The 72,089-nt window shown below is 27.6% G+C and overlaps 7 protein-coding genes across 13 annotated transcripts in view; 5 read left to right on the forward strand and 2 right to left on the reverse strand.

The window, feature by feature from the left end:
- Positions 1 to 16,809: 16,809 nt before the first annotated feature.
- Positions 16,810 to 22,666, forward strand: Snr1 (SWI/SNF related, matrix associated, actin dependent regulator of chromatin, subfamily b, member 1). 2 transcript variants are annotated; one of them, XM_089225890.1, is made up of 10 exons: positions 16,810 to 17,149; positions 17,241 to 17,346; positions 18,416 to 18,545; positions 19,783 to 19,917; positions 19,980 to 20,107; positions 20,187 to 20,353; positions 20,427 to 20,617; positions 20,685 to 20,816; positions 20,908 to 20,974; positions 22,250 to 22,666. In XM_089225890.1, the coding sequence occupies exons 1-9, from the start codon at positions 17,069 to 17,071 to the stop codon at positions 20,945 to 20,947; spliced, it is 1,110 nt and encodes a 369-aa protein (XP_089082016.1). In that variant the 5' UTR covers positions 16,810 to 17,068; the 3' UTR covers positions 20,948 to 20,974; positions 22,250 to 22,666. The 2 variants fall into 2 exon arrangements, with proteins under 2 accessions (XP_089082016.1, XP_089082015.1); XM_089225889.1 differs by having other exon boundaries at positions 20,908 to 20,943.
- On the reverse strand, positions 21,962 to 26,005 carry LOC107172957 (uncharacterized). Its single transcript, XM_089225892.1, has 6 exons — positions 25,260 to 26,005; positions 25,068 to 25,166; positions 24,771 to 24,885; positions 24,567 to 24,712; positions 24,330 to 24,500; positions 21,962 to 22,331 (listed from the first exon to the last, which is right to left on the reverse strand). Exons 1-6 carry the CDS (start codon positions 25,502 to 25,504, stop codon positions 22,295 to 22,297), a joined length of 813 nt encoding a protein of 270 aa, XP_089082018.1. The 5' UTR covers positions 25,505 to 26,005; the 3' UTR covers positions 21,962 to 22,294.
- A 4,385-nt stretch (positions 26,006 to 30,390) lies between these two features.
- On the forward strand, positions 30,391 to 34,144 carry LOC107172943 (uncharacterized). Of its 2 annotated transcripts, XM_015523264.2 has the most exons (7): positions 30,391 to 31,400; positions 31,503 to 31,630; positions 32,181 to 32,391; positions 32,579 to 32,743; positions 32,953 to 33,120; positions 33,318 to 33,467; positions 33,583 to 34,144. In XM_015523264.2, exons 2-7 carry the CDS (start codon positions 31,521 to 31,523, stop codon positions 33,772 to 33,774), a joined length of 996 nt encoding a protein of 331 aa, XP_015378750.1. In that variant the 5' UTR covers positions 30,391 to 31,400; positions 31,503 to 31,520; the 3' UTR covers positions 33,775 to 34,144. The 2 variants fall into 2 exon arrangements, with proteins under 2 accessions (XP_015378750.1, XP_089082242.1); XM_089226116.1 differs by having other exon boundaries at positions 30,391 to 31,630.
- Positions 34,145 to 37,143: 2,999 nt separating this feature from the next.
- Positions 37,144 to 47,381, reverse strand: LOC107172931 (coiled-coil domain-containing protein 63-like). The gene is made up of 7 exons (XM_015523250.2): positions 47,152 to 47,381; positions 45,572 to 45,890; positions 45,299 to 45,480; positions 44,994 to 45,130; positions 43,235 to 43,455; positions 42,069 to 42,327; positions 37,144 to 38,190 (listed from the first exon to the last, which is right to left on the reverse strand). The coding sequence occupies exons 1-7, from the start codon at positions 47,379 to 47,381 to the stop codon at positions 38,084 to 38,086; spliced, it is 1,455 nt and encodes a 484-aa protein (XP_015378736.2). The 3' UTR covers positions 37,144 to 38,083.
- On the forward strand, positions 41,128 to 52,517 carry LOC107171447 (short-chain specific acyl-CoA dehydrogenase, mitochondrial-like). 3 transcript variants are annotated; one of them, XR_016191463.1, is made up of 9 exons: positions 41,128 to 41,288; positions 49,112 to 49,308; positions 49,564 to 49,673; positions 49,785 to 49,933; positions 50,134 to 50,322; positions 51,446 to 51,589; positions 51,776 to 51,903; positions 51,964 to 52,123; positions 52,208 to 52,349. XR_016191463.1 is itself a non-coding variant. In XM_089226114.1 (9 exons), the coding sequence occupies exons 1-9, from the start codon at positions 41,273 to 41,275 to the stop codon at positions 52,415 to 52,417; spliced, it is 1,239 nt and encodes a 412-aa protein (XP_089082240.1). In that variant the 5' UTR covers positions 41,131 to 41,272; the 3' UTR covers positions 52,418 to 52,517. The 3 variants fall into 3 exon arrangements, 2 of the variants coding, with proteins under 2 accessions (XP_089082240.1, XP_089082241.1); XM_089226114.1 differs by having other exon boundaries at positions 41,131 to 41,288; positions 52,028 to 52,123; positions 52,208 to 52,517; XM_089226115.1 differs by lacking the exon at positions 41,128 to 41,288 and adding an exon at positions 47,298 to 47,435 and having other exon boundaries at positions 52,028 to 52,123; positions 52,208 to 52,517.
- Positions 52,518 to 53,241: 724 nt separating this feature from the next.
- On the forward strand, positions 53,242 to 59,528 carry Tom70 (translocase of outer membrane 70). The gene is made up of 10 exons (XM_089225932.1): positions 53,242 to 53,811; positions 53,953 to 54,126; positions 54,198 to 54,405; positions 55,074 to 55,215; positions 55,312 to 55,528; positions 57,314 to 57,448; positions 57,524 to 57,748; positions 57,808 to 57,904; positions 57,991 to 58,114; positions 59,297 to 59,528. The coding sequence occupies exons 1-10, from the start codon at positions 53,566 to 53,568 to the stop codon at positions 59,445 to 59,447; spliced, it is 1,719 nt and encodes a 572-aa protein (XP_089082058.1). The 5' UTR covers positions 53,242 to 53,565; the 3' UTR covers positions 59,448 to 59,528.
- Positions 59,529 to 63,046: 3,518 nt separating this feature from the next.
- Positions 63,047 to 72,089, forward strand: part of LOC107171446 (uncharacterized) — a 9,705-nt gene continuing 662 nt past the window's right edge. Inside the window, exons 1-17 of one of the 3 annotated variants that reach the window (XM_089225934.1) lie at positions 63,047 to 63,388; positions 64,216 to 64,276; positions 65,410 to 65,447; positions 65,585 to 65,699; positions 65,766 to 65,820; positions 66,143 to 66,194; positions 66,271 to 66,406; positions 66,475 to 66,532; positions 67,047 to 67,098; positions 67,163 to 67,295; positions 67,364 to 67,415; positions 67,966 to 68,017; positions 68,077 to 68,212; positions 68,285 to 68,342; positions 68,677 to 68,722; positions 68,796 to 68,931; positions 71,753 to 71,810. In XM_089225934.1, coding sequence (XP_089082060.1) covers positions 65,433 to 65,447; positions 65,585 to 65,699; positions 65,766 to 65,820; positions 66,143 to 66,194; positions 66,271 to 66,406; positions 66,475 to 66,532; positions 67,047 to 67,098; positions 67,163 to 67,295; positions 67,364 to 67,415; positions 67,966 to 68,017; positions 68,077 to 68,212; positions 68,285 to 68,342; positions 68,677 to 68,722; positions 68,796 to 68,931; positions 71,753 to 71,810 — 1,154 coding nt within the window. In that variant the 5' untranslated portion in view covers positions 63,047 to 63,388; positions 64,216 to 64,276; positions 65,410 to 65,432. Of the gene's footprint in view, positions 63,389 to 64,215; positions 64,277 to 64,653; positions 64,940 to 65,409; positions 65,448 to 65,584; positions 65,700 to 65,765; positions 65,821 to 66,142; positions 66,195 to 66,270; positions 66,407 to 66,474; positions 66,533 to 67,046; positions 67,099 to 67,162; positions 67,296 to 67,363; positions 67,416 to 67,965; positions 68,018 to 68,076; positions 68,213 to 68,284; positions 68,343 to 68,676; positions 68,723 to 68,795; positions 68,932 to 71,752; positions 71,811 to 72,089 lie in introns of those variants that run through there. The other 2 variants (XM_089225933.1, XM_089225936.1) reach the window with 2 other exon arrangements.

Consider the following 72,089-nt stretch of genomic DNA (forward strand, 5'->3'; position numbering starts at 1 on the left):
CAAGTCAATCACAGCTTTTATATACCTATTCATATTTCATAACCATTTACTGAACTCACATTCATGTTATATGTAATATTTTAGAAAGTTGCTAATGTTCATAATGTATGTAAGTAAAATTATGTAAGCACTAGAGACCAGAATAGTTAAATGTGGTTTAAAATATTATTGTGTAATCTATCGTGAAGCGATCATATATATATTATATAATATATATATTCACATGCATAAATTAAGTTGATATACAAACTTGAATTTCCTTATTAGTAATTAACTATTAGTTTCTTAAATGAATGTGTACTGTGTGTACTATAGTCTATAATATATTAATATAGGCAGTGCCGCCTGAACTTTTCTGAATTATTACACGTAGGTACACAAGATGTAGAAAATTCTTCTCTAGATGTATCTAAATCAGCGGTTCCCAACCTGAACTTATCTAAGGGGCACCACGCTCATCCGAGAATGAAGAAAAATTACCTACTTAATTATATATCACAAATTTACAATTTATTGTAGTTTAAAATATAAAATATAATTTAGATAAGTTATGAATGAAAACTAATGTTTATTTATATCACGTTCTTTGTGATATTCACAGAAGGACATCTAACAAAATGTGTACAAATAACTGGGCACCGATGGCTAAAAAGGTTGAGAACAGCTGATCTAAATTAAACTCAATGACTCATATCCTCGTTCTACGTCTCTTTAGGGGAACGTTGTTTTCTAGTAAAAAATAGCACAATTGGAAAAACTAATGACACTATTGTGTGTTTACCGCAATAGCTTCCAACGCACAATAGCAGGTAGAATTTTGGTAGACTACAAACGCATCACGTCAGGACAATTGTAGGTATTCATGACGGATATAATCGTATACCGAATATTTTTCAGACAACGACGGATCTGGAAAATTCTAATTCAATGTAGGTGCGTCCTAACGTGTACTTAATATTAACCGTTCGAAATTATTTGGTTATTTTAATAATTTTAATTGGATAATGTTATGTACCTACTCATATAGCTATCTACATACCATTATTATCTGTATCATTCATATTGTATCTTTATATATTCACTTATATCTTTACTAGATATTTGAATATTGTAATTTTCGAACTATAATAGTTGTATCCTGAGTTCTAAAATAAAAAAATATATATAAAAATATGATGATAATTATTTTAGCCTTGGGTATTTCATAATATCATGTGGTGGCCATTATGATGGTCTGTAAATATTTTTGGTGGCCGTGCCACCCCGACTTAAAAACCAATTTGTCTTTGATATTGTAAATATCATGTGACAATTTATTTACCTTTATTAAATCGTTTAACCTGGGTGTATTATTGTGATATAAACTGTTAGCCATCTTTTTCGTGATTCATTGTATTAGGGTAAGGTAGTTGTGGCCGTCGGGTGGGTTGGGACCATTGGGTGGTACAGAAATGTCAACGTCAGATACTAAAAACACAACGTGTTTCCTACTTTCCTAAATCCTGACTACATTCCATATTTTTACTTTTTGTGAAGTCTTTGTTAACAATGTTAACTGATGTCGACCTACAATTTGGATGAATTCGAAAAAAATCAACATGATTTAACCTGAGTATTCCATTTTAACTCCATTTGAGACAATTTTTTTAATCGAATATTGCAATATACTTACCTAAATCAGAATATTATAAAAATTAAGTATTTAAAATATATTATGTATTTTCACAGAATTTCAAAATGTGTGATTCAAACAGTGACACATTAGTTGATGTATGTAAATAAATTCAATAATTCTACATTTTGTACAAAATCCATAGAATTTAAGTATTTTCAAGACTTCTAAACTGGTTTGATCATACTTTTATAGTTGTATTTAAACAATTTAGATACATTTGTATATTTTTTTTAATAATACCAAAATATTATTGCAGGTCATGAAAACCATAATAAAATTGATAGATGTACTCCTAGGGCAATCAAATTTTATTAATTTTATATCTCATTCTAACACTCTGTACAATTAAAATTATTTAAAATATCTTTATGAAATATGAGGCCGGAATATAAGTAATTTATAGGTAAACAAAACTTTTGTAAACCACTAGTTTATGTTTTACTAGACAAAATAGACACAAGCAGTGTCTTTTTAACTATTTTATTTGAACTTTTATTGTTAAATAATGAATTATATTTTTTTTGTGTCCATTTAACTTGTGATTAAATACTTTTTCTATACTTCTATTAGTTTTAATAGATGTATTACTAGTTACTACTTTGAGTATACTGATGTAATTAGTAATGGGAGAAAATATTTTGGAAGTTACATTTGATGTGAACTTGCAATATTTTCTTTTTTTGTATCAAGTATTATAAAAAAGTTGAAACATCATCCATCCAATTAAAAAAAAAATATATATATATATATTGGCAGCATTAAAAACTGAAGATTGCACTAAAAATTTGCTCTATAGCAGTAGTAGATTAATTACTATATTATAGTTATAGTATATAAAAATAAATATATAATTTATGTATAATGTATAAATGTATAATTTTTAATATAATTTATATTTTTTAATTATTAGTTTAAATGTAAATTTTGAACGATGTATGACAGTAATATGATAAGCAATAACAGGTATATCACCACACATGATGTATTTTAATACTCTGTAATTTAAGTATTTATAGATAGGTATTTTCAAATTCTTTTAAAATGTTATGTCACATTATATTTAATCTTATAAATCAACTGAACAGAATTTTTTTGTTGAAATTTTCATGTTGATTTATTATAATAGGTAGATAGAATATATTTAATTAAAAATAAAAAGTATTTTTATTTAGTTTTAAATACATAAACCTATTTTGAGAAAGTATTCGAATACTTTTTAAGTACCTAAATGCTCAAATATGTATTTTAAATGATTCTAATATTTAATTTAAAAACGTCCATGTTTATATCAAAATTCAAAGTGAATCGTTATTTAAAATTTCAGTTACATAATTAAATATAATGTACCTACATTTTAAAAAAAAAAAGAGGTTTTTTTAATTTGTGTTTCGTCTTGTTATGTATTATAATATATTATAATATATTCATGTAATATCAATTATAACATAATATAATATTAATTCAAGTTATTCGTTTTTATGATTTAAGATTAGACCAATGAGAAACGGCGAAATGTTTTGACGCCACAGTACACTAACGTGGTCATATAAAGCAGCGGTCGCCAACCTTTTGGACCTTGCGGACCACTGAAACCATATTCTAAATTCTACGGACCATCTATATCTTAAAATAGTTTGTTTACATAAATACCGTACTACTACTAATAAATTTTGCACCAAAATATTATAAAAAAATATACATATTATGTAAAATAATAAAAAATGTTTTATTTTTATTTATGATTAAAGTTTTAAGTTTTAATTAAATTTGAATGTGATATTTGTTCCTGTTTGTTTTAAAGAATTTCGTGCAATTTTGGCTAATAAAATAATATTGCAAGTTAAGTTCAAATTTTTCCGCGGACCATCAGTGGTCCACGGACCACCGGTTGGCGACCGCTGATATAAAGGGTTGTGGTGGGTGGAGGGTGCGATTTTTTTATTAACTGGTTTCTACTTAAATACATTATACCTACTAATTTAGTTTGTTATGGTTGGAAAATTATAACGTGGCAATGGTATACGTTTTTAATTTTAATCGAGGTTCGAGAGTCGTCAGTTATCACTATTATTATCAGAATCACCATACAGCAACAGTCACCGTGTTTTTTCCTCGGTCGGCCATTCTGTATGTGATTTTTGTGTGCCAGCTGAATCTGTCTCTAACCACAATCAATAAAAGTTTTTTTCACTTAGTAAAAAGTTTGAAAGTTTAATGCAAAGGTCTTCTACCCATATTATTTTAATAGAAATTTAAAAATATTTAAGATACATATGCTCGATACTTATACCTACATTTTGTTTTTCTATGACTATATAGTGTATCTAATCATTAATCAACGATATGAAATGTAATGTAGTAATGTTTTAAAAATGGTCTAAAAGTCCATCGCCTATAGTTATAAATTTACGAGTCTAAAACTATTAGAGTACCTTGGCCTTTGCAAATCCTATGCAAATTTCCTTTGAAAATTTCCATGAAAATAGTCACGAAAAATTTTCGAATTTTGTAATTTTTTGTTTTAAATTCTGTGCGTAGTGATGAATGTATTTTTTTTACAATTTTTTTTCCTTCAACAAAATTAAGAGGGTAAAAATTTTAACGTAAAACCAATTTTTAGTAAGGGAATAAATAAGCCTTATTTTTCAGATTTTCTTTCTTAAATATGCCTATGGCCTATATGGATGACATTCATAGGCGTGCGCAAAGTTTCAAGTCGGGGGCAGCGAATATTTTTACCGGCCCATACATGATGGGTATTAAGTTAACATTTTTAAGCTCAAAATCAAAATTTAACCTTTGACCTTTAAATAAAAATATTTTAAACGATATTATCATTGGTTAATCATAGATTGTTTTTGCTCAACACCGGTTACGATATCAAAATTAAAAATACATCAAATATCAATAACACTTTATTATTATAATACGGTTATATTATTATGTTATGTTATTATTATATGGTTAGCCCAGACAAATATATTCAAACCGTCCAGGGGCAGCAAGAGCACACCTTGCTGCCCCTGTCCGCACGCCTATGATGACATTATATTCATATAATTATTATTAATTTTATATTTTGTATGATTATTGATTATAAAACACGTTAAAAATTATCGCTATACATTCAATTATTGTGGGGCTACCTATATAGTGGAAAGTATCTACAAATGAGTTTTACTAACTACCCTCATTATCTAAGAAATGTGATCATTGTTTTTTTACTATACGTTATCATTTTATCAACATTATAACGGAATGGAATATTATTAAATAATTATATTGAAATATAAAATGAATTAAAGTAATGAAACAAAATATTAAAATATTCTTCAATACCTGCCAATATATTAATTATTTTTTATTTTTTTAATAAGTATATGGTAACTTAGAAGGAAACAGTTGATAGCTCCTATCATCGAATAACAGGTCGAGTATCATTTCTTCTTTGTTCAGTGGTGACTTTAAGTAAAAACATCGAAATTAATAAACAATACTTTTGAACAAAAAATCGTTGGTACACTGCATGGCACGCGCGTCATGATGACATTATATACAGGGTGATTCTTTTATCAAACACTCATTATTCAAAAAAGTATTGACTTTTTTCAAAATATTTTTTTACATGGTTTCAAGTTGTTAAAAAATCAACGTTTTTATTAAAAAATTATATTTTTAAATATTTTTTATCCCTATCATTTTTTAAGTGTTTTACTTTTTTGAATGACAACATAGTTTTAATTTCATATTCCAAAGCAGAATATTTTTCTAAGTATTTTGATTCATAAAAATCGAATTTAGGGCTAGTAGTTTATGAGTTATAACTTATAAGTATTTAAAGTTTAGACAATCGGAGTAGTGGACAAACATTTTGCGGGGTAACCCCATACCACTTAACTCTGCCAATCTAAACTTTAAATACTTATAACTCATAAACTAATAGCCCCAAATTCGATTTTTATGTATCAAAATACTTAGAAAAATATTCTGCTTTGGAATATGAAATTAAAACCCTATGTTGTCATTCAAAAAAGTAAAAAACTTAAAAAAATGATAAGGATAAAAAATATTTTTTTAATAAAAACGTTGGATTTTTAAGAACTTGAAACCATGTAAAAAAATATTTTGAATAAAGTCAATACTTTTCGAGATAATTAGTGTACCCACAAAAGAATCACTCTGTAAATTAAACTACCCATATGACTATTATACTATAAATTTAAAATTTAATAACTAATATATATCAAGAGAAATCATTAATTTGTACAAACCAATAACATACATTTTCTAAATATTCTGGGACATTTCTATGATTAAAATACTTATATTTTATAATATTTTATAAAGGAACAGTTATAAATAAATAGTAAGCATAGAATTAAGAAGTTAACTTGAAGTTAACACCTCAAATATATTAAAAATGTAACCAATCTAAGGAAGTTAATATTAAATTACTATATTAACTTATTTTTAATGTCCATTAAAAACTCGTTAATGTCCAGCCTTGCCAACTATTAAAACAATTAAAAGTTCTCTTTTGATCAATGTGAGTTTGTTACATATCTATAAAGTAACACAAGTATTATAAAATATAAAGAAGTTTAACTTAAGTAATTTTTGATTTATGTATTGTTAAGCATGCACTAAATAGAATTGTCCCTTAAAAAATATCATACTTGAGTGAATAATAAAATAATAGAACACATAAAGAATAAGACAAATTAGAAAAACAAAATACTTTTTTAATTTATAAATATATAAAAATAAAATCAAACTTTTGTTCTTTAAAAATTAATCATGACATAATATATCATAATATAACAATTAACAATTGAATTCTTAATAAATATATTCACAAAAATGTAACTTTTTACAAAATTAAAATAATAGTAAATTTATAGCTCGGCAAATAAGTAATGGTTAATATTATTATTTTTAATCTTCATACAAAGAAATATTTGTTAAAATACATTTTGTTTATATTATTTGACTTTTATTTGATATCAAAACACATATAAACAAAGATAAATTGTCTAAAATGAATACATTCGTTTGGGACCCTGCCGGTTTGTCCCTTTTATACAATGTTCCCATTAAGTAGATTCCACTGTATTGAAATTTAAAACTCTAATAACAACATTTAAAAATTGCCAAAAGCAACACTCGTACTACAAACAGAGATTAAGTTTGATGATAGATAATATGCATTCGAGAATTGTCTTCAAATGTCCATTGTTTTAACATAACAAAAATGTATTACTAACTACTTTTGAATACTAATCTGAACAATTGTTATATACTATATACTAATATTGTAATATTTTGAAGGTTTTTTTCGGGGATTAATAATTTGTAATAAAATATAACCAAGTTGTCGGATAAGCGTCAGTGTTTCCTGATGCCTTCGTTCTTCTGCACGCTCTTTATTTGCCGCAATTTTTAATAATGTCTTTTCTTTTTGGTTGGCGATTTCTCTTAGAGTTTTTATCAACAATGTGTCCTGACTAGTATCAGGCTCTATGGGTTTAGGAACTATCTTTGGCTGCCTGACAACTTTTCTCAATGTTTTGCCATCATAAACATGAGTGTTAAATTCAGTTTCACATAAATCTGGATCAAAAATTCGATTTTTATGAATCAAAATACTTAGAAAAATATTCTGCTTTGGAATATGAAATTAAAACTCTGTTGTCATTCAAAAAAGTAAAAAACTTAAAAAATGATAAGGATAAAAATATTTAAAAATATAATTTTTTAATAAAAACGTTGGTTTTTTTAACAACTTGAAACTATGTAAAAAATATTTTAAAAAAGTCAATACTTCTTTAAATAATGAGTGTTGTTTGATAAAAGAATCACCCTCTATGTTATCTTCTAACCAAACTGGTTTTGAAACCAACAGTCAACACTGAAGAACAACACTTGTATTATATCTTGAGCAGATGGCGCAATAATTGGTTTAAGGCTATTATCTCTCCTAGTTTTTGTTACACAATTGTATCATACAGTTATAAACTTTCTAATGGGAGTAGTAGAAGACAAAGAAGCTGAATCCTTAAACAATCAAAAGTGGGAAATGATCATGAACAGTATAAATTCGCAAAAAAAGAAGAGCCCACGACAAATAACAAAAGCTGAATTGAGAAAAGAGTTTGTCGAAGAATAGCCATCAGTTCTTCATTGGAAAATTGCAGTCATACTGATGAAGGTAATGTAAGGTTTTACTATCAGAATCGTGATCGTACGGAACCTGATACTCAGTTCATCATGAAATTATAACATTCTGACATGTTTTATGAATATTGCATTGAACACCGAAGTACCTATATCACACTAAGACTTTTTATAAAAGGTAGTTTTTCTTATTTTAGCTTGATTTTAAATGTCTTTTATAGAAGCAAGAAGCCAGAATATCAAAACTAATGGTCGCGTCCTTAGACTGGTATGATAAGTATTTTTCGTGGTAAAAAATCTGTTTTTTTTCAATAAATCTACTTTATTATAATAACGTTTTTGAATTATTTATTTACTTCCAATTTATTTATTTATCACCGATTTTCAGTAATTTAAGAATGTATGTTTGACTAGTCAGTTGTTAACAATACTACAAAGAATAATCTAAATATTAAACTCATCACATGAATTTATTGACATTAGATATCAATGATATCATACATATTAGAACATTAGACGAATGACTATTGTCATTTGCAATAATTAGAATTATTACTTCTGTAAAATAAAATTTAAAAACCATAGTTTAAGCATATTCGTGAAAATAAATCAGTAGATATTATAATAATTAAGCCTTTATAAAAAGGGTGTAATTGATTTTTAATTGATATTTTTATCTTAAATGATCATTATTTTTTTTTCATTTTTCATAGTTTATTAGAAATATATGAAATATATCACAACATCCAAATTAAAAAGTTCATATTCAAATTTATAAACAATTATACTAGTATCAATTCTGAAATGATGACAACTCAAAAATATAGAAAGTATTCATGTTTACAGGCCTGTGAATTATAAATTATTAAATTCATAGATGTTACTTGTTTCAATAATTATATAACTGAAAGTATCAATTGAAATAAAATATTTTTCAAATTTTTCATTATATGTTTTAAAAATAGTATGGATGACAATAGTACAGTTATTCCATTATTTATTTTAACATTTTATAGCTTTTCGAAGTAGTAAACAAATAGATTGAAATAGTTTGAAAAATAAAATATAAAGGTAACACAGTTGTGTAATTATTTAATTGAAATGGTCAACATACAGGTATTTGATTAAAAACTATTAATATGTAGCTACAGCAGTTAATTTGTATATCCTATGGTCTACACATTAAGTACATTATCCATAGGCCAACATAGGCAACTAGACCTCTAAAACGTGGGGTGCTATACTATTAAAAACATAAAATGTATGTTATTTTATTATAATTATAATAGTTAGATCTAAAATATCAAGGGGTGCTAAAAACTCTTTTGCACCCCCCTAGTTGCGCCAATGACACTATCTAGTATATAATATAAATTTATTATATAATTGTATAACCTGTTGTTTGTCTAAGCCCTCAGCAATCATCAATATTTAAAAAAAATTATTGCTTTTAATATAATAGTTTGTTTTTTTTATTGTAATCATTACCGAGTGACAAGATAATAGAATAGGTTAATTAATATGACATGAATATAACTATTAGGTAAATTCTTGATAATTATTTATTTTTTAAATAAGAGAAAATTCTTAATATTGAACAAAATTAATATATTATATATATATACTTTTTTTTAAAGAAAATAGAAACATAAATATTATTAAAACTTAATTTGTAATTTATTGTTCTTAAGAAAATCGATAATATGGTAAAATAATCTTATCGGGAGAGAATTTTAATTTCAATACATCAAAATTCTCAAAAAATTGTTAAGACTATGATCTAAGTGATGGTGTTGATACCTATTACCTACTGTCACACAACTCAATGTAAAAAATAATGAAATTTGTATATTTATAAAATGGTTTAAATTTATAATTAAAGCGCGGATTTATATGCATTAAAAATCAATCGAATATGCGCTAAAAAATCTTAAATATGCATAAATATATGCACTAAAATGTTAAAATATGCATGGAAAATAAAAAAATATGCATAAAAAAATTTATTTTTGGAACATTTAATAAATTAATATAATATATTATAAATAAAAATTATTGAACAATACTAAAAACACTTTTCTTTATTTTTTCCACTTTCACTATTTTCAGGTAGCTTTAATCTATATATAAAAAAAAGAATCAATTTATATCAAAAATGTCTCCTAAAATAAATGTACTTACCTATATTTTGATATTTTGATATTAATCGAAACAATCAAAACTATAAAAATATATTTTTTTTCTTTCTAATATTATAATTGAAAATAGTATAAATTTAAAAAATTTCCAATAAACTGAAAAAAACATCAAAATATGCAATTAAAATTGTAAAATAAGCCCTTAAAATAGAAAAATTACAAAATATGCACCAACAAAGTTTCATTTTTTAAATCGGTATGTCATGAAACAAATTTTGTGCTTACTTAGCATATCATACGATCAACCAGAATAAATATGCAAATGCATACAAATCCTCGCTCTATTTATAATTATATTATTTGTACCATTATACATTTCAATTTCCACATACACATAATTACAATCTTAATAATCAGGATTTTTCAATACTAAATCTGTATCTTATCTATCATGGATAAGTTAAAAAATACCTAATTTGTATTTTATTTATACATTGTAGTGAATATTAAATTATAAGTCAATGATAAACAAAATATCATAGTTTTAATGAAAAAAAAAACTATGGTTTCTCTACTTCAATTATTTTATAGGTACACCTTATAATATTTACATTCTTACTGTAATTATATGAGTATTTTCAAATTCAAAATATCAGATTTTGGCCAATTATTTTCATTTTTGAACCACTAAATAACTAGGATTGATTTGGCCCATTTTTTTTTTTTTTAATGTTCGTAATAGTAAAAATATGATTTTTACAATAAGATAAATTGAAAAACTGTAAACACTGATTATGATATGATAAATAGACTTGACATTTTCATGATTTCTTCATGTAAGGGTGCACTAAGAAAGAGTTTTCCAAAATTTGTTTTCATTTCATTGGTGCCCTCACATTTTTGTTCCCGTTTTTGTTTTTTTATAAATGGTTAATTAAATATATCAATTTTTTAAGATATTTTGATAAACTTGTGTTATTAACTCAAAATGCACTAAATTAGAGCTATAGGTATAATTAAAAAAATATATATCATTGAATTGGAAATTTTTTTTTAATTGTTTGTATTATTTTCTTCTAAATACCGATGTAATCAAAATTATTCAGTAATAAATTATTATTCACACTTACACTTTATGAAATAACATAATTTAAATTCTAAATTTAAAATTTTTAACAATAAAATAAAATAATAATTTATTACTTAATAACAATAATTTTGATTACATCACAATGTTTAGAAGGAAATAATACGAACAATTAAAATATAAAAATATTCAAATTTAATAAGATTTTTTTAGTATACATATAGTTCTGATTTAGGCTATTTTGAGTTTGCAACACAAGTTGATTCATCAAAATGTCTTGAAAAAATTGATAAATCCAAAAATGATGATTAAAATAGGGGTTTTCATTAAAAAAAAAAAAATGAAGAGTTGTTGTGCTTGCACAAAATACATGAGTTAAAAAAATTTAAGTTTTAGGAATTAATGATCAATTAGTCTAGCTTAATGTCCCGCAAACAGAATTGAATGATATTTACAGGGTAATGAGTAATGACTGATAAAGAGTACCCTACTCTTGGGAAACACTGTATGTGTATATATATATTTTTATATATGAAATATTTAAACATAATATATAAGTCAATGTCAAGAGCGTCATGGCTAAATGTGGGTTAGAACTAGCTCACAAGGCTGGACTAGCTTTGCAAGTTACCGAGTAAAACTTGGTGGACTGTGACAATTTTGGCCTGATGAAAGCACGAGGCTGCTGACTGAAAATGTATTAAGAGTTTTAAGTTGAAAAAATGGAGTCTTAGTGTTGAATTTCCACAGACCTTAGTATATGGACATATGGTTGTTGCTGTTATTGATATTAATTTTGTAAGTAAAATAAAGCAGATAAAGCACAAAAAAATTGATGGGCCAAATTAGTCCAATCCACCCCTGAGTATACTGTGTGGGGAAAAGGTTGAAAAATGTTGGCTTACATCTAACAGATTATATTAATAGTAGTAAAAATAATACAAAAAATTAGTATTTTATTTTGCATACAAATTGTTATCAATGACCATTAGTTACTCAAGCGGATGAAGTAAAAACATGCACTCAAATTGTTGCATTTATGGATTCAAATAATATAAATTTCATCTTTTTAAACAAAAATGAAAGTTCAATATTAGATAATAATTAAAAAATAAAATAAAATAAATAAATAAATAAAATTCAATATAAGATAATAATTATGTTTATAGCTTTAATAGGTACTCAAAAACAACTTCTCCAACTTTTAATTCTATTAAATATTAATATTATTAAGTACCTACTTAAAAATAACCTGACTATTTTGATTGAGGTTTTGATCCCCTCCTTCAGTTAGGTTAAAGGTTTTAAAAATAAATCGTAAAATAATCAAATCAACTAATTTGTAAGACATTTTTCTTTATTGCATTGCTGTTTTTAACTGTAGAATTATTATACCTTTTTACTTATTTATAAATTATAACTTTGTAGTCTAATACAAGTAAATCTATCAGTAAGTATTGCATTTGATAGTTTATCATTTAAAACCAAATGTATGATAAAACAATTGATGATGCAAAAGGACCTGACAACATATTTGTAATTTAAAAACAAAAAAATATAAGGTAAGTATCGTGGGTCACTTAATTTATATCTCCCAGGCAACAGCGAAATACCACGAATCCACCCTTGCCTATATGTATAGCAAAATAGTAGGTATACTTGTAAAATCATATAGGTGCATTTTATATATTGGTAAATTATATGAAAATAAGTGATTATTTAGTTAAGTAATTCTTAGTTATATTATTAAAACAGTAAGATAAAAATTCTAAATATTATACTAAATAAATATATAAATTTTAACTAATTCTTATTATATTTATAAAGCTACATAATACAATAAATAAATGTAAGGCAAGTCTAAACAGTCAGTATGGGTCACTGAGAATCTGTGAATTGTGATGGAAAGGTTTTGTTCAATTAAAACTGTCTAGAACAATTATATTAGTATGAGTAGGTACCAAGGTAATATATTTTTATGAAATATGAATTATTAATTATAATAAAAAACCAATAACAGTAGGTTAGTAGGTATAAAATAATTAAAACCTAAATCCAATAATTATACTTACAATTTTTTTTTTTTTTTTGATTAATTTAAATATATTTATTCTGTTTACGACAAAAAAAAAAAATGAAATAAGGATGACAAGATAGTATAATATACAAAAATAACATGAAACACAAGAAGAGGAAATTTCAATAACAGAATCTCGGAAATAATCTTTTTTTTACTTTATCTTAAATTTGATTGTCTATTTTACAATTTATATTAAAACAAATCAGGTATAACTGCAAGTTAGATCTCAAACAATTCTTTTTTTTAATTTATGTATTAGCAAGTCTAGTTTGATAGTACTTTCAGTAATAGTCAATCAAAATTCAATTGGAAGTTATGGTCAAAAAAGCTTTAAATGCTTGATTTTTTTCAAAAACACTGATATATAACGAATATTAAATATTATAATTTGTTATATTAATTGATCGTTAATGGTAAATGACAACGAGATTCAAGACAATAATATTATGAGTTTATGACATATGTACTTACCCACATTAATAACAGTCACAGTCAAAGTCGTGTAAACCATTTGTAATTAAACAACAGAATAAGTTAGACACAGCACTATTATGACAGAAAATTAAAAACAATTGTTGAGATGGATTATCAAATCAAATGGCAATACTATGTACCTAATAAGTACTAACTCATACGGCAAAAATATTATTTCGTCATAACTTACTCATAAATCATTAGTCATCACTCAATATTATTAAAATATAGGTAAAAATAATAAGAATAAACTAGGTATCTTAGATATCGTCATAGCATCACACTGCTTAGTAATTAAAAATTAGTTTTGTGACAGATGAATACATGATGGATATTAGATTCAAGTATTGATTATGAAATAGAGGACTACGGGTATTAGTAGTTAGCATAATAATTATAGCACAACAAATTAAAATACCTAGTATTATTCTTAAATCATAATTTTGATTTACATTACGTAAATATCATAATAAATAGTAATAATATTATGAAATATGAATTTATCATGATGTAAGCCGTAACTCGTGAGGTGATATTATAATTTAAATGTAGGCTCTGTCCAACGAGAGAAAAAGTTGATTCTACGCATGACCAATGAGTAATGGATCATAAATGACAGCCGACGCCGGACAGCCACGAGCCAATTGCCATTGAGATTCTACTCCCAGAGTTATTGCAAAGTCGAGATGTCGTTTGAAGATGCACAGAAATTCTAAAAGTTCATTATATCATGGAAGAACCGATTTTCGAACGTCGTACCGAGTATTAGTTACCATTTACTATTTACCTTTTACTGTAAAATTCAATATTTATTTATTTTTCAATTCACACTTCTTTAATATTTTTGACTTTTGTCTCCCTAGTTGTTACTTATTGCCCAGTAGTCGAATTGTTGTAGGTTGACAGCTTGAAACTTCAGTGTTTGAAGCTTTGTCAGGTTCGGCAAAAACTTTGTCGTTTGTGTTTCGCATCTATCCTCCATCTCGGTAAATCGTTTCGAGTTAGCACGTGGTTTCCGAACTGCCGTGTTTCCGACGGAGTGAAGAAAACCCAGTGAGCCTTTGTTTACAATTCCTTATTAAAGAATCAAAAGCAAAATGCTTATTACAGTGCGCGAACTGGAAGAAACTCTTAAAATGATAAAATTGTACGAGTACGAACTGATCAAACGCGACAAGATCTCCCAGATGCTCAAAACACGCGTTGCCGAAGTAGTGAGGTCCAAAAAACGAGCTGCGCGCAAAAGAGCTAAAATGATTCAACGTCGAGTACTGCTAGCTCAAGAATTGGCAATCGTAACAGGTTCCACGACACCGGCACCGATAGATCCGCAACTCCAATTCGAGTTCGAGTACATCATGCACTATTTGAAGTTCAATGAGCCGATTGTTGATGATCTCTTTCAATCTCTCAGCGAGGAAGAATTAAATATCATACGCCCATATCTACGATAACTGCCAAAAATGGTGAGATCAAAAGACAAGGAAACGTAAATTTTCAAAGAGCCGAAGAAATGGCCATTAGTATGTACCCAGTAAAAAATTTTTTTTTGTTACAATTTAAATTATAATCCATTTATCTTTATGCAAATAGTTCTAGTATATTATTCTAGTTATTATAACAGTTGTATAAATTATATTTTGCTTATTTTTATTCTCACCCAATTTACTTTCCTTATATGATATCAAATGTTTTTATTAATTGTAAATTGTTTGCCATTTGTTAGGGTCATAGAAAATTTGATGTAAGTACACAATGCACATTGTCTATATTCTATGTTTTTCTATAGGTATTGAGAATCTAATAACCTACTACTCAAGTTACCTTATATTTATGCTGTTTCTTGGCTTACTTTTTCAATTTTTTTTTAAGAGCTGTGATGGTTATATTCCACGAGCTGTTGCTTAAACTATCGAATAGTAGGTATTACTCAAGATTTTATTTAGTATTTATTAATAATAAGTAATCTAGGTAGCTATTGAACGTTTTTACCTCAGATTTAATGTTATCAATATACCTAGTATTCATTTAGTCAGTGTAATTTTTTCTAAACAACCACCTAATATACTAAACATTTGGTTTTCACCTACTACAGAGAACAGAACAACAAATAGTCGTTTTTCGGATATAACTGAAGACACAATATAACATATAACGCAGCATCACAGTCCATAATCCGTGGTGCTCCACTAGATATCCTCTGTCGACTGTCAGTTGTAAAAATTTTAACCTCAGGTGAAGTTCCAGTTTTAAAAATGAATTAAAATAAGGGTTTGGGGTGAGGTTTTCTGGTTCTTTTTCGTACAATTCCTGTTAGCCTTCCCTCTTCCTACAATAATATTTTTAAATTGTTATATATGGTTCTGTAGTGTGATATATAAAATAAACTTTATTAGAAAGCAAGAAAAAATAATATATTATTATTGTAGATATTTGAATGTTGAATATTATGATTGTGTGAATGATATACGTTTACTATTGCCTCTAAACAGTACCTATAGGTTTATTAGAAAAAACAGTAAGTTAATGTTAACCATTTGTTAAAAATAGATCAAATTTTGTATTTTGATCCTGAAGAATGTTGACAAAATGGAATTATATTATAGTAAACTTTTTTCGTTGGAGGTTTCAATACATAATATTGCTACCTACTACCACCTTTAAATTAAATCATAATTTGTAGAATATTGTATAATATGCCATGATTGTTTGAACGGTTGTGGTTCTAGCTATAAGCCGTCTCAATCAAGTGAATTTTATTGATTCACAATTACATTAAAATCATTTACCTATAAAAGTATAAACATTATGGGTTAAATAGGTATATAATTTAATAATTAAGTTTATTATTCAGCCCACGCACAGTTTTAAACATACTTAAAGACTAATACTCAATAGTCATGTAAATTATATTCATTATTTAATAATAATATCTTAAACTTAAACCGTGGACGGTGGACTCCATAAATATCTATTCTGTGCCCATAAAGGCCATAAGCCCATAATACGTATTAGCAATATTAGGTATCGCCATCAGCTGTCTACTGACTGGCAATGGCCAATGCGATACGGTTGGTTTTCGTAACGGTCATATGTACACTGTCTCTACGCTGGCTACACTGTTAAGGCGCAGAAACAGTGATAATCAATCGCGCAAACGAAGCAAATCGTAAACAAATAAACTAGTAAACACTAAACAACCCGGTCCGAGCCGAGGCCCGAGAGTTCAAGACTTCAAGTTGAGATTTAAGATCAAGACAACAAGTATTTAAATTAAGTTATTTATTTCGAACACTAGTTTCTACAGGCTTGTGTCATCATTCGTGCTTGTCGATATAAATATTTGTATTTTTGCATTCTCCGAGTCTTTCGTTTGATACGAGAATTTATGGGACCACAGACCTCTCTGTAATTGACGTGTGACTTCGAACCGGCGGAAAATGGCACTCCGGACATACGGCGACAAGCCAATCAGTTTCCAGGTAGAAGAGAATGGCGAATACTACTGCATTGGATCCGAGGTAAAACAACAATTTTCTCCATAGTGCCATTTGACAATCACACTTTTGATGGTCTTTTAATAATTTGTTCCTTTTTTTTGTATCATTTCAGGTCGGCAATTACTTGCGACTGTTCCGTGGTTCTTTGTATAAACGGTATCCGGGAATGTTTCGCAGGACCATTACAAATGATGAGAGGAAACGTTTAATTGATTTGGGTAAGTACCTATTTGCATTTTAAGGAATGATAAATTTCAATTTTCTTTACGATTACCTATATTTAATATTTTTTTTTTTAATTTTAATTCTCAAGTGTTAAGTGATTACTAAAACTATCTATTAAGGATTATACATTGTACAAACAGTATTGTATCGAATTTTTAATTGTGTCCAGGAACAATAGTATTTTATTTTATTGATTTTATCACATTCCTAAGGTTATAATCATTTTAATATTTATTTATAAATATATCTTGTTTAACTTTCTGCAATAAATAAATAAAAAGAAAAGTTACATACAGTAAAATCGATTATTTATATATATTATTATTGATATATTATTCATTTTTTATTAAAAAAATTATTTTTTTTTTGGTTGGTCATATAACGCTTTTGAAAATAGTATATTTTATTTATTTTATAAGACATTTCTAGACAACAGTAGGCTATCTTAAAAATGATTTTATGAATAATCTTTCTTTTTAGAACTATTTTAAATGCCATTCTGTTTAATACAAATAAAGTCTGGTCGCATTAAGTCTAGATTAGCAAGATTTTTTTATAAATTATTAAACACTTTTCAATATTATTTTATTAAAATGTTGGTAAAATTGAATTTCATTACCTATTTGCAGTGTTGTTTAAATTATATTCTGAACATTAATCAAATTACGTTAGGTATACATCACATTTAATATTTTTATTATTATATTCACGTTACCTAATAATTTTTTTTTTATCATGTTACTTTACTTTTTCATTTAAAAAAGAGTTTAACAAGTAATTTTTTTTTAAAGGATTTCCAAATCCAGTCCATAAAGATTAATAAGCAAAATTTACATTGTTAATGACTTAATGTTATTGATTATTATTTATCATCCATAATTTTTGAAATCGTAAATATAGTATGTTGATTTTTAATTTATTTTAATTTTAGATCTTAGTCTTTGTCATATGCATTTTAGATTTATAATTTATTTTAATAACGTAGAAAATATAATATTACTTCATTGAAATTACTTTTAAAAAGTATATGTAAATTAATGTATTTTAATGTTTTCTATGCAGGTTTAAGTGCTCATTGCCTGGCTTCTAGTGTGTCACTATTAAGAGCATCTGAAGTTGAAGATATTATTGATGGTAATGATGAACGTTACAAAGCTGTGTCTGTGACGTCAACTGAACCATTAATTACCAGGTAATAATAAGTATTAATATTGAATCAAAATTTGAATTTAATATAGGCTTGAAAATGAATAAATTATATAATGCAAATTTACATTAAAAATTTGAATGTACTTATTTTTTTAAAATATTTCTTTGTATTCAAAAGTTGAATAATAATTTTAACTAATATTTGTATTTTTTTTTTTCTGATGAAAAGGAGAATGTGAATATTATACCTATTAGTACACAACTACAAAGATGTATACATCATGTGCAACTGCAATAGTATTATAATCTCTTAACCAAATTGTATATTTTAAATTACTTTTTTTCGTTCTATGACTAGTAAATATTATATTATTTTATTTCAATGTGAGACAGTTAAAATTCTAAAAACAAAATAACCACTCTTAAAGTTATCAGTAATTACTCAAATAGAATCTAATATTATTTAATTAATTTCCACTTTTAGTTACATTTTAGTAGTTATTTTTATTTTGTATAGAAATTTAATATTTGACCCCTATAAAAAAAACTTACCAACATTAGTACTACATTCATTTAAGTCTCAACATGCTTTTTGAATTGAAATTAGAATATTTTTGTCTATAAGACAATGTCAAATTATGCCAGATAGAAATTATTTATATTGAGTCATAAAATAGTAGTAAAATAATAATATTTATAAGCAAAACGAGCAGATATTTTAAAATTGTATGATAGGTGATAAAAACTTGTTTCCCATATTATTAAATACAGAAATAATGCTATGCTTAAGGCCCTGTCAAACTCAGTTAATTTTTCATCAAAACAACCTAACAGACTGACAAAAATTAAGTACTTATATTTATATAAAAATAAAATCATTGTATACAAAAAACGATTGTTGTTATAAAATTTATTGATTTTATTATTAATGAGTTATATTTATCAGTCAGTGCATACTCGTATATTCAATATTTTAAATATATTTTAGTGTAAAAATGTAGATTGTTTATTATTGTCAACAATTTGCCAACATCCAACCGCTGCTTGAGGAGTATAAACACTAATTAAGTAATCAAATAATGATAATTTACTACAAATACAAAAATAATCAGCGATCACATGGAACAAAAACATTTTTAGGGCAAAAGAATATTCTTTAGTATATTTTTAATGTATTTTGTATAAACATTTAAATTATAAATTCTTTGTAATGATTAGCTTTATTATTTATCTTAAGTAATATAACTATTACTATCATTAATTCTATTTTATGATTTCAGAGAATCTAAAGGGAAAAAATCTGTTCCGTGGGTTCCATCATTACCAAATAGTTCACATTTGGATGCTGTTCCTCAGGCTACTCCCATTAACCGTAATAGGATTATACAAAAAAAAGTCAGGACTTTTCCACTATGGTGAGTATTTTAATTGATATTTGTTACTATGGTATTTAGTAATAAATAATAATTAATTTTAGCTATGATGATACTGATCCGGCCAACATTCATGAGAATGCCAACTTTTCTGAATTGTTGGTTCCAATTAGACTTGATATGGAAATTGAAGGACAAAAATTGAGAGATACATTTACTTGGAACAAAAATGGTATGTAAATTAATTCAATTAAGTTGTCGTTTTGTTTTTATCGATTGGCACGTAATTTTATTTAATCTTTTTTTCTCAGAAAGTTTAATAACTCCAGAGCAGTTTGCTGAAGTGTTATGTGACGATTTAGATTTGAACCCTTTGCCATTTGTACCAGCTATTGCACAATCTATACGTCAGCAAATTGAAGCATTTAATAATGATAATATTTTAGATGAACAACATGACCAAAGAGTTATTATCAAGGTAAATATAATTTATTTTTAATTTTAATTTTAATCATAAATGTGTAATGTTGATAGTGTTTTCTGTATTTCAGTTAAACATTCATGTTGGTAATACATCATTAGTGGATCAAGTTGAATGGGACATGGGTGAAAAAGACAATTCGCCTGAACAGTTTGCCATGAAACTATGTGCCGAATTAGGACTTGGTGGAGAATTTGTAACTGCCATTGCGTACTCCATCAGAGGGCAATTGAGCTGGCATCAGCGTACCTATGCTTTCAGGTAAACCCTTTTATATGATACTACTTAATATGAGATGTGTTATTTATAAAATGGTTTTTTATATTAGTGAAGCACCATTGTCAGTTGTTGAGACTCCGTTTAGACCCCCATCAGATGCTGACCAATGGAGTCCATTCCTAGAGACATTGACAGATGCAGAAATGGAAAAGAAGATAAGAGATCAAGACAGGAATACTAGGCAAGAATCTATTAACTACTTCATTTTTAATCTTTAGCTAAATAAATCTAATAATACTTAATGTTAATGCCAAAAATTGTATATATTCTAGGCGAATGCGACGACTGGCCAACACCACACCAGGATGGTAATAAGATCATTATTAAGTATTTTAAATAGTAAGTAATAAGAAAATCCCCCCACCATGATACTAACATAAGTGGCGTATGACAATTGTGTCTGGAGTTACATAGCGTTTGGATTTTTGTACAAGTTGTGTGATTGATTTTTAAGCGCAAATACTAAAACTTAATTCTGTTAACATTTTTAAAAAATCATTATATTTCAATGTGTTTCACTGAAAATAAAAATTATTTTCTTAAGTTATATAACTGTATTAAAACTTTTCTATTAAAAATTTAAAAATGTTCTTTAATTTTACATTATTAACGATATTATATTAACTAGATCATGATTTAAGTAGTATTAACAAAAAAGTTGGATTAAGTTTGTAACACTTATAAGTAAGAAACACAGTTTAGTTTATTTAGCTTTACTATATTCCACTTATATTTATCTATATAATTGTTATTATGAAATAATATTCATAGTTGGAGGGAAGACTGAATAATTGTTTTCAATTAATATCAACAATTTGTTTTTATTAAATTATTTATTTTATGTAATTCTATTTATGGGTATTAAATATTAATTTATATTTTTGTTTCATTAACAACTACAATTGTTGTTTTAGATAAAAGCTAAAGATCTTAATTTTCATTGTTGTCATAACTTTTTTAACTCAAGTCTTGAAATTTAAAATAATTAAGCTATTAACAGAAGTTTTATTTTATTATTTTATGTCAATAAAGTATAAAAATATGATTTTATCTGTGCTCAAGTTGTGTCACCTTGATTTAGCGCCTAATCATTTACAAATTGTAATGTTGTCATTACAGGTATAAAACAAAAATATAATTCTTAACATAAAATTATTAATTATTTATAAAAAGGTTTACTAATTTGATTGCTTGTCAAACATTTCTCCCTGGTACTTAAAACAGGGCACTATGAACAAAAGGATTTTGCATACGCCACTGTTTTCTTTTTTTAACAATACTTTCAAGATGTATTTAGAAGGATAAAAAATCCAAAATAACAATCAATTTAACCTAAACCATGCATATATTATGTTAACTAACACATTTTAATGCTAACATTTCACGCATTCATTTTTATTTAGGATAACCTTTCTTGAAAAAAATATATATGTACATATATTAAAATGAGTACTTAATCTTACAATATAATGTTTGTTTACAGTATATAATATTATCACACAAAATAACAAAAAAGAGATGTTTTCTTCTTACAACTATTTAAAATTAAAAAATAATACATTTAAACTTATATTAATTGTTTGTTTTTTTTTTCAAATGTTATTTATTTGGCAGTAAGTTAACTCGTCTACCGTGAGTCAGACCCAGAACAAGGTCCCATTACAACTCCATGTTAACATCATCAAAGGCGATGCAACTGCAACATTTTTGTATTAAAAATTATTATACGTATTACATTATATAAAAAAAATTAGAATAATAAATCATTTTTATAATTTATTTTTAATTGTGTTTGTGTATACACTACACAGCCTGTACAAATTAAACATTTACTTCAGAACTTTAGTACTAAAATATCAATGAAATCTGATAGTAGCTTTGTAATATTATGATTAATGTAATACTTAATTATGTTATCATAATACTTTATTGTAAAAGGGCAAAACGTGTACCATCAAACTAACAACTGTTTTGTGATGTTAGTTTTGACAATGTAATTGAGTTTTAAATATAAAAAAAACTATCATAGTATTTGTTTGAGTTTTATATAAGCATGCCTAGTAGAATTTTACAGTCAAGAGGATATCAGTGCACTATTTGTTTCTCAAGTCCTTACTCAACATAGACAAAACAAACACATTTACGCAGAATCGCTTTTATCTGTTTTTAAGTAATCTTAGGGTAAAACAACCCATAACAAAAAAAATAGAAAATAATTTTGGGGGAATGACAAATCGATTTGTCTAAATATTTTCTCAAAATAATTTAAATGTTTTTTAGATTCTGAACAAAGAAGGAATGTATTGATTTTACAATGATGTATTTTTTTTTTTTTTGTAGAGTGTCTTCACATTTGGGAGTAGAAATAATATTTTAATTTTTGACTTAAGCCTCTCTTTGAAAAAAATTCATTGAGTTGGTGCTTTGGGTTGTCAAAAGTAAAAAATTTCCAGTAGTTTTCAAAAGCGTCAGGAAAAACCCTAAAAGTAATAAAAAAAAACAGGAATTTGCGGGAAAGGCATAATCAGTTTTTGATAAAATCAATTTTATTTTGCTGTAACTCAAAAACAAATCACTGTAAATACTTGAAATTTTGACAATATGTTTATATTAGCGTTATCTATTTACATTTAAATTTTCAAATTATTTTGACATTTAAAGCTATTTATACAGTTGAAATTTTTGACTTTCTAAGTTTTTTTTAAATGCCTGTAAAAAAATTTGGTTATCAAAAAATCTTTAAAATTTAATACAAGGTTTATTATAAGTTGTAGTTATCATAGTAAATAAAATCAAAAATCGTTAGTCACAAGTTTTGCTTATAAGCATTTTAAGTTAAAATGTTTACAAAATTTCAAAAATTTGCATAGAATTATGAAGTTGAAATTTCATACAACTGTTGTGATGTATAGTTTAAAAAAAACTCCAGAATCAAAATAGAAAACTTTTTATGACCGTATAAAATGTATATTTATTTTATTTTAGATTCTATGGTTATGAATACTTTTAAATTGATTAACCTTTTCGTATGGAAATATTATGCAATCATACTTAAAAATTAATTACTTGTATCAAAAAAAAATATATATATATAATTTAAATATGGATAATGTAATATATCCTAGACTAACAAATCATCTCCGTTCAGAATCATTTTTTGTATATAATGATACCAGTCATAGCATTCAAATTCAACACAATCATTATAGTGATCTACTCTCCATCACTACTATACATCAGAGTGATACCCACTTGCCCACCTTTTATGTTTATTTTGAAAGTCATGTACAAAATCAAATAACAATAAAATATAATATGAATGTCATTCCCTTAAAATCTCTATCTTTATTGTAATGGGTGATTTTACTCTAATATACTTAAAAACAAAGAAAAAACCATTCTCCATAAATGTGTTTTGTCTATATTGAGCGTGAGCCAGAGAGTCAAAACAAATTGTGTGTTGACATCAGAGACGGACACAGAAAAAAATTTGGGGGGGGGGGGGTTGAAAAAATAAGAATAATTACGGTTATTTGGAAATAATTATTTATTGTATTTATACAATTGAAACCCCCCCTGCGTCCGCTACTGATGGCAACCTCTTAACATAATTAAAAAATCAATATTATATGTTCAGAAAAGAGTAAAATAATTGTCAAACCATTAATTTCTGTTCAATTATTGTTAAACTCACTTATTTTCTTCAACACACATTGTGTCACTGCTGTTAATTTCATTTTCTTCTTCATCAGTGATTTCGGTTATCACAACAGTTGATTTAGGTTCCTGATATTGAGATAATGAATGGACTAATTCTATTAAAGATTTTTTTTTCCATACAACCACTGCATTATTTGGTCTTTCTCTATAATATGACAAATATACATTTCGTTAATACAAAAAATTAACTATTATAAATATATCACCATACACTTTGAGTAGTGGTTGAGGTATGATTGATTCAATTTTATGAAGTTTACGCAATTCTTCACACATGACTAATGTGGTCTGAGAATCTGTTTTGGCAGTGTCAGGAATGTTGACAGTCTCCATGAGACAAGGAATATTCTCCACAATCTAAAAAAAAAGTTTTCAATAGTTCACATTATTACAAAACTCAATAATAACTACTCACATCCATTTCACTGACGCAGTAATTGTGAGGTTTGAACTCACTACTAATATGCATGTCCCGTAAACTTGCAGATACTTTTTCTTCGGTGATGCGCATTTTGGGTGGCTGTGGAAGTCTGAAAAAAATTATTGTTCCTTTTAATTTCAAACATATTGTATGCAAGTTATACACAAATACACAACTTTCTATCATACGAAGAACAATGAAAAATATAGTCGCTAGTAAGTGAAAGAATTCTAGACAATGACAATGAATTTAGTTCCTTGATCATGCTAAAATATTTCATAAAACACTTACTCGGCGTCCAAATCGATTTTGCGTTTTGGTACGGGCCCAAAATTGTTGAGATGGAATGTGGACGTGTCCAAAGGCTGTGGATTACTTGATCCTGTGAACCTGAAATGACAATATAATAAAAATATAAAGTCAGCAGTTATATGACGCCTTGTCGTTGCTACAACAAAGTGTGTTGTGGTGATGGTTACGCACTTCATGACCTGTGTGCTGTTGGTGTTGGCCCAGCTGTACGCGGGTGGCGTAATCGACGAGAACGTGTACGGGAAATGTTGGTAGTCTGGCGTAAAAGTTGAGTAGCTGGGAGGCTGTTGGTGGCCGAATTGCAGTGCGAACGGGACGCTGACCGGCGGCGGCGGTGCCGGGATGGATCCGGCAGTGGCAGCGGCCGCCTGGTTGGTGGCCATTGCATCGGAAGACGGAAACGCATGTTTGAACATGTCGGAGAAGACCGTAGCTGGACCTAAAATATGGTGTAACGGCGGCAGAGGATAAGGGGCGAAACGTGATTCGCGAAAGTGGCGACGGAACAGACAGTGGTGATCGACAATCGGCAAATATCCTGACGGCGGCACTAGGACGGTGAACGCTTTATCAGAAACCTCCGCCGTTGTTTCCTTTGACGCTGCCGTGTCGTCTTTGTCGACACAAGTTAGGTATTCACTACCGCCGAAAACAAGTAACAGCAGCTGTTTCAGTCGATGTCCTGCCGGCGACAAGACGCTTCTTAGTCCGAATTGCAGTCGTGGTCACCAGAAGCATTAAATCTCCGCCGGAAATACACTGCAGTAATGTGTTCTGGTAGAAATAGAAAAATAAAGTGAAATATTATGAAAACGAAAACTGATGATTGTTTATCTAAGATCCGGTGCCGTATTGTTGTTGACTCTTGTTGTTCAATGTTGAACTGGAAATCTGGAATGTGTCGCAATAAAACCAATGGGCCTGTTGGTCGTTATCAGTCGGGTTATCAACCGTATACAATTGATAAGTTACGACCACTTCAGCGTTGCCTCCATGGTGAGTTTCTAGAAGATTCTCTGCGAGTGAAACTTGATCTAGAAGTTTCTCACTGTATTGTCTACTACTCTACTGTCTACAAGCAAATGATCCATAGGGACAGATATTTTATATTTTTTCATATGTGAAATCGTGAAATGTATAAACAATTTTCTAGGTTTGTTCAACGTTTCAACATAGTATCATATTGTATAAAAATAGATAATAATAGTTGCCCTCCACCACAGTAAGTTGTATATCTATAGGTGCAACCGTTTTTTTTTCTATTTGACAATTGATGGACAATTAAACCAGATTAACTGAGGGAAATTCCGGGACCACAAATTAATGTAATTAATAGATTTGTATAAAATATGTATATTGTATATGCCTTACATGTGGTTACGGTGTGATACTTTTATTTTTTTTCCCCTGGCAATGTGAATCTCGATGTTTTTTTACCAACTAATAATATTGACTGAATTAAAAAAATAGTTAATTATATTCATATATCATATTAATATAACGAATAAATGGGTAATAATAAAATTATAATTTATAATAAAAATAATATTAGTTGGTAAAAAAAAAACATATCGTGGTTCACATTGTTCGGGCAGGATCACATTGACATAATGACATAGTATTAGGTATTGCAAGTATTCCACATTGCCCGTAACATATAATATACTAATCATTTAGAATACGAGGTGTGGCAATTAAATAACGAAAATTTGTTTCTATCTCCTATAGTGGTAACACTAATACCTTGAAAATTTGTTGACCTTAAGTTCACGAGATAATACACAAGTCTGCCAAATTTGATAGTGATCGGTGTTATATTTTGTGCTCTCCGATTTTTTAAAGTTAGTAGTGTAGTGTCGTGACGTACAAAAATGTGTGACGTGAAAAACGAGCAACGAATTGTCACCAAATTTCTGGTGAAATCTGGTGAAAAAACGGCCAACATTTTTCGTAAATTACAGCGTGTGTTCGGTAATGACTGCTTATCAAAACCACGTGTGTACGAATGGGCATCACGTTTTGCATCAAGTCGAGAATCAGCGCAAGACGATGCAAGGTCAAATCAAAACCATGCTGATCTGTTTCTTCGATATTAGGGGTGTTGTGCACAAAGAATTTGTTCCACAAGGTCAAACAGTGACAGGAGTATTTTATATTGAAGTTCTTAAGCGATTGTGTCATAGAATGTCTCGTGTGAGGCCGGAATTAGCCAAAAATGGTTGGGTCCTTCACCATGACAATGCGTCTGCACACTCATCATTAAAAGTTCAACAGTTTTTGACCAGTAGGAACATAACAACGCTCCCCCCACCAACGGTACAGCCCTGATCTGGCTTCACTGGACTTCTGGCTATTTCCAAAGTTAAAGGAACCAATGAAAGGGCATCGCTATGAGGATTTGGAGGACATTCAACGTGCCGTAACAACGGTTTTGAAGAGTTTAATTTCTGGAGACTTCCAGGAGTGCTTCCAGAAATGGGAAGAACGCTGGACCAAGTGTGTTAGACTTGGAGGAGAGTACTGTGAAGGCATGGGTGTATAAATCATTGTAAATATTAAATAAATGTTATAAAATTAAAAATTCTCGTTATTTAATTGCCACACCTCGTATTTAGTTATTATGTTGAAATTAATAAATAGTAAATACCTGGTAATAATTAATAAAGCAGAAAAAAAAATGAAAATTTGAGTAGGTTATAGTAATATTTTACAATTAATTTGGAAAAAATAACGTTGTCACCAGGGACGGATTGGGATCAAAATTCGGCCCGGGAAATTATAAACACGGTACACGGAGGCCCATTTGTATTGACCTATATATTATAAACTTACTAAAATTCTTAGTAATTTATTATTATTTATTTATTTATTATTTTTATTTTTAATAAGAAAATATACAACTATACAATTAAGCACAACAAGTAATAATGATGAAGAGGATTACATAACATGAAAAATGGCACTATGTAGGAGGGCTCCCAATGGAGCTACCTACTTGGGTATTTTATTAATTAATGGAGGAGGTCTCTAACCCATTTACGTTTGAGCCTTCGTGGGGGGTTGTCAGGGATGTGTTGTGAAGCAAGATAACTAATGTTGGGGTTTCTATGGGAGCTAAATTTTTTGTGGAGTTTTTGGTAAGCAGTTTTAGTGACTTGGTTTACGTAATTTATTCTCAGGTCAGAGTGAAGGGTTTTGTTACTTACATAGGTACCAGGGGGCTTTTGTAATAGTGCAAAGGCAGATGGATTGGAATGATTGTATTTTTTGAATGTTACTTGGGGCGGCGTTACCCCAAATTTGAATACCATAATACCATAGAGGAAAGATCAACATTTTGTAAATAAGGATTTTGAGTTTAAGGTTTAATTTTGATCGTAAGAGAGGACGTAGTAGATTATGTAATCTGGAGTTTAGTTTCTTTCTTTTGTCAAATATGTGGTCTTTCCAAGTTAACCTTTTGTCGAAAATGAGTTCTAAGTATTTAACTTGGTTTGTTTGAGGTAATAATTGGTTACAAAGTTTGACTGGTGGACAATTGTTTGGGCGAAGGGAGAAAGTAATGTGGCTGGATTTGTTTGTACTAATTTTTATTTTCCATAGTGTGAACCAGTTTTCGACAGTAATTTATTATAAAACAATATTTTAAAATTCAAATTAGCTCTTTATTTTTTTTATTACAAATTTTAAACATATTTTGTATATAAAACATTTATTTAATGTGTGCAAACAAATAGGTCGCAAGGGCAAACGTTAAGGTTTTATATTTATTAATTAATTGGTTTCAATTCACACAACTAATCAATTTAATACATAATGCAGTTGTATTCAATGTTTCAATCAAACAACTTCCAACGGTTGAAGGATCTAATGTTTTACCAGATTCCTTGACAATATCTAACAAAAATAATTTCATATTTAAAAAAGCGGGTAAGTCGTGGATGTCACTCTGCTGTACAGTAGGTTACTGTAATGGATGGAATTAAATTTGAAGCCAATGATATTATATCATTGTATACGAAAAATGATCCTGAACGTATAGACGGTTTATCTGTCTAGCATATATTATATATTATTAAAAATTTTCAAATCTTAGATTTAAAAAAAAATTTTTTATGAATTTCTAGTTTAAAATAATTTGTGAATTTTCGTGATTTTTACATATGTTGTCAAAATTCAAACTTTGAATGCTTTTAAAATAAAAATTGTTCCAATATATTTATTTTATTTTTCACCTGCTATTGTAAAAATATGTTGGAAGCCTTATATTAAATTTTCAAATCTTAGATATAAAAGGACAATTTTTTATGAATTCTAGCATAAAATGATTCACGAATATTCATGATTTTTACGTATGCATACAACATGTTGTCAAAATTTGAATGCTTGTGAATAAAAATTGTGACTATTTTTATTTTATTTTTCAACTGCTATTGTTAAAATGTGTTAGAAGCCTTGTATTAAATTTTCAAGCTTTTCTACAGAACAAATAAATTGTTATCGATATTTATAGAAAGTAAAACTAAAAAAAGTTGAAAAATTAAAATGTCAGTAAACAGCTCAAAACAAATCTAAATATTTTGAAAATTTTATCAATTATAGAAAATGCCTATATAAACATTCAGTGAAAATTTCATGTGTCTGCGGTCATTTGTTTTAGACTATTAGAGTTACACCAAAATAAGAAAATCGCTAAATGTGAAATCCAGTGAAAATCCAATGTTGTAAAAATTTAAATTTCAAATGCTCATAAAAATTTAATTTTAACTTTCGGTAGACTTTTTATTGTGATAAAGATTGACAAATTTGTAAGGAATCTTGTATTAAATTTTCAAATCTTAGATTTAAAATTTTTTATGAATTTCTAGCTTAAAATAATTTGTGAATTTTTGTGATTTTTATATAATATGTTGTCAAAACTCAAACTTTGAATGCTTATAAAATTATATTAATAAAAATTATTTTCATGCATTTTGTACACGTAAAATGAATTTTATATAAAAAAACAATTTTTTTTCAACAAAAATTCTATTTCACAATTTTTTTTTAAGAACCTTTAAATTTGTTAAATAGAGGTTCTAGTTTATTTAAATAAAATTATTTATGGTAAATACATATTATTATTTTGATAGGTACTATGTATAATTTAGATTTGACTGATTTGGAACTATGTGTGTAGTACGAAAATTTGCATATTTTAGGGACTGGTGGCATAATATACGCATATATAGTCCTATAAGTTAATACTTATTTTTATTTATTACTGTTATAACCAAAAGAACCTGCACTAAAAGAAGAATTCATTTTTATTTTTGAATCTCCTGACGATATAATTATATTACAAATTACAATATTATAGTTAATAATATTGAATTATAAATGTAAACAGCGGCCCACCGGGAATTTTCCAATTTCCCGGTGGGCCAATTCGTCCCTGATTGTCACTGTGAAAATAAGTGTCAATTATTTCAAACCGGCGGTTGTAATAAATGGAGAACATGCCTAATCACGATGCATAAAAAGTTGAAGAAATCATTTTAACTAACAATGTATTCACTTTTAATGCTCAAAGCAGTCAAAGCTACTACTGATCCTAACACGAAACCAAATAAACTTATAATAATACAAGAACTTTGTAACTGCCCAAAATCAGAGCATTAAAGTCATTTTGACGTCAGATTATTCAGGAAAAGTATGTAAGAAGCCAGACGAAAAAACTTCTTAAAATCCCAGTTCGAAGCAAATCTATAATTTTTCAACATAAAAAAGATTTTGTTTCAAATCATGAATGAATTGTATTGTTTCATGGATTCGGAAAATAAGAGAAACTACTTTTACAAATGCTACTAACATATATCTTTTAATTTTTAAATAGATATTATTATTATTATTTATTATTACCTAATATATTTTCATTTATTTATTTACTAAAATACTAATACAAACTTTTTTTGCTAGTTTCATTATATTGTGTTGTATATTTTTTTGTGTATGAGCCTTGTATTTTTTAGTTTATCAACTGCCTCAATACTACCATCACATAGGTATCTAATGATTTTTAATATTATTAATTATTAATTATTTGTAGGTAAGAATATGAAAACATAATTGTCTTTACAAGTTAATGATATATTCTTATAATCTGTAACCATAATCATTACAGTATAACTTAATACATGTATATAGTTAAAATGTATTGTATTATTTTATATCATCGATTATATGATATTATATGGTTGCTAGGAGACCATTTTTACTAGCCTATACAACGAAATGGTCAGAAAGTAAATCATGATAGTGAAGTAAAATAAAGTAACTACTTCAAATTTTAATCGACTTCCGAAAGTTGTATTTAAATATTAATGAAAAATAAATTAACTGTTTTTATAAACTGTGTTAATAATATTATTATAGGCGTACCGATAATTTAAAATGCAAGATCCTAAAATCAAGCCAAAGAAGATGATAAACATTGAAGCTGACTGCATTAAAGCGGTGAACACTTATATGCAAGTTAAAGCTGAGTCAAAAAATTTTATCAAGTTAGTCAATAAAAATTTTCACTTATAAATTATAATACGTTTATAACAACAACTACTGAAAATATATTTAAAATCAGGGTACGATATGACCTATAAAAAGTCTTCCTTCGTAACAAAAAAATCAAAACCTTTGCCTATTTCATGAGGCGTGAGAGTTTATCCTGTGATATATGATATTTTACTAAAAACGCATCAACTACGAGCCCCTTAACTTGAATGTGTTGATTTTTTAAGACGTTGTACATTTTTTTTCAAACTAGTGATTATTTTTATCAAACATGTAACCGCCAAACAGCAGTTTTACGTGAATTGGTGTGTAAATTACGAGTATAAAATAATTTGAAATAAGTATACTGAACATATATAGTAAGTCTAAATAGCTTAAAATTTTTTTTAATTAATTTAATAGTTATATGTGACTAGAGAAGTATACTTCTTAAAGTTATTTTCAGCTTTAAGCATATGATGTAATCATGTAAATGGTTTAATAATAATTTAATTAATAATGAAAAATTACTGTATAATAATATAGTGTGTTGAAATATCATAGGAAATTTCCAGAGTGGGATACATTACCGAAAACGCTTGACAACGAACTAATAATAGCTATTCGAGAGCGAGACTCCGCAAAAACCCGCCTGAAAATCAAGCGAAAAGAAAAAAAAGCGTTTGACAGGGAGATGGAGGAAAAGTGGAAAGATCTTGAGCAGAAACTTAAAGAACTGCGAGAAGATGAGTTAAGACACGAACAGTTTTCTTTGGTATGATGAAACTAAATTGTGTGTTTAATATAAAATTATATGCTAATATCAAAGAATAATTTTATATTTCACGTGTGAAATAACTAATGAATGATAAGTAAAAAAAATACACACCACACTCTTGCTCACGATTATTCAAAAGTCGTATGCCGTTGTTATAAGTAATTAATAGTTAATACCTACATAGGAAAACGAATTGAAATGCGAAATACTCACGAGGAAGACAAACGAAGACGACGAAGAAACAAAACGCTATGAACAGCAAACCGTACCGATGCAGCAGTCAATATTAAAGCTTGAAGAAGCTGCCGAAGGGATGCAACATAGCGTGGATGAGTTGAAGCCATTTGAAGTAAATAAACTAAATATAAATTAAATTTCATATATCTTTATAACTTTGAGTACCTATTTCGTTGTTGATTTATGGGTGCACAAAAATCGAGTTCAAATGTATATAAACACGCTTGGTCCTCGAGCCTAATAATATTATGTAGAGCCACAACTTTATTGTAGTCTGTAGGTATATACCTATACTTACATTTTTTTAATTTTATTTTTTAGGATTTTCTCGAAAAAGTAGTGGAGGAGTCGAAAGAGTTTAGAAACATAGATGAAGTTATAAAGAGATATGAAAACTTGACCAATATACGGAAGGAGTTGGCGCAAAAACACGAAAAGAAGACTGCGGATTTGAAACGATTGACAATGGACATTTTTAGACGTTCAAAGGTATAAGGTATAACCAGTGCTTGATTTTTTAAAAAAAAAAGGAAACTTATAATAATGTATACATGCATAATTTATTACCAAGTACAACACATCATACTAACACATATTAACGGCATACATTGATACAATTCTTATATATACAAATAAACATAAATATTGTTTTTTCCTACAATATTATATTATTAAATTTACTGCAGGAAACAAGCGAAGAGGCTGAACACGTGTCTGTCGAAATGGCTGATGTCGTGGAATCGTTGGGAAAACTAAAAGACGAGATGATCAAGACCGACTTGGCTTATCGCAAGATTGAAAACGTGGCCAAAGAAAAGAAAATCGAGGGTGATTTGGTAATCAATATGAATATTTAAAATCGTTTTAAAATAATATGATATCTAATATATCCGCTAGGTGCGAATTTTATCGGTATCGCCATGAGTGTTGAGTGTTTATGTTATGTTACAGGTGGCCGCATCTGTGTGGAATATCTACAAGCAAATGTGTCGGCGTGTAAAAAAATCTGTGCCCAACAAAATACCGGACATACAAACTCAATTGGCATTCATTGCCGAAGAATACCAACAGTTGACCAAAGTATTGAACATGGCTGAGAAAATCAAAGAAAAAACCAACAAAAGGGAGATTCAGAGAAACTGATATATTTGCGATTAATAAATGATGTATTATGTAAATGTTATACAGCAAATGATGAATATTATTTATTAAATATTTTATACTCTACGATTGGTATGGTCTAACAGCAGGCTGGTTACAACACAAATGCGCAATTTTTCTTTTTTTGACCCGACTAATTATACCACGATTGCTCAAAAAATGTGTAATATGATTGCGCCCCGATCCTTTTTAACCTGTTAAAATCACATCACCATTGCGCACCAAATGATATGTGTATATATTAAATAATATAGTACCATAGTATATGCTATGTAGTATGTATAATAATTTATGTGGAACATAAAATAATTAATCAATTTAATTAAAAATAAATAATTAATTTCCAATTTTCCTTATGTATTATAAATTATATTAAAGTCAATGCCCAATATTATTAACTATCATTAGCTCAATCAACTTTTCATTTCAATTTTGAAAAAAGTACACATAACACTGTTAAAGAAATTTTCCTGAACTGCAGAATTCTGGCATGTATGGTTTCATTTAAATCAAGCTTGGTTTAGACATATTCAAAAAGATAGTCATCTACTAAATCTAAATGAATATAAATGAATTTCGGAATTGGGTGTTTGGCTAAAAAAAATTTTTGCTTCAGGATTTTTACCAACCAATTTAGTAGAGAATGCTTTTTTATATTTAATTGAAAATGCTCCTATGTCTAATTTTGGATTTACCGATTATTTACTTAAAAACTATATAGAAACCGATGCACAATTTCCACCAACTTTATGGGTAGATAACCCATCCAAAGAAGCTAGAACAACTAATGGTCCAGAATCTTTTCATATGCACTATAATTCGAAGTTTTACACCTCGCATTCATCTATACTTTCCAAGTAATAAACATATTATAAGGTATTCAAATAGAAACCTATTTAAAAATAAATAGTATTAAACGTAATGAAAATAATAAACTACGAAAAGAGCAACAAAACAATATTAAATTTATAATGGATACTTGGGAAAAATTTAAAAATAACAAAATATCAATGAATGACTATTTGCAATCAATGGGACCACGTTTTTGTTCTAGTCACCAAATGTCATTTTTAAAATCTTATTATTATTATTATTATACTCTTATTATTAAATTTATAACGGATTATTTTTATATGAACAAAAAAAATATTGACTATGTCTGTATATACATTTAGCATACGTTATGTAATTTAGGAAAAACAATTTTTAACCAAGCCAACGATGATAATTTGTTGACAGTCCTAAGCCTGCAATAATTGGGAAGGAAAAATTGTGAATTATTTATTTATTTTTAATTTGATTGATTATATAATGTTTTACATGAATTATTATACATAACATATATTATACTATGGTAGTATGGTATATAGTATATATGGTACTATATTATTTAATATATATACATATCATTTGTTGCGCAATGGTGTTGTGATTTTAACAGGTAAAAAAGGATCGGTGCGCAATCGTGTTACAAATCGGGCGATTGTAAACTCTCCCGATGGTAAAATCTCCCAATGGTAAACTCTCCCGGGTCTACTCCAGTTATACTAGTAGTACTACCTAACGGAAACGTGTAAACTCTCCCGGGTCTATTCCTGTACTACCTAACGGAAATATGTAAACTCTCCCGGGTCTATTCCTGTACTACCTGATGGAAACATGTAAACTCTTCCAGGTCTAATAAAAATCTTAAAATAAATTTAATATACATTTAAGTTGCGTTTAAAAATAGTCAACCATTTATAATAACAATATAAATTAATATCTTTAGCTGCTATGAGCTATAATATAGTCAAAATACAATAAAAAATAAAATTTCAAAAATCTAATATACATTTAAGTTTCTTTTAAAAACAGTCAATAATAATAATAATAATAATAATGATATATAAGTTATAAATACAAAATATACGTAAAAATATTAAAATCATTGTTTTTGATAATAAGAACATACAGATTTTAAAAAAATTAGGGAATCTATTTTTTTTTTCTAAAAAAAATGTTTTAACATTTAAAACAACTCGGAAGAGTTTACATACTTCCTACAGGTAAATATAAAGTTAACCAGGGAAAGTTTACACATTTACTTTAGGTAAACATAATTTTGACCCGGGAGAGCTTACACATTTACTTCAGGTAAACATAATATTATTAACACGGGACTATGGGAGAGTTTACCATCGGGAGAGTTTACCACCCTACAAATCTTTTGCGCAATCGTGGTGTAATTAGTCGGGTCAAAAAAAGAAAATTGCGCAATCGTAATATAATATAATATATCAATTATAACTATACAAGAGAGTGTTGTTGGAACACTACAATTTTCGTATTATTATTATAATATTATATAACACTTTTTAGTTGTTGTTCAGCCAAAACATGTATATTATTAAGTATTAATAATAATATATGTTAATATATTAATGTTAGTTTATAATACGAGTATATTATATACTATAGTGTGTATGAACATGATTCTTGATGGTTTCTCATGCTCGTGGATAAAAAAATATTTTAATTTAAAGTGCATGTACATATGCGCGCAAATGCATTTAAAACGTTGTAGGTATAATAATTGAATAAATAACGTTATCTTACATGCCAATATTTTATTAGGCTTCAATAGATTTGTGAATATATATACAATATATGAAATCGGTTTAGTGACAATTACTACAAATCAACTGCAGAATGGTTGAATAGTGGTTAAATTTTTTTGATTATTATTTAGACCAGTAGTGATACAATTTTTCATTTTGGTCCTATGGTAATTTTTTCTTATGGCGTACATATATGATTTGTCCGAAAATAGAACTGAATAAATTCTGTAATTATATACATTTTAGTATAAGTAAGATGACAATTTATCAATTTTAGTTTAGGTTTTATAGATTGTCACACCTTCTGCAACGAGAGATTTCTTGAACAATTTTTTTAAGATATAGATATGTTTTTGGACTGGAATACTGGATTTATATTTTTTGTTTCTGACCGATTTTGTGTAAAGTTTTGTTGTTATAGTTACTTATTAGTTATTAACAAAAACATATTTATGATTTATAAGTTTTTCTCGATAAAAAATATCAAGTAGTGGTATACGAATTAGTTGTTTTATAATACATCATATACGTGAATTATTCAATTTTCATGATATTTTTTGAAAAATCTTATACAAAAAATAGACTTGAAATTGCACTCTTCTTATGAAAGAAAGGCCTATAGTCTATACATAAATATGTCGAGACAAATTACCTTTATTTTAAAAATTTACAATAAAGCTGATATAAAATTGGATATAATATCATATTATTAGACGCAGGAGGAAGAGAATAATTACTTTTTAACCTTTATTATCACTTTATCAGTACAACAAATGTATATAATATATATATGTTATATAACAATAGTCAATAGGAATAATTATATTTACATACAACATAATATGAAAAACATTTTCAATTTTTATATTTTGTTACAATTAATACAATTATTTTTATTTACAATATACAATATTCAATATTATAGGTAAAAAGGCACATAGTGCTATACTTAAGTAAAATATAATTTAAAATTCTAACTATATGTATGTGTATTATAGTAAATAGATAGATATACTTTAAATTTTAACTATAGTACTATACTATTATTTATTATCGTTTGCATTATAAATATATGTATATGTAATATGTTTACTATTGCAGATTAGACTGAGTATAAAACTATTAAAATATTAAAATAGAACGATAATATACATTTTACACAATAATTGCAAAAATAAATAATACTTTATATATAATGTTTTAAATGCATTTTAATAATTGAAAATTTGAAAATAATTATAGAATAATTCAAACAGCTAGGTTATTAATTCGTAATAGATGGTTGGCATCACTCGTCAGTCACTACAACGTGTCCTGTATCCTGTTAAGCATTGGCCTGCGTCGCTACTCGCTAATCCCCAGATAATGACTATTTGGGTTTTAGTGACAAATCCTCGCTCCACATACACGTATACCTCAACCAATCGTAACGTCCTATAGAATGCTAATGGTCTTATAGTGATCAATGATTAAGTTCATTAATAAATAAAAAAAAAGAAAAATTTGCAATAAAAATAATAAAAATTTAACTGTCCATGTTCATATTATTTTTACAAATCGTATTAAATTGTTATTTATCTAAAAAAATGAACACATATATTACACCTGAATACCTGATACCTGCAAGTACTTATTAATGGTTATCTCCGATGTCATAATTCGATTTAGTTATAATAACTTATGTCTTATCATTATATTGGCTCCAAATTGTTCATGCTTTTAACAACATCTGACACCTTTGTTTCAATCAAATCTACATAAAAAGTCATGTTATACACGTTCGCCCGAATGTCGTCTCCTGAAATATATTTAGTACATAATATGTAAATTAATAAATTATAAACGGTTGATACTATTTTTGTTTTAAAAACATTAACCAGATTTATAAGGTAGACAAGATTCAAATTCACATTTCTGAAAATGTCTTTCATTTAAATGTAATATAATTATTATTTATACCTTTCAACACATAATTCCTATTAGATTTCTATTCAACATGTGTATAAAGATGAAACTACTGACTTCGTTGATGCACTATCTATATTATATAGGTACTTAAGAAAACTAATTAAATTTAATTTTTGTTTCTAGTATTATTTATTTTTATAAGACATAGTATAATATATAATTTTTAATGTTTAGTGCTTAGTATAACAAACAATAAATATATGTGAAGACAGGCAGAATCTATGGTTTGCCTGAATAAGATGTCGCCTTCTTGTAAATATTTGTCTGAAGGGTGAATGAGAAAAAAACAGTGGAGAAAATATTAAAAAGGAGAGAGGATAGAACTAGAAGAAAAGAAAATTGAACAAATAAATTCAAGAGATCTCTGCATCACCTCTGTTTCAAATGACTTGACGGTGAGAATTATCGGGAAACGTTAAGGTATTTAAGTTACTAGTTAATAGGTTTATTTCTGGTTGCAAAAAAATTGAAATATGTTTTATTTAAAATGTTATCTATTTCACATTTTAATTTTAAACAATATTTTACATAAAACCATAGGAAGGAAGCTACATTCCCGAACCCCAACATAATTAGGGCTCAGTTATGCATAACTTTTATCATATATATCAATGAATAATTAAGTAATGATTATGGACGAAAGGTATAATGTATTTATAATATTAATAATACAAACATTGATACAAATTCATTCCTCCCTAGAGCTCTTTTACAAGCCAATATTATTTCCACCTCACTAAATTTTGTTTGTATGTCTCGTTATTTCTTCAAAATTAGTGCTCTAATTTTACTTAATAATTTATATAGGTAACTACTAACTATATAATCTGTTATTTATAAATTAATTTTTATGATGTCATATAATTTTTTCCTTTGTCAATTTTACGTTTTAATTTTATTGATATTGTAATTTTTATCCCGAAGATGGGCCTGATGTGTGCAAAACTAAAAACGGCCCCCCTTCGTTTTTTTATTAAATAATATAGGTATTAGGTATAGATATATAAATTCAAATTTAAAGTAAGAATTTTTATTCTAAAATTCTAAAATCGTATGCAAATCCACAAGGTAATTTCCATTTTTATTAAAATTTCAATTACATAAGAAATAAGATGAAATTACGTCATACAAATAAAAAATGTTTGTGGAACGTTGAACAATAATGGGCCCCCTCAAGCCGAGGGCCTGTGGCATTTGCACACATTGCACACATGTATTACACGTCACTGGGTAGTGGGTACCACATATTAAAGTGATGTAAATAAGCAATATTCTATTTATGCAGGATAAAGAATACTCATGGAATATTTGTTTTTCAAATGTTAACACAAATGTTTTTGCCGTATTGGCTTTAAGAACTTTAATACATAAGTATAGGTAATTAATATGCATGCCATCAGCTTCGTCAGCTCTAAATTAATTGTGATTTAATAGCTGTGGACAAAAAATAGCTTGTAGGTCAACTTTTACATGACGTTAAAAGATAAAACAATTTTTTATCGTTACTTATAGCCTGTGGTGTAATATCTAATTCGGCAATAGGTACTAATGCATATTATTATAAAACATCTAAAAATGCGATAATATAACAATTATCTAATAATAAACTGATTACCGAAACAATAAACATTCAACATTTGTCGGTCGTAGAAAACAACAACTGATGATCGTATGCAAAATAATTTAATGGGTGCATGTTTTAGTAGGTCATTAAAATACGACTATGTATATACAGTATAATATAATATACTCATATCATATGGCTATATTATATTCATACATAACTAATTATTAAAACATAAATTTCATTACGCATATCCTTTCTCAGTTCTCTTAATCATATTTTAATGTATTGTAAACACTATTTGGGTTATTACTTATTAGTACCTATAGTCAAGCATTACTCAATACCTATTAGTCTTTGCAGGTTGCCTACTATATTATAAGTACAACAGTATGGACGAGTTGTAATTTAAAAATATACTCAAAATAAAATCAGACTATTCGCATCGTGTCAGAAGATTTGTCAAAACTATAAAATTATAAATAATCGGGATTTAAGAGCGCTTTTTCTCTCATAATAATATGACAGGTTTATGTCGCAGTTATTATAATTGATTCACTTGAACTTGGTTATGGATTTAAATTTTACGGATACTCTTACAAAGTTACAACAACAACAATAATAATATTATATTTGTGCACAATAAATATCATACTTTTATGATATAACATTATATGTAAAAGACTTTTTTTTGAAGGACAATATATTTCATCGGCTCAAAGTTCAAATCGTTATCTAGATAGTAGTCGAATACCTATTATTTACAATAAATAATATTTTTCGGAGTTAACCGAATATACGCGGTTTCTATGAACGTGGACAAATATATGTTACTCTGTGTTTCGTGCGTACCTATCTAATAGATCATATTATTCAAAATAATACAACAATATTTTCCATTACACCAGTTTATTTGACCGTGATATAGTAATACATCATACCTGTATGGTAATCAATCATTAATCAGTCGTAATAGTGAACGGCGAAATGAACGAACGGTATATACCTGCAACCTGCGTATACAGTAGCCAATTAGAATAATGGATCTACTTTAATCAATTTATAAATATTATATTATACACGTAGATATAATATGTATATACACACACACACACACACACACACATATATATGCATAACTGACAGCGAGATTGACCTTCATAAATTTGTATGTGTCTTTAACCCAATCACAACAGCTAGAGAACTTTATTAAATTATACCGATCGGCAATAATAAGTTACGCGTTATAGTATCAGTTTATATCATAACCGAATTGTGATTGTTTGAGTGCACGTTTAACTTAGTATTCCTTTATGCTCGAAAATCCGTACTGAAAATATACGTAGTTATGTTTTCTACAACTAGTGAGTATTTTTTTTCTTACTATTTAAATCTTTTGGTAGACGTGTCGCGTGTATGTATACCTAATGTTTATTATTGGACGGCAGATGTATTTTTATTCGATTAATAAATACATACCGAATTATAAATATTCAGAGTTCAAGGTTGATCGTATATAATATATTAGGTGTCCAACAACTAGTATAATAATATACTTTTAAATTTAAACCGTTATCCATTTGGTAATAATTGTATAAAGCCCCGTTCACACGATCAAATTATTTATCAAATATTTGACGTACATCAAACTTCAAATATTTGTTTGAAAAATGGTTCACACCATCAAATATATCAAAATTATTATAGTTAGAACTCATACGTGATTGGTCAAATTTAACAGCTGTTTAAGCCACGGAAATTTAAATTCTCTTATAACATAAGCGCATTAAGCAGCATTCATCATTGCCACCCTTATTTTTACCAGCATTCATCCGCTGTTGAAGTTTTGTCTTTTGTATGTTCTATAACTGTTCTAAATAGGTTCTAGTACTGTTAGCTGACCATAAACAAGCAAATTAAAAATTGTTTTTCAATTTATGAATGTGTTCAGTATAGGTAGTTTCAACATATCTTTAATCTCTTCATTATACCCATCTTAGCCACCTCCAACCACACGTTTATATATCAAATAAAATCGTTGTTATACTATCACAATTAGACAGTATGCATAATTTTATAAAATTGATAAGATTTTTTTTCCAACATCACTAAAACCTAATCAGTAATGACTTTACGAGTCTTACCTAATATTTTGTACATTGGAGAAAGGTCGCAGTGGACGGACAGAAAAAGTTTCTCGACGGATTCCAAAAGTTTGGACAACTCAGTATGTACGGTTTTTATTTGATTGTCTTCTTTGTCCGCGTCGTCGGTGAGCTGCTGTAAGTGGGTCCTTAGCCCGTTCATGTTTTCCTCTTGTTTTGATGCTCTTGACTCGTTAATGGCCCGCTGCTCTTGCACTCGGTCCTTTAGCACCACAACTTCTTTCTGCAAGTCGTCCACCTGAGACGAACAGTACATGTGCCATTTATAGAATATTTCATTATATAACTTAAAAACTTTACATCATATCCTATATCGCGGTCACTTATGGAGTTCCCTTATAGGTGATCACATTTCTCCACTCTTATTTAACTTATTTTTAAATGATACGGGTTTTTATATTGCTGATTATAACATAATTTTATTATTTGCTGATGTCGCGAAAATTTTTAAATACGTTACTGAATCTATTGAATATTTTGAGTTACTATAAAAGGTAAAAATATAAAATCATCGTGTTTATAATTTCGAATCACGATATAGATAACGTTATTTTCAACGTGCCTTGAATTAACTAATTATATTTTAAAACAAATATGAGTTTATTTATAAAATGATTCTTCTAAGTTTGTTGCCTGTAGAAGTGTAGACTCAATTGCCCAAAAACTATATGCTCGACAGATTTTGACGAAAATTTCAGATATTGTTCTTAGAGTTAGAGATATCATAAACGTTTAGAGATTACTTTAAACCAAGAGCTATCTATATAATATCTGTACCTCATACACTGCTAAAACCGAAATACACCGATATAACTTAGTATTTTATATTAATTATTAAATTTTCTTTGGGTGAATTGGGAATTTAGGTTCAGCTATAGCATGATAAATATGTACATAAATCGATGCTTATTCAGTGAGTTACATCACACATTATTCATATATAAATATATTATTGTGATAAACATACATCTATCAATTATTTTTGTTTTTCCATTAGTATTTAGTTTCTAATTGGTACCGGGACTATAACGCATGATAATTTTCTAATATATGCTATACGCGATATTATAAACAAAAATTTACTGACGACCGAACACCAAAAGAGAGCATATTAATAATTTATGTATAATATAAATATTAAATACCTCGCTGTTTAGCTCGTTGATGTACGTAAACAACGCGAAGTTCTCCTCTTCCTGTCGGACGAACAGATCCACAATCTTATCGATATTACTCTCGCCTACGTACATCTGCAGCCATCCCATCAAGTCTATCCATTTCTCTGCTTGTTCCTTTCGATTACCCAATTCATTTTGTTTCTTTTCTTCTTCTTTACGTTCGAAATCCATGAGCACGCGATGTTGTCCTATTTTACAAAAATCTTCATAATGTGGCGCATATCTCTGCGATTAAATCGTAATCATCTTCTAGGCCACCACAAAAAAAGGAGCGGTTGGACTAGGAAAACAGGGTTAACATTTTTGAAATTTTGAAAGGAATACTTATTTTATATTAAATAAATAATACTATTTTATGATATTAATTACAAACGTGTATTATATATCAAGTTGTTTTGTTATTTTAAGCTGCTAGTTAATCATTATTGATTCCCTAGAAATCATGTATGGGACACCTGTATCGCTTATAATGGGTTGTATTTTGTTAGATGTTTTTTATAGGATCCTCAAAAACATTAAGTATAGTAACTCACAATTGTATGTGCTTCAATGAGATTTTTTGAAAAAAGTTATAATGTATATATACCTATATACTCAGATATTCAGACATAAGACTTATATTATTTTGCCAATCAACCTTGCGAATATCTATAAATTATAATATAATACTTATTCTAATTGACTTAATTATAACAATTGAGATGCTTGAAAAATAAAAACTGGTACAACTATTTGGTAAATTAAAATAACAGTTCCAAAAAATATTTTACGGCCATAAAATAATCCATCAAATTAAGAACATTTTGAAATTTTTAGTTTATACTTTAATAATAAATATTAATTTAAAATTAAAATAATCCAATACCTACTATAATAATACAAAAATATCCGCTCCTTTTCTTAATAAAATAATTTTGGATGTTGATATATCTAAACTAGATAGATATAGGTACACATAAACTTTTTATTTTGTTTACATACCAAAAATTTTTTTTTTTTTTTATTTTACACAATATATATACAATCTGTACAATTTTGCACAATTAGCATATTTGATAAGGGTTAAAAATATAATACATGAGTACTTGAGTAAGAAGCCACCCACTAATGGCACTTAACTGGAGGTTGTATGAAACTAGCTATATTTATATATACTGATTTTTTTTTTTTGATTTTTTTTTTTTTTTTTTTATAATTTTTTTTTAATTGATATTAGTTCCCTAACAAATCACGGCACCATCTCCTTTTTAATCGGCGCCTGGGGTTGCCAGGTAATGTTTGGACGGATAGGTTTTTAATGAGTGGGTTACGGTGTGTGTTTGCAGCCGGGCGTGAAAGATTTTGTAGAAACGTTTAGCTTCTTCTGTCACAGTTTTTATTGACAGGTCATTATGAATAGTGTAATTCGAAACAAAGGGTGGAGCATTAGTAATTTTTCGAAGAGCAATATTCTGAAATTGCTGAATTACATACCAAAAATAAAATAAAATAGATAAACTTTTTTAGAACTGAGTTAAGTTAATATTTTTTCCCATTTTAATACTTTTAGATTATCGAGTTAAATTTATAATTTGTTAATTGTTGACTTTTAACTTAGAGATCATATGTGTCCTCTTACTTAACTTAACTCGAGTTAATTATTTTCACTAATTTAGGTACCCATCTTTGATAATATAAAGGTAGCATTTAATATTATTTATTATAACGTATAGGCGCGTAAGTGTACCTTTAATGGACAAGAAATCTTGAAGTTTTAGATCACGGTCGTATTGCCTCTGCAACTCTTTGACTTCGGCTTTGTGGAGAGCAATCTGTTGTTTATCTTCGTCACTCATATTGATCAATCGGCTTTGAGCATCTTCCCTGAAAAACACACAAATACTTATTATATAATATTAGTATACCTATACTAGATATATTATTAAACCATCATATGTAAATATATTATAAGATAATAATACTATCTTCACTTCAGAAGAAAGTTTTGATAGAACGACCTACTCCCACCCATATTATATTATTATTACCCACCTTTGTTCGTACGCTGTTGTAGCCTGTTCTATTAGGTCCATCATTATCTGTTTACTGTCGTCCAAACGCGCCGTCAGAGCCTTGTACGCTTCGTTGAACTGCGACCGTTGCACAAGCAAATTGTCAATTTCGTTTCTCAAACGGGCATTCTCTGTCAAAACCTTATTGAACTTGACGGTTTTCTAAAATTTGTTTTGTCTCACAATCGATGGCGTTTCGTGTACGCTATATTGAATAACCTACCTATAAGCTATAAATATATGAAAGACTTACCACGTGCAGTTTGTTCTCTAGTAGTTCTTCGTGTTTTTGTAGATCGCATTTGACTTTGTTTTTCGATTTTCCCGCCGAAGGTTCTCTCTGTCTAAATACTAGGTCGAGTTCGTTTTGTATTTTCAATATCTCCTTTTCGATGTCGTCGTGGCACTTTTTTTGGTCTGCCATTTCATCGTTGGCGCACAAGTATTCGTTCCATTTTTCGACTAAACATTCTTTTAAACGCAAGTCATTGGTTTCCTTGCGTTTGTTTTTTCCCATATTCAAGTACTCTACCAGATTTACTTTTTCTTGTTCCAAACTGCTGATAATTTTTCTGTAACGTTTTACATACAGTTTTTAGTGTACACCCATAATTTTACAAACAATGTGTAAAGCCGCGGTCTCAAACTCAATTTACTATTGAATCATATATATATATTGTATATATATATATATATATACAATATTAATACATTGTAGATTCGCATGCGAAATATTTTCGTAGACCTTTTTTTTAATTATGTCTATAATATCTATACATTTTTATACCAGTGATCGAAACCGTTTCAAATTTTAACGGTTCCGGATTCGGTTTTTGAGAACGGTTTTCTACAGTTTTTGGTTTTGATGTAGATTTTAAGATTAGTTTTTCAATTTTTTTGGTTTTGTTTCGGTTTTAAAGAAGGTTTTTAAAATTTTTCGGTTTCAAGAACCATTTTTAAAAATGTTCATTTTTGGTTTTTGGAACGGTTTTTCAAATTTTGATTTGATTTTCCTGCATCTAATGACTGTAGACCCAATTTTTATTATCTATTAAGGTACAAACTATTTTAGGCCAAGAAATTGTTAGAAGTTTACATTTTACTATTTTTTTATAACATAATATGTCGTTTTAATTATTACCACTACTGAATATAGGCAATAAATAATAATTAATAAATAATAATATTATAAATATAATATATTATTATTTTAGTACCTGTGTTGTAATAGTTTGAACACAGTTGGAAATTGGAATACATGGTGGTAAGAACATTATCTGTGTTTTGTTGGAAGTATTTTTACAATAATTCAGTTTTTAAGTGAGGTACGCCGGCATGCGTGTATACATTGTAAAATAAAAATGCTCATAACTCACTTAAAAACTGAATTATCGTAAAAATACTTCCATAAAACACAGATAATGTTCTTACCATTAAGTACCATCATAATAGGTTAGGTTAGCTGAGCGTAAATTTGGTAGGTATGTAAGACTGCGAGACAACAAATACGGGTGTTGCGCACTCTTATTAAGGATGAGACTGATGAGAGCAAATCATAAAAATTTCATTTATTTTAACAATTGTGTGATATCTTATAGGCAATTATAACTTATAAGCTATACCTACATTGTTGTAATTAATATTCTACTCAATATTTTTAAAATATTTCACAAAATTCATCAACTATAGTCTATAATAGAACTATAGTATAATCATTATAATACAATTATTTCTAAATTATACATATTATAATAGTAAAATAAATATGTATAATGTATATAATGTAGGTATAAAGTACACCTATTTTTGATTTGTCGTTTTTATTAGACTTACTTCTGTTTGGCCAAATGACTGCCCATTTCTTCGGTATACGCTTTTTTGTTGCTCTCCATGAGCATGTACTGTCGTTGAAGTTTGGCCAACTCATCTGCAAGAAGATCGCTTCCATTGTCTTCGACGTCTCCATTTATGTTGTTGTCCATTGCGATTGCTACAACTTGTAACGTACGATGACCGACTGATTTAAGAATATCGAATGGGTTGAGCGATAAACGCTGTATCATACACAACTAACGGCTCGCCGGGATCGCGTGTTATCGAAAAAACGAAATTTTAAGGTAACTAGGTGACGTGCGAAACCACACGCTCAGCAATGAGTACAATGTTTATACATATGACAAGTGTATGAAAAATTGAAAAGTCCACTTAGTGGTTGTATCTATAATACCTGCGCGTCTTCATCTTTACGAAATCAAAAATCCCGGATATAGTTACACGTGATCAATTGAAACATATATATTATGTACCTATCGATCTATGGATTTTATATAATATGTATGTGTGTCATATCGTTTGCGGTGAAATCTATTATTTAAACTTAAATTTTTTTTTCTTCTTCTGTGTGTATATTATAATATATGTATTCATATTCTATATCGATTTCAAAATGCGTAACACTGCATGTTGCAAGTTGATTTTTGTAAATAAATACCTGCAGTGTTAACAAATTATAATATAAAATCAATTTATTTCATTACATATACATTTATAAGCATTCACACTGATTAAACATTGTTATTTTATTTTATACCGTACTTTTTTGTATAACTTTTTTAAAAAGTGCGAACTCTATGGAGTTGTTATGATTTTTTATGATTCATAGAAAAAATTACTACGGTATTATTTAACCATTAACTATATAGAAATTGAAGAACTTCGAATGCTGACTGATTATTTATTGCATATTTTAGATTTTTATTTTAATTTTAGATAAAGTCTTTAAACGTCCAGACGTCCTTATTAAGTTTTAAAAATAATAAAATATTTATTGATATTAATGTAATAATGTATAAAGAGTAGATAATATATCAGCAAATTAATTTCAAAGTTCCGACGTTTTAAACTTTTAAATTATAATATACATATAATAAGCTAATAAGGTATCTATTAAGTTTCATAATATAATTTTCAAATCTCAGGGTATTTATTACATCCATATAATCTAACTTAACCAGTCGGTTTGTTAGTATATTCCATACCTATTAAGTATTATAGCATATCTCGGTGTATTATAATATATTGTTGATATGTTTATATGAATTGTATGACATTTTTAAAATGTAAGTGCTCATAAAAACACTAAATTATATCTTTAAATATATAGGTATCTATACCTATCTAACCTAATCTAACTATATAACCTTGAATAAACATTTTAAAATAATAATTAGTTTCAATATTAATACTAATATTTAAGGCAAATTACGAACCCCGAATAGTACTCATGTCTCATATTGTATTTGAGCATTGTTCGTCAAAAAGTTCTGAAAATTTATTATTTTTGGTAATTGGAGTTACCAGGGTCCAGGGTGTATTAAATTGTCAATCAATAAAGTATAATTGATTTGTATAATTGTATAAGTATACATATTTTTATATTTAACTGTCCTGTATAATTATTTGATATTATACATATAATATACCGTATATTATATACGCTATGTAATGAAATCAGTTTATAACGGACAGATAGTTACAGGACCATCAAAAGTGTCCTTTAAAGTCAGGACTTCCTCGTAATATCTTTTTTTTGTGGGGCCATTATCATTTTATCCGTTTAAGAGGAGTGTCCTCTTTACACAGCTATCTGTTAAGAAAAGTTTTACTGTAATGTACTAATATATTATGGTAATTTATTATTATTTAAATAATATTGAACAATATATTGTGTATAATAACTAGAATACATTATTACCTAAATTCTTTTATCCTGTTTAATAAGTTATTTTTTTAGGAATAAGTAATAAATTGTGCCCTAATGCCATACTTAAATGGATTTCAAAAAACCACGAAAAAAAAGGAATAGCATCATTAGCGTCTCTCTCAGAAACACATCAATTGTTGTACAAAACATGCAGGGACTTTGCTGAAGGAGAACTTAAACCTATAGCTGCAAAAACTGATCGTGAAAAGTTGTTCCCTAAAAAACAGGTTGGTACTTAAACTAAAGTGTACATTTTAATATTATTATTGGAGCAAACTATAAGCCAAATAAGATTTTTGTCTTTTAAAAACATAGAAATATTAGGTTCTTTTATTAATTTTGTTTAATTATTTGACTTGTAGCAGCATTTAATAATAATTATAGTATTAATATTTTAAAATAATCATTTTTATGTAAAAACAAAATAAGTGTTTTATTTGTAATGGTTTATTGGACAAGAAATGTTTTCGTTCTTTATATAGATTGAAGAAATGGGTGAATTAGGCCTTATGGCTGTTTGTATTCCAGAAAATGTTGGAGGGACGGGTCTTGATTATTTATCTTATGCTATTGCTGCGGAACAAATTTCTAGGTAAAAACAAACCTTTGATGACAATTCAAAAATAATAAAATCCCCGCGTTTAACCAAGAACTACATACCAGCAAATTGTCTAAATATAAAATTTTCCATTTATATTTCCAGATGCTGTGCTTCGGCTGGGACTATTATGGCCGTACACAACATTTACGTCAATGCTATAAACAATTTCGGTAACGACAAACAGAAAGAAGAATTCCTACGACCATTTACTGATGGGAAGCAAATAGGTTCATTTTCTTTGAGCGAGCCAGGTACGTAATATAGTACAGTAAAACAGATTATTGCTACAAAAAAAATATTAAATACAATAAATAGTAACGAAAATATTGGGCGATTCTTTTTGAAATTAACACTTATTTTCTCGAAAATTTAACTTTTTAGAAGTATTTTTTTTTTTTTTTAATCATATTTTGAGACCATTACAAAACAATATTTCATTAAAATGTTAAAGGCCTGGGAAGTGACGCTAGTGCCGTGGCAACAAAAGCTACGAAAAATGGTTCTAAATATATAATCAACGGAACGAAATCGTGGACAACGAATGGTTTTGAATCCAAAGCATTAGTCCTATTCGCATCTACCGATAAATCAAAAAAACATAAGGGTATCAGTTGCTTTTTGTTGAAAAAAGATTTTCCAGGTAATTAAATGATAATAGCAATAATATTATAATATGTATGTGTTGACACCAGTAGCGAGGCTTGAGGTTTTTGGTCGGGGAGACACTGAAAAAAAATGGCACTAATATGCCTAGACTCCCCCCCTTTTTTTTCGTGCTTGAGCCCGGCAATTATGGACATTATCTATAACTTATAAGGTAAAAAATAAATGTTCAAAAACTAAAAACAAAATTAAATTATATTTAAAAACTTAAAATATATACTAAAGATAATATTAATTAATATTTAATATAACATAATATATTGTACATAAACATAATATATGCAACTCGCATTAAGTCATTGATATGAATACCTAGTTAAAAACAAATTTACGTTAATTTATATATTTTGAATACCACACGAATTGAAATTTTCTAGTTGTTTTTCCGTCAGCTGTCATTAAATTCAATAAGGGACACGGTTTTTTATTTTTTAGTTCAAATTTTTTTTCGTACGAATAGTTGTTAACTCCATCGTTCAAAATTTCATTAATTAAATCGTCAGCCATTATGACAATAAAATAAAACACTACAAGTTTACGATGGCGCGGCGTGAGTGTGACAATCGCAACGGCAACGTATTAAATAATAAATATTAAGGATTGAGGTAATTACGAACGGCGAGACATGTCTCATAGCGTACATAGTAAACCCCACTCTGATTGACAATCCCCTGTACCCGCGTGCCCATATTTGTGAGACGTTGCGTCGCAACGTCTCTTAGATATAATACCATATTTGGAATGACCCGTATCGCCAGCTCGTACGCACGGCCGTATCGCGCGCTTCTAATCTATTTTAAGAAATCCATAACTGTACAACACTACAACGAAAAACCGATTTTAACAATACTGAAACATATACATAATATATTTTATAATATAAAATAAAATTCACATTTTCTAATATTAAATAAAACAAAATAATTATTTGTTTGTCCCGTGTTCTAATTTCTAAGTGGGGAGACGTTGTCTCTTTGTCTCCTATGACGCTTCGCCACTGGTTGACACTGTTATGCATAATAAATTATAATAGTATACTATAGTATCTCATATTATATTATTTATCTCGTATCTGTATGTGTTTATATATATTTTTTCAGGGTTATTCGTGGGGAAAAAAGAAGACAAATTGGGTATACGAGGGTCGTCGACGTGTAATTTGGTACTCGAAGACTGCCCCGTGCCCGAAGAAAATGTCTTAGGCGACCTGGGAAAGGGTTTCAATTACGCGATGATAACTTTAGGTTAGTATTATAATATAATAGATCGAAATGCCTAATAGAACTTGGGTCAGTATGAAATATAAACGTTGAAAATAATATGCTGCTGTGTGGTACCTATCTATAATAATTATAGCTATTTGGAATTATCATTATCGATATGACTGATATGAGTATGCAATCATTTCTTATGGTTTTGATGGGTTTTAGACGCGGGCCGTATAGGAATCGCCGCCCAAGGTTGTGGTATCGCCCAAGCGTCGTTGGAACTAGCTGTTGATTACGCTTCTAAAAGGATCTCGTTCGGAGCGCCCATCGCCAAATTGCAATCTATACAGGTATGTGCACAGCGTTTTTAGGTGGATAATGCACACGACTTTATGTCCTCTGTGGTCAAGATGACGCGGAAAGACGGTAAACTACGCATGTCTACGTTTATGCATGTTATATATTTTTCATCAGAACAAAATCGCAGATATGGCGTTGAGGGTGGAAAGCGCTAGACTTTTGACGTGGCGTGCGGCTTATCTTAAAGACTCTAACGCGTCACACACGAAAGTAATGTACCTATTGTTTTATTATAATAATACCTATTCAGTCACAAAGAGTAGCAAAAAATATATGGCGATTTTCACTTTTCAGGAAGCCGCCATGGCCAAGTTGGCGGCGTCTGAGGCCGCTACGTTCAACGCGCACCAGTGCATACAGGTGTTGGGTGGCATGGGTTACGTTTCAGACATGCCGGCCGAGAGGTATTACCGTGACGCCAGGATAACGGAGATTTACGAGGGCACGTCTGAGATCCAGAAGATAGTGATCGCTGCCAACGTGTTCAAAGAGCACGGATTATAGACAAGAATAAATTAGTGTTATACCTATTATATTGTTATATTATATGAATATATTATGTTTTAATTGTTAAACATATTTAATAAAAAATGTATATTATTAAGTGTCTAATGGTGCTATATGAGTACAACAATTTAATGAGTTTACAATTATTAATTACTGTACCTAATATACCTATTGGCTATTATGTAGGTACGTAGTCTTACGGTCGACTCGGTATTTGCTATAATAATAAGTAATAATATACATGATATATAAATATATCAATACTAAACTACGAATCCATCATGAAGAACTCATCATTGGGATTCGGAATACGAAGTTTTTATTGTAAAACTTTCTGACTTTAGGGGGGCGGGGCTAGAGATTATGAGCCTGTGTACATAGCATCTGTTTGTTTTTCGGACTCCTATATGAATTAAGACTAACTAGTTAAGTTAGAAATAAGTTATTTAAAAAGTAACCGCACCAGCTTTGAGTGTAGATTTGTATTGGAGTAGGTATAGTAACCTTTCAACATGAATTGGTACGGAACTAATACGTATACAATTTTCCTCATTGAGCCCATCGGCCATCGCTTCGGTTGGGAACCCTAAGTTAAATGTGTTTTTTTTTCTAAGTGTGTCTGTTTAAAGAGTATCCAGTATCCACTATGTTCAAATAGCTAATGTTTGGCGCCAAATTTTCTTGTTTATACAATATCCATGGAATCCACGTCCAATGAGATTCAAGTAGTCCGTAAATTGAACGTGAGGTTTCCACTATCAACTTTACATCATTGCTCCGCGCCGCTGATAAGCAGATAAGGGCAGTGGCAACTACTGCAGCGGTACTCTTGCCACACAACTACACAAGGCTCTAACAATTTTTCGTCTCCATAATGATTTATTGTTTTCGCTAATCGCGATTAATTTTTTTTTTTGCCGCGGCGGTACTTACACTCGAATATTGCCTGGCCCTTTGTTGTTTTATTTATTTATATATTTATTTTTTGTACCATTATTTTTTGAAAATAAAAATTTTACCAAAATTTCAACAACCGTGTGCACGGCAGTGGCTGCTTGATAAATTTTAATTCATCAAACATGTGTTCGTTGTGGTAAAAAAATTCGAGTGGTGTCCGCTGGAAGTTGTGTCATAATAACATCGCCATGTCCGATTCCACAAATTCGTCGTTGAGTTTTCTGTCCAACTGGAAGTTCAGTTTGGCCGTCTGCGTACCGTGTTTCGCTGTGGGCTTGGGAGCAACTTATTATTTTTACTCAAAATCGAATAATAAGAATCGGCTACCTCATGAGCCAACAGCCAAAAATCGGGACATCGACGGAAATAATGCCACTCTAAACCAACTCAAGACTAACGGAATTGATTCCAATACAGTCAAAGTTAACAAACCGGTTAGTCTATTTATCTTATTACCTACATTTTTGTTACAAATATTAAATCATATAACTCAAAATATTGTATGAACAATTATGTTGATTGTTAATTATTATTGTTGATACAAATTTAATTTTTGTTCGAATGTATTTGTACAGACTCCTTCTGAACAAGTTGAAGAATTTAAAAAGCAGGGGAATGCAGAGTTTTCAAAACAAAATTATGATTCTGCCATCACGTTTTACACACAAGCCTTGTCAATATGTCCACTGTCTGAGAAAGGACTTTTGTCCACTGTGTATCAAAACCGAGCCGCTGCCTATAATAAATTGGTAATGAAAATTATTTATCAACTAACAATTATTTCAAACAAATTTAAATTAATTCTTCAATCTATTTTTAGAACGATTATGAGAATTGTGTGGCTGACTGCGACAAAGCCTTAGCCTTAGTACCATCTTACAAAAAAGCATTATCCCGAAGAGCTAGAGCTCTTTCAGAATTAGGAAATTATAAACTAGCTTTAGAAGATATCACAGCTGTTGTAATGTTGGATGAGTTTAAAAACCAAACAGATATAATGTTTGCAGATGGTGTAATTAAAAGTTTGGGTAAGATTATAATATTATAAGATAATAAAAAATAAGAATGTTTTACAATTTTAGGCATATTCAAATAAATGGTTTAAAAAATAACTATTAGGTACAATTTTGTTTATTAATATTTAGTTATTAAGTGGACGTCAGTTCATTTTTTTTTGTTTCTCTCTAACCCTAGTGCAACATAGCAACTTTTATGTTCAGAATAATGATAACAATCATAATATTTTCTAAAATTAAATAATATTTAAGGTTAGATTATTATCTAGAAGATCTTATAGACTTTTTATTATATTTTATTAATTTTAAAACAAGGTATGATAATTTTAAGATACTCATATCTCACTTTGAAAATAAAGTATAATAAGTGGTCATTTCACTCTAATTTTAGAAATTATTATGATTTATGATTGTAATCATTATTGTGAATGTTATCTGTGCTATGTTACACATGGGTCAGAAAGAAGAGAAAAATAAGCTGATATCTTCTTAGTTCTTTAGATACATATACAATATTGTTTAAATAAATTATCACCAATTATAATAATATATGATTGAATTATGTAATAACTAAGAAGATATAACTTAAAAACCAACCGCTCAAAAAATATAAAATATTTGTTAAAAATGGCTTTGCTTAAACATGCGATATTTACATTAATATATAAATGTACATTTAGGTAAGCAGAACTTAGAAGAGTACGTAAAACACAATGCTTTCAATTTGCCCACTAAAATATTTATTGAAAATTATTTGAAGTCATTCAGTGAAGATCCTTTTAATGATGAATTTCCTCAAACATTAATGAAATCAGAAGTAAAGTGAGTTGGTTTTAAATTATAAATTATGATAATTTTTGTATTATACTTTTATAAAAACATGTGTTACTACTTACATTTTTTACTGTACTTATTTAGTACTGGTTTAGAATTGGCATTAAAATGTCTCAAAGATAAAACCTATGAACAAATTGAGGATGCTTGTAAAGAAGAATTGAATAAGACTGATAATAGTTTAATTCGTCGAACCTTGGCGTTAAATCTGCTCGCCACTTTTTCAATACTACGCGGAAACTATGCATCTGGGGTTGAACATCTCACTGCTGTCATAGAATCATCAGGAGTTCCAAATAAGGTATAAAAATATAACACCCTAAACATATTCATAGTTTCTAATTTCTATCAAACAGAGATGTACTGTCTTTTTTATATTTAATACTTCTTATTTTGTAATTTTAATATTGAATATTAGGACTCAGATTTTGATGCATTTGCATCTTTTTTTCTGGAATTCTTAACACAATGTTGGTATTAGTGTAGCGTAGCACATGCTACACTAACACCCAATGCTTTCCAAGGTACAGATGTGTTTCAAGTACACACTATACTAACAACAAACTTTTTTTGAGACATTTTGCAAAGTTTTAGATTTTATTATGAATTGTCTTTAGTGCTATTTGTGTATATGGGTTTGTTTCATTTGAAAAACAATTTTGCACTCAACATGTTCTACTTTAATAACAATATTTTTCAACTATATCTAAATAATATCAGATATCTTATCTTAGTTATAGTCAGAGGCGGATTTATCTTTTTTACGGCTATAGGCACCAACAATTTGTCGCTCCTATAATAGGTGAAAAAGCTACAATACCCCTCCAAAATACCTACTCTAAATATTTAATATATAGACAATAGTTGTGGACATCCATTTTAATTTTTAGACTATTTTTTTCGCCTGAAGTTATTTAGCCTACTTTGAAAAAAATGACAATGGTTGTTCACTGAATTTGAATAAAAACCTACAATGATAATTTTTATTAATTATAAACCATCATTCATCAATAATAAAATAAAACTTTAACCATTGTTAGGAGCATTAAGTAAAACGCTACAATTTACAATATTTTTTATAATAAAAAACTTTATTTTTATAATACCAAATTTTTGATTATTATTATCATTATTCGTTACAGTTCTGACTTTCTGAGTTCATAATAACAACATAGAATTGTCGTATGTCTAATTAGTAATATAGTGTGGCAGTGTGAGTATTTATTTTTATCGAAATTACGACGACGCGCGAATTCGATCCCCGATAAGAATAATAAAACCATTGTTGCTTTATATATTATTATGACCCATGCGGACTCTGGGTGGACTATACCAACGTGTTAAAATATATAGTATTATCAAAAACTGTTTTCTATAAAATTGTTTACTATAATATTTACAGGTAATGACTATAAATTATAATGCACCAAAATAGATTGGTATACTGAATATCATATACAATGTACTATATGTTTGATGTTTTTTAATAAAACACTACAAAATTTGCCGCCCTTGGCAGCTGCCTACAATGCCTAATGGGAAATCCGCCTCTGGTTATAGTGTTTTAAGATTATACAACAAATGAGCAAACATTGCGATGAGCAGTAGACAGTTGTGCATGTTTTGTGGATCTGTGTTTCTAACATTTTCAAAGCAACAAAATGTGGTTCTAAATTTCCATATCACAGATCATATTTTATATTCTGCTGCTATAATATAATATAATATAATTCATAGCAATTGAACTACTATTTAGGTGACACAAAATTTACAAACTAATAAGCACAAAAAAAAGAACGCTGAAATTCAAACTAAGTTTTTTCCTTCTTTTATGTTTGAAATTTAAATGTATAAGGTTTTTATATGATGTAATTTTCTATAATTTCAATTGTTAGGAAACTTATATTTTTTATATTTATAAACCCAAACAGTTTAATTCAAGATACTTATAAATTATTTTGTATTTTTTCTAAGGTCTAAATAACATAATATTTAATGCTGTATAATAATGTAACATAATGCCCTATATTTGTATAGCTATTCATTGTTCGGATAATTGTAGTAATGTTAAGTTATGTGCTAATAGTTGGTAATTAATTCCTTAATCAAACGAGCATCAGTTTACCATCAACAAGAACAAGTGGAAAAATCTTATGAAGATTTAAAACGTGCAGAAAATATTGATCCCAATAGTTCAGAAGTATTTCACCATCGAGCTCAAGTAATAATTATTATTTCATTAAAATATTAGAGATAAATTTATGACAGATACATATGACGAGAATGTCTTTTTTAGATTTATTTATTAGAAATGAATAGCGAGAAAGCAGTTGAAGACTTTAAACGAGCTGTGGAATTAAATCCTAAATTTATTTTATCAAATGTTCAATGTTGTTATGCTCAATATCTTCATGCAAAACACACATCTAATGAATTGGACACTGAAAAATTCCTAAACAAGTTAAAAGGATTTGTTATTAAATATCCAGACTTTGCTGAAAGTTACACCCTATATGCACAAGTAACAATCAATATTACTTTTTTTCAGTATATTAAGTAATTTTTAAAATGTATTTGAAGGCTTTGACAGAAAAAGGAGCATATGAAGAGGCAGATTTGTTATTCAAAAAGGTGTATGAAATATATCCAGAAAATGCTACTTTATTAGTACACAGAGGTTCTTAAATTTTTATGTTCTTAAAATATTTAATTGTCATTAAAAAATATACAATGCCAACTGTAAAAATGTTCATAATTTTTTAGCATTGGTTGTATTATCATGGAAAAGTTCGATCACCGAAGCATTCACCTTCCTCGAACAGGCTATAAAAGTTGACCCAAAATGTGATTATGCTTATGAAACATTGGGAACACTTTATATTCAAACGTAAGATATTTTTATACATTTGCTGATTTATCTATAGTTAAAATTGTTTAATACAATTTTATGGAAAAAGAATGTAAGGTACCATCAGTTTTTGTGGAGATCATACTATAGATTTGTAGTTATAATCGTGACTAATTAAACAAGCATATCAGCTAACTCGCGTATTTCTCCTATCATTGGTACATGTGTGCTCCAGTCTTGGAATAAACGATAATTTATACCCTAAACACATTGGGGCATTAATAAAGAATTCATGATTCACTAATTTATTATATGTCTGGGGAATACTTAATGCACAGATCTATTCTGCTGACACGCCTGTTTTTTATTAATGGGTATAATATCATGCTTCCTATATTTTTTTTAGTTGCCTACAAATATTTTTACACCTTTAAATAAGTTATGTATCATAAATATGTTATAAGTTTTACTGGGGACCAATATCCAATGTAGCAGCTTCTAAAATTACTTCAATTTGTTTTATTTTAATATTATTGGAAATCATAAGTTTTTAATTGATATGCAAAAATATACATCATATCTTTATGCCATATTTTCAAATTGTTGCAAAAATCATCAGAACTTGCATTTTTCTTTGTTCTTACCTGGACAATCATAACAATTATATACTTTGACTTAGTATTCAAAACCTTCTCGCCTAGATGATTGAGAACACGGAATAAACATCTATTTTCTTGATGTTACATAATATACTCCATTAAAGTTGAGAAATACAGTCAGTAGCAACTAGTTTTTGATGGTGACAGTTAAGCAATACCCTTATGTCACCAGTATCAAGACAACTATCTATATGCCTGCTATTTAGTATTGCTGTGCATAAAAAATACACTTAAAATATATACTTATATAGATCAGGGTTAGGTTATTTGCTTGCCTGAACAAACTTGAAGTTGTTCTTTATTAACGAATTATGTCATAACGTTAATTGATTGTTGTTTATTATAAAATGAAGTAGAAATTTGTTTATAATATTTACAGAAAATTTGTTTAGATAGCATATGAAACAACATATTTTTCAATTATTATTCAATAGTTTGAATGATTATAATTTTGATTATTGCCATCTATTATCAATTATTTACTGCATTAAAAACCTCTATTTAAAAAGTTTACCCATTATTTATAATTTATATGCATGGTAATTTATGATAACTGTTGCAGAGGAAAATTAGAAGAAGCTGTTGAATGTTTGGAAAAAGCTGTACCTTTATCCAAGTCTGAAAAGGAACTATTACATATATTTTCATTGAGAGATTCAGCAAGGGCACAGTTAGCAGTAGTTAAGCGTTTGGGATTAACGCAGCAATTATAATAATTTTACAAACAGTTTCATCTTTACATCTTTATAACCATCGTTAAATAAAATAAAGAACCTTAGCTTTTTTTAAATTAATATTAGTTTTTCATTTGTTAATATTTCAGTAATACAACGTCTAATTATTTATGTAGATAATGATAAATGGTTTGGTAATCATACAGGGTGATTCATGAGGCGTAAAAACACTCATTATTTATAAAAACTTTACTTTTTTAAATTTTTTTTTTTTCAAAATTTTAGATACATAATGTTCTAAACCTATATACATTTTTAATATTTTTCACCCTTATATTTATTAGGTAAACCACTATCAACTTTTGATTTTTAAATAGCAACCTATATTAAAAATATCATAAATTAATAAGACTATTTTTTTAATAAATTTTCACATTTAAATTTTTATTTTTCGTTAATCCGTTGATGAGTTATAGTCTCTCAAAGTTGGATGGTTTTGGGGTGGTGTTTGTCCTGTATAAATATGTTTACCTATTTTGGGGCACAACTTAGGTTAGAGTACAAAACTCCCAATCGCTGATGCCGCTGTATACACAAACACAACCACAAAACCATCCAACTTTGGAAAACTATATCTCGTCAACGGATTAACGAAAAATGAAAATTTATTTAAAAAATAGCCTTATTAATTTATGATATTTTTAATATAGGTTGCCATTTAAAAATCAATAGTTGATAGTGGTTTACCTAATATAAGGGTGAAAAATATTAAAAATGTATATAGTTTTAGAACAGCATAGATCTAAAATTTTGAAGAAAAAAAATTTGAAAAAATTAAATAGTTTTTATAAATAATGAGTGTTTTACGCCTCATGAATCACCTATGTTGACATGTTGTTAAGTGTTTTGAGTATCTACTTTGTAGTTAAATATTTTATAAATTCTATAATGGTATATCTTTGCAATTACCATAAATTTATAAATGTAATTTATTATAAACTCATAATATTTACAGGATATTGACTAGACGTGATGTACATAATATTCAAAACATTTTGACAGTTTTATATAGATAGAGTAAATTAAATTTTACAATTTGAACTTAGATATTATATATTATGTATTTTTTATTTCACTCAAACAATAAACCGTTTAACTCTTTACTGAGGGGGGGGGAGAGAATAGAATCATTGTAGTTTAATTAGTCGAAGGTTTATTTAGAGTTTAACGGTAATCAGGTTTTTAATTTTTTAAAGGGTAAATATCAAAATCATTTGGTATTACAAATTGTTAATTCACTGTAATTTTGTTATTATATTGTTGAGTATTAAATTTAATAAACCATTGCCCTGTATTTTTTTTTTTTTTTACTCAATATACAATAAGAAGTTCAAAAGATTTTAATGTATTTTTTATGTTGTTAGTTGTTATTATTTTTCATTTGTATAGCACCTATTTCACTTTCATTAATATATGAAATGCGTGAAGTTAACTAAAACTGATCTAGAATACCTAATTAATTAATATTATATTTGAGTTTTGGTGGGGATATTTTTTCCAATTCATCCACCCCCCCCCCCTACAGCCATATACCAGATACTATTTGTAGATAAATTATATTTATATTCTTACTCTACAGGATAAATAGCTTGTCACAATTTTTTTATTAATTAAGTAGCTAGTATTTTACAAACTGATATAGATATCAACTTATCGGCATTCAGCAATTATTCGTACCTATCAGATCTAACTATCCAGTGGCGTATTTTGGTCTTTTTTGGGAGTGAGGGTGTGTGTACTGACTCCTGACAATACTATTTCTCCAAGAACATCAACATAGCTTCATTATAAATTCATACCTGATTACAATACCCTTTCCTTTATAAGTAGTAATTTTCTTGTAAGAAAACTCTTAGGACTGCTACCTAAATTTTTAATTGTAATAAGATTATCAAAGGAATAAAGTAGAAACGATTTAACTGAGTATCACATTTTTTTTCCGAAATAATATATGCTAAGAGCTATAATAACACGAGTACATGGGATAAGAAGCCACCCACTAGTGGCACTTAGTAAAATTAAGTCCGGAATATTTATTATTTACGAGTAAAGAACGTAGCCTGCGAAGATGGGCGTTTAAGGTAAGTCTCTTAATAGTTTAATACGGATATAGTTATTCCTGGCCAGGCGTTTATCCAAGTTAAGTCCTAACTCCTAGCTCCTAAGTGTCTAACTGTGTCATATGTGGGAACAAGGATGTTATGTTATGTAATTAAATATTAGGACAAATGGAATGGTATAAGTATAAAGTGAACATTGTATGTATGGACTTATTGGGATTAGGTTTAATGGCAAGCCAAGAGTGTTATATTAAAATTAATTTAATGCTTAAATTTACAATAACAATCTTGTATTCGAAGACAAATGATAAGACGATACCCAATAATACAGCAGGCTGCCGGCCCGACATCACAAAACGATAATAAAATATTCTAAGAATTACGTTTACGTCCCTACCTAGCTACTTCACCGTTTACTGGAAGTTCAAATAACATTTGATAATTATATAATCAACGCTAATTCTCGATATCTGGTATAACATGGAAAATACATTATTCAATTTTCAAAGCAGTTTTAAAATATTTCGTCATTCGTCAACAATATTTTACGATACTTGAGTAATGAATATAACTAGAAAAAGATTGGGCGAGTTTTAATCCTGGGACACCCCCCCGCTCGCCTTATTGCGCCACTGTAACTATTGGTATGACTAAGTTAATGTAATACTGAATACTGAATTCAGTATGTAAATTTCGTTATTAATTAATATATTTTATAGACCTAACCGTCTCTGTGCTTTGCATGTGCAGATCATGTTTACGGTCAACGCGGGTTTTAGTGATTCCTTCTTCCACGATCCTCTACAAATATGATAAAATAATGTCATAATAATCTAATAAGTAATAACAAATACCATATACGAAAATACGAAGAATTCTTCAAATTTTTCGAACACACCATGGTCTGTGGGCTGTGGCGATCAATTTCTCTAGTGGTTGCCTATTCATATTCTGCTCACAACACAATATGTTATATATTTCCATTTTTGAATGGGATTTTTCATTGGAAATCATTAGTGAAATTGATCGCAATGTCGCCAACTATATAAATGTTTAGTATTGCCGTTTATAGTATTTGCTTATACAAAAACTCAACTTCGGTTGCGGTTCATTTTGAACTCTTTCAATATCGATATTGTTTCACATCGTATCGTATTCGAACTTCGAATTTAAGGTTTTTATAATTTAAATTTAAAAACCTCGAACATTATTTTTGTGTCGAACAACATAAAAAAATTGCTATTTCGTTTCGTCTTTAAAAAATTGTCGTCTTCGGCTTAAATAGCCTGTAAGCACTAAGCAGTAATACGTTCTGTGCCATTGTAGTAACACTAGTAACTACTATAAAAGATAGTAAGTAGCAATTAGCAATAATATGTCGATATGGCACTCGACGGCTCAACGTGACCTCGATTTTAAATAATCGAATTCTGTGTATTTCACGAAAGACCAAATACACCAATGAGAAATCGTAGTTTTTATCAATAGTCTGTTATAATATTATCAAATACTATTATGCAGTATCAGTATGTGGCTATGACGCTATGTGCTATTTTTAAATTAAAGCTCCAAGAATCGAAATCCAAAATGTGTGTTCCAAGTTTCAACTATTTAATGATTTATTGATTTACCAATTACATTTTAACATTTGCTCAGTAAACATTTACTTACGTTACTCCTATTTTTCTACAATTTCTATAATATTTATGTGCTAACGTTTTTAAAATAATTATTCTAATAACGATGAAAATCGTGTACACATTATACATATATTTTTGTAATTAAAATTCTATAACACAACTTACCTACTATAATCTATAGTGACAAAAACACAATCGTTGAAAACTTATAATAAACTAGGTAAGCTGTTTTTGATTATATGTATAATATATTTATGTCGTAGTACAACTCATTGTATATATGAATTACAGAATTCTGTATTCACATAATGTCTTCTATACTATTGTCTTTGTCTATATTGATTAAGTAGCCAAGTAGGTAAACCTTAAACAATATTTTACTTAATCAATGGTTTATAGAAATTATAAAGTCTTGGTACCTATCTGATTGTTGTAGATAATAATATATTATTATAAAGTTGTATACTTTGGTTGATGTTTGAATGTCAGTAGTCCAATAAGTTAAACTTATATCAATTTACTATCAGTAGATAGAATTCAAGGGTAAAAGGGTTTAAGGTTTAAAGTTTTAAGTATCTGCATACATTTAATATATTTTCTTTTTTTAATAAGGCGAACCTGTGGCAACAGGCTATTGAGTGTGGAGTGTTACGGTAGGGGTATTCTTGTATATTTGGTTTGTAAGTTGGTAGATTTGTAATATGTGTTGGTATATCTGTGTCAATGATATGTTGCTAAAAATCTTGAGAGGCCACCCATCTCAGATTTACCAATTGCAGCTGGTACATAAGCTCACTGCTCAGTGCATTTTCACAGATTGAGCGTATGACTGCACCTCATCAAGTCATATTTAATATAATATGATAATAATGCATTTTTCCTCAACTACTCTAACGTAGTAGAAAATAGAAATATTTAACGAGTTATTTCTTAACAAATATTATTGATTTTTTTTATAGTAACATAAAAAACCTTAAAATATATACTGCCTGGAGTTGGGTATTTTATTATTTGTATTATTGTTATCTTTCCTATTTAAAATTACAGTCAAGAAGTTCTGAATTGTAACAACGCAAAAATAGAAAAGAATAAAATAAAATAGAAAAGAGTGAGTAAATTAATATACATGAATATTATTATAAATAAGGCTCTTGGCAATATTTATATTAAAAATTATAATCGGAGATTAATGTTAAAGGTCTGTGTCGCTCTCTACTTTTATAAGAGCTAGAGAATATGATACCAGTTATAAATATTCAAATTGCACTACTATATACCTTCTTCATGATCTTCAGAGGGCTCTTGAGGTTGTGATTCGAGAATATGATCAAATACACCATGATTATAAAATGTTGATATATAAATTATATAAAAGTTAATATATGATATGATGCTCATTGCTCATGCACCTTACCTTATTTACAGCTGTATTTGATTGTTGCAGATGATTTAATAAGGTTAAAAAATTTTAAACATTTGAATCCAAATAAATACACCACTGATATATTTTTGTTAAAATGATAAAAACCAGTTGTCGTTGACAGGATCTGATGTGGTTTATTTAACTGGTGCTCATGCACTGTTGATGAGAGATGACATGGTCAAGCAGGCCAGAGTCGCAGGCGGCCCTATCAAAGGCCTCCGCGTTTCCAAAAACTTGGCGTTATCCTTGGACACAGAGACCATCCTTTGTCTCTGGCACACACAAAATATATCACACATGTTGTGCTAGATTGCCACAACTACATGAGTTCCTAAGTGACCAAATAATGTAAATCGTTCCTTTTATCAGTAGTTAATGGTGTTTTTTGGATTTTAACAGTTATCTGCGTGTGAAAACTTGACCTTCATTCATGTTATTGAATATTTAAACAACATACAATTATGATATGTGAGCATATCATTACAGAATAATATTAAAAACTTTTTTGATCAAAGATTCTCATTTCTACTTAAATTATTTTAGAAAATTCCAAAAGGTAATGAAGAGTATAGGTACATCAGTAGAACATAATTATGAAATCTAATTTAAAAGTATTTGGTGTGACCAATAGATTCAGTTTTAGACTTTTAAATGTACAATTTTATACATTATTTTACAATGGTATCATTACAAATCATTGAATAATTTATAATTAAAAGCCTATAATATACACAATTTTTTTTTAATTTAGTACACTTGTTAAATATTACTGTGTAATTTACATTATTAAAATGAATTAATAATGTTTTATTTTGTAGATTCAAGAATATATTTTAAAAAAATGGTGAAAAAAAAGGTTCGTTTTACAAAAATAAAAAGTATATGTATAATCTATAAATCTAATAAACATTAAAATGGAAAGAATTTAGAATCTACTATAAATTTAAAATGTATTGAAGTATGTCTAATTATCTTTTAAATTATACATTTTAGACATCAAAAAAATTAACTAAAATATCACCAAAAAAGAAACTTAATACTTTATCCTATGATAATTATGAAAAAATTATGATTGACAACAAAATAAGGGTCACCAAATCAAAAAAAGGTTTTTATAATTTTTTTTTTTTTTATAATGTTTTGATTTGTTAAATATATTTTTTATAATTTTTAGATAAATGGTCAGATCCTATTTCTAATGTAAATTCGTCAGAGGATGATAAAAAATTGTAAGTACCTACCCATCTATAAATATTAATTTGAGTTAATAGTGTATATTCTTGTTTATTGAATATTTATGATTTGGAATTGAATGTAATGTATTTATATAATTAAGCTAAAACATACATATTTTTACATAATTTTAGTTTCACAATTAACCTAAGTATTTTGAAATGTGTGTTGATGAATCATTTATATCTGAAAATGTCTTATATAAATAACCATAAGTAATTATGTTTATTGTATATTTAGTATGTTTTATAGTCTTTTAAATAAACTAGTATTAAATAAATATAATTTATTTATGCATTAAAACATTTCTTTTTGTAGATCAAAAACACAAAGAATAAACATTAAAAAAAAAAAGAAAAAAGATTCCAAGGTTGTAACTTTTTTTCTCTATTATCTATAAAATATTGAAATATTATTTTTAAATTATTTATATTACTCAAATACAGGTCCGCTATTTAAATAATTTAAAAAATGATAACTCTACAATTCCTACAGAGAAGAGAGCTTATTGTCAAATAGATGAATGCCTTGTATTGATTTCAGATTGTAATCAGAACAAAGAAAATCATAAATCTTACAAGGGTTAGTATTAGTGCTGACATTCCTAAATGTTACAATACAATATTATATTATAACAATTTTATATTTAGCTTCTACTATCATTAATACAAAGAATAGTTCAGAGAAAGACAAAGATTATTCATCTATGTAAGTATACAAATCACCAAATTCTTTATTTTATTTTCAAAATGTTTATTATTGTTATTATTTAACTTGAAGTAATATTTACAATCTATACTTACAAACTAATATAAGTAAATTTGATTTGTTTATAAGAAAAAAAAAAGTTTTAAATTTCATAAATAAATAAGGAAGAAAGCTACTCAATAGTAGCTTCTTTGACTGAGACAATTTTAAATATACATTTTAGAACACCTATAAAAATTACTGAAATTCACCTATTTTTGAATGATTAGCCAAATTGTTTCATTTTCTCAAATATTTTAGTATACATATATGTATATAATGCTTAGTTAACTTTTCTATGAAATAAATTTTTTAAGTTTGTCTCTTATTTTTTTTTTTTTTAATATTCAAACCAGTGGAGCAAAATTCTTCTAAGATTTTATAAAATAATGACTATATACATTATTATCATATATTAAGTTATTTGTCTAAAATATAATTATGTATTTATTTATTATTATAATATTTGTTTTAGATTAAAAACACAAGGAAAAAATATTAAAAAAATAGATAAAAAAGATTCAAAGGTTGTAACTCTTTTGTTTTTATAAAATATCAAAATAGTTTATTGAACATTTTTTTTTTAATTAGGGTCCAAATTTGAACAATTTAAAACATGAAAATGCCGCATTTACTACAGATAAAAGACACAATCAATTAAAAGAGTGTTTTATATTGCTTTCTGATTTTAATAAACAACAAAATAATGATAAATCACACATGGGTTAGTAATTTTACTTAAAATTCTAAATGTGAGAATAAAATTTTATGTTATTACAATTTTATATTTAGATTCTACTAGCAATATTACAAAGATTAGTTCTGAAAATGAATATTCATCAACGTAAGTATAAAAATTACATACTTGTTTATTTGATTACCTACTATATTTGTATTTGTTATTATAATTAGTTAATTTTACTTCCCGAACACAACTTTTATGCATTATGCTAAGTTAACACATTTTGAAATGAAATATTATACTCTCTACCTCTGTGACTTATTGTACTTTTAAACATTTGTTTCAAAAATAGTAATATTGAGATTTTGGAAATTTAATCAATATATAAATGTTGGTGTATTTAGACGAAACTATATAATAATAGTATAATCAGGGGTGGACTGGGAGATTGACGGCCCAGGGGGAAATACAGCTTAGCACCCCTAAATATTTTACTATATTATTACTATATCAGTTGTGATTTTGTAAACAATATGAATGTTTTATTGACTAAATATATTACAAGTTTATTGTTCGACAACCGGCTCAAATTTCATAATTTAGACCGGCCCAGGGGGATATTTCCCCCTAGCCTCCCTGGCCAGTCCGCCCCTGAGTATAATACATAAGTATATTAATTTATGTATGTATTTTAAAATATTTTTTTCTTTAGATTAAAAACCAAAGAACAAAACATTAAAAAAGTAAAGAAAGAGATTGCTAAGGTAAACCAATTTTAGTTTTTATAAAATATTAGATTAATTTTTTTACTTTTTTCTCCTAGGTCCAAAATATAAATAATTTGATAAATGACAATGCTGTGATTCATACAAAGAAGAGACATTATAGTCAAATGAAAGAGTGTTTTGTGTTGCTTTCAGATTGTAATGAACACAAAGAAAATTTTAAATCCAACAAGTGTTAGTATTTTTACTGAAAATTATAAATATTATGATTTAATTTTTATGACATACTGAATTTTGTTAATTTAGCCTCTACTAGCAGTAATAAAAAGATTAGTTCAGAGAATGACAAGGATTATTTGTCAATGTAAGTTTACAAATTACAAACTTGTTTATTTAATTACCTATATTTTTTTTTTAACAATTAGTTAATTTTAGACTGTGAATAAAAAGTTTTGAATCACTAATTCAAATTACTTAAATTTACTTTTTATAGAATACTTAAAAATAAATTATTTTCTCAAATGCTTAAATTTGTTTATAATATAAAATAATTTATATGATGTATTATACTCTTCCTATTAGATAGCATTGTCATTATATTTTAAACATTAATAGTTATGCTAAATAAGTATATGTATGGATTTAACTTATCCATGTAATTTATAATAATTTATTTATGTATTAATACACTTGTTTAGATCAAAAACTCGAGGAAAAAGGATTAAAAAAATGAATAAATATAAGGTTGTATTTAACACTTTTCTTTATTTTCTATTTATTAACACAAAAATAATTTATTAAACATTTTTTTACTTAGGTCCAAAAAATGAATGATTTGGAAAATGATAATGCTGCGATTCATACAGAGAAAAAACATTGTATTCAATTAAAGGAGTGTTTTGTGTTGCTTTCAGATTTGAATGAACACAAAAAAATTCATAATCCTCTGAAGTGTTAGTATTTTGACTGAAAATTTTAAATTGTATGATACAATTTTTATGTGTTTGTGTACATAATAAGTAGTCTAAATAATTCATCAATATTCAGTTTTAGTATCTTTCAATTGAGAAATTGGAAATATTTATGCATAATTGGGTTATGGTAAAATCGATTTTAGTTTATATTGTAACTAAAAAAAAAAATTACCATTGAAAAATGAAATTTTCATTGAACGTCTATAGTATAGACTCTATACCAACATTTTCTATATTATAAAATTTTCAATGTTGAACTTTTTATAGGTAACTATATGAAGTTTTCAATTTTTATAAGTTTTTAAAAAAAACTTGAAAATACAAGATTTCTCATAAATGTTGTCAGTTGAAATTTAAAAAATTTTGAACGTAATTACGCAATAATTTGTATAGGCGTCTAAAGTTCAAAATTTGACGAAATTCACATCACAAAAGTTTGCTAAGTATTTTGATTCAGAAATTTTACAAAAATTTATTTTTATACCTAAAATTTGAAAATTAAATACAAAATTTATATACGTTTTTTGAAGAAGAATATCTACCAGAAAATCAAATTGAATTTTTATTAACGTTTTAAGTTAATATTATTACAAAATTGGATATTCATTTGATTTCTCATAGAATGATTATTCTTATTTTATTGTAATTCCAAAATGAATAACCGTAGATACTTGAAATTTCTATAATATGTTTATTTTATCTATCATTTTCTTCTATTTGATGAAAGTACTCGTATTTTGACTTTCTTGAGCTGTTAACTGACATTTTCAGTTTTTAGTTTTTTTTTTCTATAAATGTCATTCTAATCTCATTTGTTGGTAAAAATATTGAGAATTTAATACAAAGTTTCAGTTTTATTGTTACAAAAGCAGTAAGGTTGATAAAATATATAAAACGTATATGCATTGAAATTTCAAATGTTGAAAAAATGTATCTAATTAAAAATTTACAAATTATTAAGTAGTTAAAGATGTATAAAACATTCTACTTTTATAGGTTATGATTGAAATTATTTTTGGTACAGTTAAAATGATGTTATACAGAGTGTTTGTGAGGATATATCCATTTACCATTAGGCTTAGAGGGGGACTTTCCACCCGGATAAAAACCAGTTTTTCGCCATTTTATTTATGAACTAAAAAAACTAGGTATTTAAATATTTTTGAAAAATAAAAAATTAATTTTAACTTTTTTACTAAAAAATTTAATAAAATAAAAAAATAAAATGTATGTAGCCATTGTATTAATGAGTAATAAAAAACCTGATTTACGATATATTTATTATCTTAGGAGATATCGCAATGGGTTAATTTTTGCGGGACATCCGATATAATTGAATTAAAATTTTTACACTATAACACAGAGTTGAGATGTTTTAAACACTTGTTTAAAACATGTTTAAAATATCTAAATTAATCAAACATGGTTTTATTTAAAACGTTTAAAACAAATGATTTAAACATCATAAATAAAACAATTGTTTAAAACAGAAAAATATAATTCATAATTCATAATAATTTATATAATTTAAATTGGAAATAAATAAACAAAATAAAAATGAATAAAATTGACAATTATGTCCGTGATTATGTCTTATATATTGTATTATTATTTATTAATATAACTTGAAATAACATTTCATAACAAATCTTCTAATTAATATAAAATGACATAGGTAAGAATAAATAACATACTAATCAATAATTAGTTGTCCTCCAACAAAAATAAAAATAAAAATTATAGCTGTACTAATTCTAATGGTATCCAATGTAAGTAGACATCAGAATGTCGCATCGTGTTAGGTTATATTATTGCCTATTGATAACTGACATATTTTAAGTGGACAAATACCAATAAATGAATAAAGTATACAATTTTCTAATTGTTAATTATACAGAGTGTTTCACAATGAACTGACAATTGCAATAACATTTGATCTATTTAACATTTGTTACTTTTTTTTTTAAATATAAATTGTTGTCTGCGCTACATTTAAAATATTTTTCAATTTTTTTTAAACATTTTGTATGTAAAATAAAAAATAAAAAAATTTGCTATTTGATAGTTAAAAAAATCAAGATAGCTATTTTGTAAATCCGATTTTTAGAAAAAATATGGTGTTCAAAAATTTTACTAAGGTTGAATCAATAATTTTTAAAGTTTGTTTAAATTCAAATTTATTTCTTATTTATCAGTATTACAATGATTATCGATTTTGAATTATTTTTTTCCGAGAATTTTTGGATCACGAATAATAAAAAAATATGATATTAAACAGTAATACAATATTAGGTACAATTGGTACAATGTACAATCAACACGTACGTATGCGAACACGTGATTCATATTTCAATGCTTGTCAAAATAATATTATTTGGTGTTAACACGTCAAGTACTTATAAAATAGTAATTTATGTGTAATATTATAATATCAATATTAATTATAAGTATACAACTATAATATGATCATTGAATATTATTCAAAAATGACTGACCAGTTACCACCTCCATATGTGCTGGACTTCAATATTACTGTAATAATTTTGACAGTTATTCATCCAACAAATAAATGCAAATTTCATCAGCAAAATTCATATTTTGTTTTAAACTCGATGAAATCATGTTTAAAACAGTTTACAAAAATCATTTAAGAAAAACATGGTTTAAACGATTAAAACAGTTTTTTTGATTTTTTTTAAAAAATCATGTTTTTTATCAACTCTGCTATAACAGTGACCCAATTGTAACCTACTATACAGTTTATTGTTATTCACTCACCCGCTTTTTTTTTTTTATTTAGTTTCTACTAGGAGTAACACAAAGATTAGTTCAGAAAATGATAAAGATTATCCAACAATGTAAGTTTAAAAATTACATCCTTATTTATTTATTTACTTAGGTACTAATTTTTTTGTAATAATAAGTTAATTTTAATGAATGTGAATTCAAATTTTTAAAACACCAATTTAAAGTACTGAAATGTACCTTTTATAGAATACTTATAAAAAATAGATAATGTATCTATAAAATAAATATTATACCTACTCTTTTTATTAGATAACATTGTCATTTATTATATTTTAAAAATTGAATGGCCATGGTAAATAAGTATAGATGTGTATGGATATAACTTATCC

Source organism: Diuraphis noxia, unplaced genomic scaffold (assembly GCF_037042655.1).
Source record: "Diuraphis noxia isolate RWA-SAM2 unplaced genomic scaffold, SU_Dnox_SAM2 contig0004, whole genome shotgun sequence".
Taxonomy (NCBI): domain Eukaryota; kingdom Metazoa; phylum Arthropoda; class Insecta; order Hemiptera; family Aphididae; genus Diuraphis; species Diuraphis noxia.

Coding starts and splice junctions, on each gene's coding strand:
- Tom70 (XM_089225932.1), top strand. CDS start 53,566: ATGTCCGATTCCACAAATTCGTCGTTGAGTTTTCTGTCCAACTGGAAG. Junction 55,216..55,311: donor TTAATGAAATCAGAAGTAAA/GTGAGTTGGTTT, acceptor GTACTTATTTAG/TACTGGTTTAGAATTGGCAT. Junction 57,449..57,523: donor TATTTCACCATCGAGCTCAA/GTAATAATTATT, acceptor TGTCTTTTTTAG/ATTTATTTATTAGAAATGAA.
- LOC107171447 (XM_089226114.1), top strand. Junction 49,934..50,133: donor ATTTTCTTTGAGCGAGCCAG/GTACGTAATATA, acceptor AAAATGTTAAAG/GCCTGGGAAGTGACGCTAGT. Junction 50,323..51,445: donor GTTGAAAAAAGATTTTCCAG/GTAATTAAATGA, acceptor ATATTTTTTCAG/GGTTATTCGTGGGGAAAAAA.
- LOC107172931 (XM_015523250.2), bottom strand. CDS start 47,381: ATGATACAGCGTTTATCGCTCAACCCATTCGATATTCTTAAATCAGTC. Junction 45,891..47,151: donor AGTCATTTGGCCAAACAGAA/GTAAGTCTAATA, acceptor AAAACGTTACAG/AAAAATTATCAGCAGTTTGG. Junction 45,481..45,571: donor TAGAGAACAAACTGCACGTG/GTAAGTCTTTCA, acceptor AACAAATTTTAG/AAAACCGTCAAGTTCAATAA.
- LOC107172957 (XM_089225892.1), bottom strand. CDS start 25,504: ATGTTCAAACATGCGTTTCCGTCTTCCGATGCAATGGCCACCAACCAG. Junction 24,886..25,067: donor AAAATCGATTTGGACGCCGA/GTAAGTGTTTTA, acceptor AATTTTTTTCAG/ACTTCCACAGCCACCCAAAA. Junction 24,501..24,566: donor CCTCAACCACTACTCAAAGT/GTATGGTGATAT, acceptor GTCATATTATAG/AGAAAGACCAAATAATGCAG.
- LOC107172943 (XM_089226116.1), top strand. CDS start 31,521: ATGCAAGATCCTAAAATCAAGCCAAAGAAGATGATAAACATTGAAGCT. Junction 31,631..32,180: donor GAGTCAAAAAATTTTATCAA/GTTAGTCAATAA, acceptor GAAATATCATAG/GAAATTTCCAGAGTGGGATA. Junction 33,121..33,317: donor ACATTTTTAGACGTTCAAAG/GTATAAGGTATA, acceptor AATTTACTGCAG/GAAACAAGCGAAGAGGCTGA.
- Snr1 (XM_089225889.1), top strand. CDS start 17,069: ATGGCACTCCGGACATACGGCGACAAGCCAATCAGTTTCCAGGTAGAA. Junction 20,108..20,186: donor ATTTACTTGGAACAAAAATG/GTATGTAAATTA, acceptor TTTTTTTCTCAG/AAAGTTTAATAACTCCAGAG. Junction 20,618..20,684: donor CAGCGTACCTATGCTTTCAG/GTAAACCCTTTT, acceptor TTTTTATATTAG/TGAAGCACCATTGTCAGTTG.